The sequence below is a fragment of the Simochromis diagramma genome, unplaced genomic scaffold (assembly GCF_900408965.1).
Source record: "Simochromis diagramma unplaced genomic scaffold, fSimDia1.1 OVJJ01000216.1, whole genome shotgun sequence".
In the NCBI taxonomy this organism is placed as follows: Eukaryota; Metazoa; Chordata; class Actinopteri; order Cichliformes; family Cichlidae; genus Simochromis; species Simochromis diagramma.
Window position 1 is genome coordinate 8,504,987 of NW_024386883.1, and position 60,000 is coordinate 8,564,986.

Genomic DNA, 60,000 nt, shown 5'->3' on the forward strand with positions numbered 1-60,000 from the left:
AATGAAAGTGGGGGTTTATAACACCCCGCTGGTGTAAAGGAAAGCAGATTAAAATCAGCAGAGGATGATGGTGATAAAGAAGTGTGCCAGGGTGCACAGCAGTGTCCCAGATATCAGTGCAGGGTTAAGTGTAGGTGTTGTTTCTCAAAGCAAGATGTATGTTATAGAACCAGGTTAATGAACAAAGCTGTGTATGGCTCAGGGTCAGAAATATTACCTTAGATGTTCATGAAAGAACTGTGACATTAACTGTATTAATGGGGGGAAAAACATTATAAACATAAGTGCTAAAAATGTATCCATATTTAAAGTTGCTTTGGAGTCTGTATTAATGCATTTGAGTTGGGAATGGCATCAAACTCTGAACAAAGCTAGGCTACTTGTTTCATGTTTAGCATTCATGACAAACTCTAGCTTCTTAATTAAACCATCAACAAGTTAAAACATTGTTTCTACTAATGTGGTGAGCGTGATAATGACAAATGAAGAAGGCAAGTCGACCGATGTATAGGGATGGGTATTGATAAGATTTTCACGATTCCGATTCCATTTTCGATTCTGTTTAACGGTTCGATTCTTTATCGATTCTCTTATCGATTCTTATTTTTAAAAAAGGAGAACACTAAGGTCGATTAGCTTGGAACTTTGTTTTATATCTTCTCTTTGAACAAGACAGACATTTAGGAGTAACATGGCCTTACAAACCCAACAGTGAGATCTTAAGAGATCCACATCCTACGGCTCTTCAATGGGGTGTCACAGGGTCCCCAGGAAAAAAATTGTAAATGTAAAATAATAAAATAAATATTCTTCTGTAGCAATAACAAAGTATAACATAAATTATTCTGTAGCAATTACACAAGAATATCCAGTAATGTCCCTGCCTACAATTAAACACATTCATTTACCGAAAATCGGGGGCATCTGCTGTGGCAAATGGGTGCAAGCCTTTGACCACAAACTTAGTCACTGCTCGGTGACATTCGTCTATCCTGGCCTGAAAGGAGACGCTACCGGTAGACTGCAGCGAGAACTGCCAGCATCTGAGCCAGCCAGACTCTGTCTCTCTCATCATGGTCACCTAAATGCACAGTAATGGCAGGTTTTGTAATAAGGCAGATCGCGCTAACATAATATGCACTGTTAGTTGATTATTTACCTGCCGCATTAACGGGAGAGGACATGCAAACGTTACCGCTGCTGCTGGGTTGAGATTCACGAGTCCGGAGTGGAATTAAAAACACGACATTCATTTAAGGTCATCGTGTGTTTTGTGAGCAAATGCTTTTGCATATTCATAGTGTTTCCTCCCTTAAATGAAATATCCACTTTGCAAGTATTGCAAGTTGCCCTGTTGTCATCCGTTCTCATAAAGTATAATAAAACTTTTGAGCGTTTGAGCCGCTTAGGCGCCGTGTTTCCTGCCAGGTAAATGACGCTCCGCAACGTGGTGACGTGGTTCTCAACAAGAACCGGTTTTCGATACTCATCCCTACCGATGTACCTAAATATACTATTATATACCCCTCTATAAAGACTGTAAGATGGGCATTGTTTAACACATCCAGATGGATGGCTGCTTTGACTGCTAACACAGGCATCTGTGCTGCTTCACCTCAGCTAACTGGAGTCAGTGAGCTGGACCTCTCAGTTATGTTTGTAGTGTTTGTGGATTTTTGGAGCTCTAAAAAGCTAACACGGTAGCAGCCAAAATGCTAATGTTGAAGCTTCAAAATGAAGAGTCCAAAACCAGCGGGTTTATATACAGGCTATGATTAAAACAGTAACCTTTATTACTGAGAAATGCCAATCTAGGAGGGGCATTTCTATGTCCCAGGTAATTAGGATCATTTAAATATAGTGCCCTTCAACCAATATGACCCTGGTAGACTTATAACCTTTAGCAGTCAAACAAAAACAATAGATGCTTGGAAAAAGTGGTGTTTATGGCAGAGCTGTAATATTGGATCGTATTAGAAGTGGCCAGTGAGTGTGCATTGCCTTTTTACTACCTTCACTTTGTGCTGTTGTCTTATCGTTTCCAGCATCTCCTCCCCTGTCCTCTCCACCCATTACCAGATGTGACCTATCACATGTCCCATCTGTCTAATGCACCTCATATCTCCAACAGTGCCATCTCCTCAACAAAGTCCAGGCTTTCTCTTCTCTCTCTCGGGCTGCACACATGCATGCAGTGACAACATTTGGTACTGATTACCTCTTCGCTATCTGCTGTATCTTGGCTCTGTTACAGTTAGCTTCTTTCGGGCTATACACAACATCTGCCTCTGTCACCACACGTCTGTTCGCCACTATGATGCTGTACATCATCATCGTTGCACTTTAGAAAACAAAACTGATGCTGTGATCAGAGACGTGAAGATTAGTGGACAGCAGCTGGATGCAGCGTAGGTCACACAGTGCAGTGCAGTTGGCTTCTATATTTATGAGTTTTTCTACCTAGATGGTGCTTTTGCTGTGAAGCTGACTGCATTATTTATTTATATGCTAAACTCAACCCCAGATTAGGACTGACCTACTTATCTTTTCGGATAGCAAAGCTTGCTGTTTTCCCCACAGTATCTTTCATCAGGCAGGCAAATTTCAGCATCTCTTCCTTCCACCCCTCTGCCTCCTTTCCCGACTGCCTTCTCATCCCTCTATTTTGCCTCTTCTTGTCCTCTCCTTGAAATACAGCCTGTCACAGTCACTTCTGTTGCTATGACGAGTCTGTTGGTGCGAAAGCGGAGTATTGTGTTTTCCAGACCACCACAAAAGATAGAAAGATGAAGGCTGGGAAAATAGTGGTGATGATGGTGACGAGCAGGAGGAGAAACACAAAAGAAAAATGGAGCGAGGCGAGTTGGAGACAGCAGGAGGTGAAAGAAACAACAGGAGGAGGCAAAAAAATGTTAAAAAGAAACAAGGTGGTGATGAGGTGCAAATGTGTGGAAGAGGTGTGAAGTACGTTTCTGATTGTAAAGGTTAAAGACAAAATTCTAGTCGATCTGTTTGTAAATTCAGAGTGAGGCGTCAGAATAACTACTGTCTCCTTACTGACAAGGTGCTAATGAGCAAAGCATCAAACCTCACTCCTGAAAATGTGCCACCATCTGTGCAAATGACGCTAATGCTGATAAAGAGTTACACTATCCCTGCGTCAACTGAACAATCAAACAATTCTTCACCGGACAAAGCGAAAGCAAACCCAATGTGAGAAAAAAAAATCTCTGAATGACCGCTTGAGACTTGCTCCAAAAGTGAGTCAGTCCCAACAGATTTGTGCAACAGACATACTCGGGGAAAACAGTGGCTGGAGACTACGACACAACCAAAATTATTGTGACCCAAATGCAGTGCAGTGCTTTTAATGGTTACTTCAGGGACCAGTTGTAGTCAGTTGCCATCTTCGAAGTGACTTTGGTGCATCAAGATGGTGACCATTGAATAAAATCAATTAAATGCAACCTGATTCTAATAATACAACAACTAACTGCGATGAACTGATTGAGGATGATACATTTGTGGCTGTCCACAAACACAAGAGTTCACATTAAACAGAAAACCTTGTTTTTGAATAGGAATATAACTAGAATACAACCAGTTGGCAACCAGTCGAGTCAAGTCTGAGTCCCCTGTTGTAATGAAATGTGTCACACATATGTAACACACATATGTCACACTTATGTGTTACTGAGTTTAACATTTTAGCAAACTCTGCATTAATGAATTACACAGCAATTATTTGCAAACAGTCTGAGATTGGTTGCAGTCAGTCCAAGTCAGACCCCAGTTGCTTGGAGACAGGTTGCTAGGATTGAAAATAGTTGGTGACCAGCTGGTAAATCCTACTTGCAGAGCAACTACTGATATTTGCTAGTCACAAGGATTTTAGCATCCAATTTTTATTCTAGTGTGACTGAACCATTGTTTTGTGTTTTGAAGGCAATTATGTGCCAAATAATATGGCCTGTTGTGCAGGTAACTGTACTCCAAGTCTGCCATGAAGTCTGCGGTTCAGTTCTGATGAATGAAATACTAGTATGTGGTTTGTATGTTACTTCACACTAATTAGGAAGAATCCGTATTCATCTCAGAAAAAACCCTTACAATCACACTTTTAGGTTGTCATGGTAATCCTGTTGTCTTATATACTACCTGTCGTTTGCAGCAAAAACAAGCAGAGTGAAAGAAATCTTGATATAATTCGCTAAATCGCCTGATATATGATGTCATCATGTTATCTAGCAATCAAATACCAACAGGCTAAAATGTCCCATCTGATACAAGCATTGTTTCATTTTAATTTCACAACAGTAACTTTTCATTTATATCTTCAGAAGATCGCACTGCAAATACAACCTGTTCTGCCCCACTCACATCAAAAACACATAAAATATAATCAATTAGGCAATTAGCAAATTAAATGTCCATCTTTTATATACAGCCTTTAAGTTTGCTAACACAGTGTATAGAGCATATACAGTGCACACTCCACAAGCATTATATTCCAGGGAGAAGAGGAGGAATAGGATAAAAGCAATCGTTTCAACGTTCATCTGAGAAAAACCCCACAATCTTAGTGTGGTGTGTTAATCAGCAGTGTGAGTGTAAATAACCATAGTCAGGGAAAGACAGGAGCTGTAGTGGTAAATATTTATTAAAAAATGTGAAGAGTGCCTGACGTCACCAAACTGCTGCACTGTAGTTTAAATGTAAGACTTTTTTTGTAAAGTCAGATGTTCTGAAACCTTGCTTCTGCCTGTTAGTCAGTGCTAACGTTGATGCTGCAGTTCTGTGTCAGAAACTAAATGGCTTCTCTGTTAGAAATGACAATGCAGTTTCTCTCTTACAGGAATTAAAGAGCTTCCTAGAAAATGACGTTGCATGTGCACAGTCACGCTTCTGCTGTCTGCATGCTCTTCTATCCTTTGTTTCTGCCTTCAGGTGTGTGTGTTTGTTCTGCATGCATGTGTGTGTGTAGAGTCTAGAGTTGTTAGGATATCTGAGACATTTCTGTCAGGTGCTTTTGTTGGAGAACAAAAAGAAGCTTCCTTTGTGGCCTTATAAGATGACCACACATGTAAAATGCACACAATCACATCCACACAAGCCCACACAGCCCATACAGACATAGAACACACACAGCAATTGTTATAAATCGGAGTGGAACGGCAAAGTCGCGTTTTTGTGTGTGTACTGTGACACCGTCCCCAGAAGATGATAAAATGAAGGGGCAAGGCGATAAAAGGAGAAGAAGGGAGATCTTTCTTCTTAAATGATTATTTCTCCTTGACCCCAATTAGAAGAGCATGATCGTGTGATTATTATTTTTTCTGTGGAAAAAGAAAAGATCCATTCTGCTCTGAGCATGGCTGAGGAGAGGACTGGGGAAAAAAAGATTTCACACCGGTGCAATAATAGCAAGATTCTTCAAGTGTCCTTCTGCATGACACTTGTGTGTGATGAATGTTGGTCTTTTTCTGGCAGCAAATGTCGACTGAATTGTTAATGTAAAAATGTAAATATAAGGGTCCAAATCAGGTTATCGACACTACCAGTGTCATTTATGTATATATAAAAAGATTCCCTCTTAAAGACAGAGATTCAACTCACGTAATAAATGGTTAATGGTTCTGCTGGGCTGGAGGGTTCTTCCAGTTAAAAGGGAGTGACTCTTTACAACAAATTTAATACAGCTGTTGCCAGTCTTTCTAGATACTATCATGTTCTTGGTGGGTAAATGTGACTTAGTGGAAGAAGAGAAATCTTACTACAAAACAACACATCTCTGTCTATCTCTCATGGTGCTAACCTTTCTCCCTACATGCATACAGATAAACCACTGCCTTTTAACCTTTGTTTCACTTCTTGCTTCTTACAGCTCACACACACCTGCTTCTGAATGCGTATGCAAAAAAACTTTCTTGCTATTTCTAGTTTCATGTCGTCTTTTCACTACATTTTAGTTACTTAGTTAACCAACAGCAGAGGTGTGATAACAGATAGCTATCTGCACATCTGTCCGTTCCATTAATAGAAGCATATTGTTAATGACAATAAAAAGACCGATGGTGAATTTTAAGCTAAGTTCAGTATAGTGTGACACATTTACTGCTATTTGTTATAGAGCAGCAGTAGCTGCAGCCCAGTAAACAATGTTAGATGATTCAAGAGTCACAATTAAACAAGACTAGAGTGTAAAGTCATGCTAGCAGCAGGGAGCTACAAGTATGCTTTGAGGACCTTTGAGCTAAAGCACAATATTAGCATGCAAAGCTAACACACTGGTGGTAATACTTAGATTTGATGTCTTATTGGGCTGCAAATTTAACTGACTTTACAGGAAGTTAATGCCTGTAGCATTTTTGCAAATACAATTATTGAGATGCTTTCTTCTAAAGTAAAATGATTTTTAAAGAAGAAAAGCTGAGGTTAGTGGGGTATAAGCCAACATTTGGCTCAAGAGAGAAAAGCTCATTCCACAAAATCACTATTATAGAAGCTGATTGTAATATCAGCCTGGATACCAGACTCACACTGATGCTTAGGAAACTTGCGCTTTAGCTTGAGCCCGAATAACCTTTAAACCAACCTGTTTCTTTATATTTTTGTCACACCCAATAGAAATTTTGAGAAATCGTTGAGCTTCTTAAAAAAGTGGCGTTATTCATCTTTTCAAAGGAGCAGGTGGGTAAAAGCTTCGGATTTTCCTTTGTAGTGCTAAGATTTATTTTATTTATTTCTTTGCTGTAGCAGAGAGGTTTAAAAGATACAAATGCTAACTAAAAGCTACATTTTATATTTTTATTGACCCAAAAATTATGGCGCTTTTAATGCGCCCTGTCTGCAAATAAATAGAGGAAACTGTTTTGATCCAAATATAACAGGTGTGCTCTGTCCACTGGCCCACCGTACTATAAAATACCTACCTGATAGAGTACCTTAAAATGTGGTCCAGATATATGAGTCTAAAAGATTTTACTTTCTCCCCGAATCTTCCTCTGGGCTCTGCTGGAAAGAACTTTTCCAGGATACCCATACAAATATCTGAAAGCCTCAGCTATGTTTTGTGCTAGACTGATGTTAGCATGCTAAATGTTTAGCTAACATAGTGGTCTGTTTTCACTGTGAGCACGCTAGAACACTTCAGCTAGTATTTAGCTCTGAAATAATGGCTTGCCTAATTAAAGCATACCTAGCATGGCCATGCTCTTTCAGGTTTTATGACCAGTGTTGATGTTGGATTGTAAATGAAAACTAACTAAATAATAAAACATCAACTTGACAATTACACATATTTTCTGCATTTACACCACAGAATTAAGAGCTCCGAATGAATATCCTTTTAATATGAGCCTGGTCACTGTGTTTCTTCCTCGCTCTGAATCTGTGCCTGCATGTGCGTGTGTGCGCGCGTGTTCGTTGCGATGGTTAAATGGGTGCCCACAACTTGGCAGAGCTCTGTTTAGACCTCGCTATGCATCTCAATGACTGCAGGGACACTGCAGAATGAGTCAAGCACTGTCAACACTGGAGAGAGCATTTAGTCTCCTCACCGGCTCTGGGTTTGAGTTTCTCAAGGCTAAGGCGTGTATGTGTGTTGAAATGTGCGTGTATGGGTGGAGGCGTAACAGAAAGAAATATTTTGCAAACCATCTTTCTGAATCATCTCATATGAAAGATGGCCTTTCAATCTGCAAGCGTTAGAAACTTCTGCCTCCCTGCAAACAACGTCACCGTGTTACTGTGACCTCTGTTAGTCTGTGCCACTTTGTTTTGGTAACCTGTGTGCCCGGTGTCATTAGGAGTAAATTACCTGTCTGCAAAAAAATTGCATGGCGACTCATATGGATTATTATAGGTGGAGGTGTAACAATATGCTATAAAAGCCTCTTTGTGCTACTCAGAAGCATTTATAACTTTAAACCATTCAGTCATGTTATATCACTGCTTGGAATTGAAGCAGCTAGTAAGTAAAGTACCAGTGTTTGAACCATTAAAGGCTTCAATGCAGTATTTCTTTTTTTAGTTTAAAGCTTCACATTGTAAATTTGTGAAAATTTACCAATCTTATCAGTGGGGCTTGTGGAAACAGATTTACAGGTGTGGACAGAGGTTTTTTTTAGGATTTCTTTGACCCGGCTTTTAAATATAAACCACAAACTGTCATTAGGGTTGAGATCGGGGCTTTGGGAAAACCATTCCAGAAGTTTAATGCTTAATTCATTCAGAAAAAAAGTTTGTATGTGTGTTTTTGTGATGATTATCCTTTTGGAACACCTAACTGCCCATATGGAAAAGAAATAGTAAAAACTTATATGTGATTACTCATGAAAGTGGCCACTTTCATGAGTAATCATATAAGGCTTACATGATTTACTCATGAAAGTGGCCACTTTCTCATTACTTTCATACATTGTTTTAGTAAGTATCCAAAACATACAAGTTTCATTATATAATTTTTCAAGGGATCTTATATCTGTTTTCACTCTTATATGCTTTTCATACAAGTTTCACACAAGACAGATACAAACTTTATAAGATTTATATATATCTTTTCCATATGGGTGTGCCCAACCTTCAACTATCTAACTGTTAATTTGAGATGACCTTGAAGAAGGTGGTAGTCGTCCTTATTCATTATTTCATCCCATTTGTGCAATGTACAAATATCACAAGTAGCCCTAGAGCACAGGTGTCAAACTCCAGGCCTCGAGGGCCAGTATCCTGCTGGTTTTACATGTGTCCTTGATCCAAAACAGCTGATTTAAATGGCTAAACTACCTCCTCAACATGTCTTGAAGTTCTCCAGAAGCCTGGTAATGAACTAATCATATGATTCAGGTGTGTTGACCCATGGTGTTAACTACAACCTGCAGGACACCGGCCCTCGAGGCCAGGAGTTCGACACCCCTGCCCTAGAGCATGATGCTACTGTCACCATGCTTGACAGCTATTACAGTATTGTTACTGTAGGTTTCAAAGCCTCACATTTACTCATGAAAACATTCCTCAATGAACAGTTTAAAGCAATTATTAAAAGCCCAAAGATACCATGAAGAGTGGATGCAAACGTCTGATGACACCTGCACCCGAATTAAAACTATTTTTACATTTTTTTTTTGTTCAAAAGAAGTAACGCGTAGTTAATACGGTATGAGCATGCTATAGGCAGCTTTCTGACGTGCAAAGTTCCTGATGGTAAGGCTATTTAAAGTCTTCCTGCAGTTTGGAAACACAACATATCTCATCTGGATTGCAGCTTTTTGTACTAAAATATATTGTGGCACAAGTAACACCCTTTCCCCGAGGTTTCTCTCGCTCTGTTGCAGTCCGACTTTAAGCTCCATTAGGCATTGCTCCAGCAGTACTGACCTCAGAGGCAGTTTTTCTCCACTGAGGCACATTTCATCAAAATCCTGTGAAATGTTCAGCATTTCTACACTGAAACATACGTCATCATTACCATGGTTTTATGTCCATCTATTATCGTACACCAGTGCTATACAGGTCTAAGAAGTGGTGTTCCAATAACCAGTAAGGTGGCTATTCATGCCATCTGGTGCAACCTCATGGTTTGTTTGCTCAAATCTGCACCTGTATTTTAGATCAACTTTGACTCAAGATGTTGTTATTCTTATTTTAACCTAGAGAAAGTTTATAAAGTTCAGAGTTAAAAGTCATTATAAAAGAGTTATAATGGATCTTGTTTGCAGCTCAGGATGACCTGTCAACTTTCTACAAAAAAGAAGGAAAAAAGTATTTTTGCAAGACAGCTGAAGGCTCCTTCAAGTTCCAGTTCCTCAACTGACAAACTGTGACTGTAGAGTCCCAACAAAGGTTAAGAAAAGTGAAGTGCTTCACCTCTCTGTGTCGGAAAATAGTTTAAAGTACTGCTGCCAGCCTCTCAGTGGCTTCTATTTTCATCGGGTGTCTGATGACTATCCAGAGTGCAAATGAAATGCAGAAATTCTGAGTTTATTTACTGCCATTGAAGTTTTTCATTATGTAAAGCACTTCAAATGGTCTTTGTGGTTTTTCAAATGTGCTTCACAAGTAAACTTGCTATGCCCGTTGGTAAAGCTAGCAATTTTAAATCCTGCTGGCTTGGCTAGACTGACCACTTGTCTTTACCCTGCTTCTTGAAAGATACTTGATCTCATCAAGCCAATTCATAGCCTGGGAAAAGACACAGCTGTGACTCATTTGTGCAAAAAGGCATAATATAGACAAACGTACAATTTAATCCAGCAAACAAAACCGTAAACTTAAACCACGGCAAGCTGCTCTTTTTTTTTTCTGAGAAAAGTGAGCAAAACACTAAGTCACAATACAAGCGGTGAGCTTGACTCAGTTGAATTCACAATAGAGGTGAAGACAAGCTGACTACTGCCTGGTTGTCATCGACGTGGCCGTGGTTGACTTGGCAACCAAATCTCAGTGGGATTGTTGGAGAGAAACAGACCGATGGTTATTAAGATCTTTTTAACTGTTGCATGTATTTGTCTGCATGTCAGCGCTGATGATGTTTCTGCGTGTTTACGTGGGCGTCTATGTGTGTTTCTCATAGAAAAAATATTGTTTCCGAGCAGCAGAATTGGTGCATAGCAATGTAAATAAAACCTGCATTTAGGTCAGAAGGTAAAAGCAGAATTCAGTGACGAAGTGACGCCCAGGGTCTTCTGAGTTTTTCCTGCGGAAAAGCGTCTTTTTCTGCACATTGTCGTCATCATTCAGTGGGTGCGAAACTCTGCTTGTTGTTTTACTGAAAGCTTGAAGGACACTGCAACATGACAGCAGTGCAGCTGTCCATATTAGTTCCCGTGCCTCCTCCTCTGCCACCTCCACCTCTCCTCCTCCTTCTTTTCCTTGCCTGGCTGCTTATCATACACGTTTCTCTTTTCCCATCCTCCTCAACACTGTCATCCTCCTCCTCCTCCTCTCACTTTTTTCTCTCTCTCTCTCTTGACTCATCATCCTTGTCCTCCCTTCCTCTAACGTCCTTCTCCGCTTATTTGAGATACAGGACCCCAGGGACTAGAGGCTGCAGTAAAACAAGTCTGATGGATTCAATATGTCCTGATGGAAGTCCTTGACCAAAATCTTAACAATATAGAGGAAACCTGGCATGAACCTGAAGTCTAGTGGAGCATATAGGATCGTTTCTGTCAGTGTTGAAGGGGAGAGTTTCTCTACGATTCACACTACTGCAAAATGCATTTAAACTCACAGTTCAGCAAAATAAAATAATTCTAAGCTTGCAACAAGGTTAGGTACTGTATCTGTATGCACATGTGGGGGTGGTATGGGTGGACCTCTGTGATGTCACGGAGTGAGCGTCCGTGAGGAGGCTGTGTCAGTGAGGTTGTAAATGTTTGATGGGGTTTGATCTAACCATCTGTCCACTACTGCTGGCAAAGAGAACGAGAGTTACAGAGAGACCGGGTTAAAATAAGCACACATAGAGAATGAAATAACATGGAATGAAATAGCATTAGCATGCTAAGCAAGATTACTAAGATAGACCACTCATCTTTCAATGCACAATTCCTATACATTTGATCTAAATTTCATTGGACAGGCATCACGATTAAGGGCACGATGGCAGGCCTGTAATGTTTGAATGGTATAAATGAATCTATATACAGTTCGGTGAATTTGTTTTGCTGTACACCACAACAAAGGATTGTAAACCAAACAATCAGTTTCAGCTTTAATTCAAGGTCTTTTTTTAGAAGCTCACAATTAAATAGACAAGCTAACAAAACTTAAAATAAAAGGATCAGTCAGTGATTGCTTGAGGTCTAGAGCCCATGGACAGCATCAAAGGCTGCATTTCTTTCTGTGAGATACTCTGCTAGCCACCTTCAGTTACTGCTTGTTTGTGGGCCTCTGTACCTTCAGGTTTTGTCTTCAGTAACTGGAAGCACGCTTTAATGAAATGAGATCGAGGGACTGACTTTGGTTTTGAAGAATTTTCCATTTCTTTGCTTTGGGAAACTCTTGGGCTGCTTTTTGCAGTATGTTTCAGATCTTTATCCATTTACACTGTGAAGCGCTGTCCAATCAGTTTTGTATCTGACTAAATTTGAGCGAGAGTATAGCTCTGGAAATTTCAGAATTTATCCTATTACTTCTGTCACATAGTCACATCATTAATAAGCATTCTGTAACTTTAAGTTAATTGGTGGTTTTAAATTGCCCACAGGTGTGAACGTGAGTGTAACTGGTTGTCTGTTTCTCTGTTTTAGCCCTGCAACAAGGTGGCAACCTGTCCAGGGTGTACCCTATGGTAGCTGGGATTGGCTCCAGCGCACCCGCGACCCTGAATTTGATAAGAGGAGGAAAACATGGGCATTTCCTGTCTCATTTAAGTTTGCAACAGCTTACAGGATCAGCTCTCAGGATGATGCTGGACTCTTTTCAAAATGTTATTGGAATGTCTTTGCTGCAGCGATGGAGCTGCATTATGAGGGTCCACTATCTGCAGAAGAAGGAATCAGACACCTGTTACAAATATATCAAATTTAACTTCACAGCATACACACTAAAATACACAACATTTCTATTGCAAACGGATGACCATACACTTGTAAATTAGCAATAAGATATTTCCCATCATTCTTGGAAATCCTGTAAAAACCTTAACAGGTCACCTGAGAAACATGAAGTTTTTACAATCTTCAGTCATTAACTGGAGATAACCCAGTAATGTCTGAGGTCTAATTCTGGGCAGGAATCTTTGTTATAATTTTTGCACACAAAAGATTCATTTTGTGTTTGTTTATTTGTACATGACTCTTATTTTGCTTCTATGACCATTTAATGAATAAATGACATGAATAAAAGAGAAAAGTGAAACCTACCGGTGGTGTTTGAGTGTATTTATTTTAACTGTTCGCGTGTGTAAAGCACTTAATTGTTTTTGAATGGAACTGTGCAAATAGATTTTATTGCTGTAAAGATGAAGAAAGAGACTTTGACATTTACTCTCCATTTATCCGTTTGATCTGCTTTAAAATGCCCTTCAGAGGGCAGAATTAAACCTGATTAATGAATCTGCTGGTTCGCTGTGGAATTTTGTGTGAGGAAAGCATGTGATGATTAATGTATGTTTACACAGAGTGCATGCTGCATGTTAATGAGTGTGTTTGTTGAATGTATGATACAGATATGCATCAGTGCACACAAAATGCTTTGTGTGCATGCATGCAGGGACAACCCGTTGCACTCCACCCAGAAGTCACGTTGCTGTGTGCCTCCATGACCCCATAGACTGATGAGTAGTGCGATCATGTGTGTTTTAACTACCAGTGGGTTAGATTGTGTCAATAAACACAACACATCCTGGGGGTAAGCTGAAGGGTTTGGAGCTGGGGGGAAGCTTTCAATAGCTTTACTAAAGGGCCCTGTCTTGTACTTTTTCTCACTCCAAAGGTCATCAAGATTTTCTCATTGATAATAATGCTAACACAGCTCATAAAACAAACATCAACCAGCCGTATCAAAAAGGATTAATTAGATCCTGTAAACTCCTGTGACCTTGTGTGGATCTGTGACCTTCATTTTACAGTAGCCTTCCCTCAGATCATTTAGAAAACTACTCAGTCTTCTGAGATCAGCATTTTAATAGCACATTAAAAAAAATCTTAGGGCATATCATGTTATATAACTTTGCCCTTGTATCGTCCAGCTAGCTAAATACATACAGGCTTGACCCTTATAATGGACTAAACCAGAAAGCTATTAACGTCTTTTATTTCAGCTAGGGCTCCTAGTTCAAAATGTTCTTGTACCAAGTTTGAGAGACACCTGAGTTGAACGGGAATGAGGCTTCAGCACGTTACGACTTAGGGAGTTAACCCCAGTTAGTTTTTGGCTGGCAGAGCTACAAGGTGTAAGGGGACTGCAGCAGGGACAGAAACATCTGGAGGAGTAATTAGGATAGAACAATCTGGCTGTCAGAATATAAATCTTCGACGAGGAGGAATCACTTATTCCTTCCAAAGCTCGCAACTCCCACTGATTCTCGATATTAGAAAAGCATGCCAAACGAACCTGATAATACCCATCACACTGAATTTTCTCAGCAGGGTTGCAACAACCACAACATGTATTTGTGAATTTACACAATCAGTGCTTTAAACAGGGGATTTTACAAATAGGGGCATATCAAAAGCTTAAACTGATATACAGATAAATTCTGTCATGAAACAAAGAGACAGCTTTATTTAATGAAAAAAAAAATACCCACGTCAATAAGAAAGGAAGAAGATATTTTATGTCTACCTAGACCTTGACTTATTTATCAGTTAGCCAATGTGGAATTTAAAAATGTGTCATAAAAATAGTTCACTGGCAAACTGGTCCTGACTCTGTTATGCTGTCAGCGATGTCTACATCATATGCGGCCGAGTGGGCTTCATCAAAAATGTGGTGAGAAGCAAAGTCTTTGTTTCACGTTGGTAAATGTAAATCACCTAATGTGCACCTCCTCCAGCAACGTGGCTAACAGTGTTGCACATATACTAATGCTGTTGTGGTTGTAGTTTTTTCAGGGGCAAATATATTTATGCTTTAGGTTTTCACGCTTCTTTGCACAATTCCCTGATGTCCATTTTAATAGTTTCAGAAATATTACAGGCATTTGCTGACATGCTACGGCTGAAGGCATGGTTTTTATTATTAAGAACCATGCCTTCTTAAAGTAGCTGGAAAGAGGAATCGACAGTAATGAACTGACCATTCACAGTAATTGCAGGCTGTGTGGATGCAACATGTAGTTACATTTAAGGCTATGCCGTAATGTTTCAGAAGGGTTTGCAGTTATGATGTAGCACAAATCTCCAGTAAGATTGCATTAGGAAGGAGATCTGGTGTTAAAAAAACAAAACGTTTTGAATAGAGTTAGAGGTAACAAGCAGCTTGTTCTTCTTCATACTCTTCAGAGAAAATAACAATCGCTAGCAAAATATAAGGAATCAAAATCGTAGCTTTACTAAAAGGACTCAAAGATGTCAGCAAACAGCTGGAGGGAGATTGCCAAAACTATTTGAAAGGATGTGAAGGAAGGGACAAAGACAGGACAAATATGTTTGCCTCTGAAAAAACCAAACAAACCCTAGGAGGGTCCTCGCTCTTTTCTATCATGGCTGCCACCGCATATAAAACTCTGGGAAATCACCACAAGGTAATTTATTCATAATATACCATGCAAAAGCATGAATGCTGGTAATGATATCAGCCACTTGCATAGGCTACGTTATATTTTTTTTTATATAGATTCATCTGAGAAGTCAAATCAAACCTTAAGACTTCAGACAAGTTTCCATTTATGACATATGGTGTAAATTTAAGGCAGAAAAACACTTTTACACCCCACTTAACATGAAGCAGAGTTTGAATAAAATGTGAGTGCACGTGCATGTTGCTTCTATGTATTTGTTACTTTTTCACATATAATTTCATACATGAGGCCATGAGGTAAAATAAAAAGACAGCTATGTAACTCAAAATTGAATTGAAATTTGAGATGAACCATGTATGCTGGCCTAACCCTGACCTTAAATGTACCCTTTCGATTTTTGTTGAAAGACAGCATCTCATCATCCTTTGAGATTTCCCTCGCTGGATGAATTCCCCATTTTTACGTGTAGGTCCCTAAGCCGTGCAGCAAGAAAAGCCCCTGTCGTTTTGCATTCGCCACGCTATATTTGGTGAAATACAGTAATTTGCATTGGAATTTGGACATTGCATATTCACATGGAATTATGGTCACAGTTATTTTTTCTGCTTTTGTGAAATCAAAGAGAGAAAATATAATTAAACAAAAAGGTTTCTTTCAATCAAACCATTAAATAACGTGAAAAGTCTCCTGGGTGTTTCAAAACACCTAATTCATGTCTACAAGTGATAGACTTTGATAGTTCAAAGCAATGCAAAGTGAAATGGCTGGCACTTTGCATGCTTGTGGCGTAAGGTTCAGCCTTTAGGAGCATGTGCCAGAAATTCCTTAATTCTCAGTTCGCAGTTGAGTAAACTAAGATTTGGGGGGATTACAGAGTTGCTGGAGGGAGTAACATGTAGTCCTGTCTGGAAACCTTCAGCTGGTAGGTTTCACATTATTCGCACACGCTTTTCGCTACATCTGCCGTCTGACACACATCACAGTACATCACAGTGTCCTCGGAGGTACAGCTGTGTCGACTGATAAGAGACTCTTGAAGCTCCACCTCCGAGTGATCTGAAAATACTATGAGCCAAATTATCTCTTCTTGTGCATCCTCCTCCCAAATGGAAGCTCAGACTTGCTCACAGCTGCTTTTCCATCACACTGAAGGACATTGCACTGACATGTACTTAAAGTAACCTTACCCAGCTCTAACTACAAACACTAGCATGATAGTAACATTAAGCTGAATTTTTACTGTAAAAGGAAATGACTGATGTGTCACTTGCCTTTAGTCCCGGAAGTGTGACTGTTTTACTATACATACAGGTTCAAATATATACATACGCTTGCTTAAACCTTTTAATAAGTGGTACTGAAGGTTATGTGACATCTTTTAACTTGACATGACTTGTTAACTTTTCATTAGTGATCATGATTGTTTCTCTTTGCCAGAATGAAAAGGAATTGTTTGACAGCGCTCATTGGACTGACCAATACTCAGATCAATAAGAAATTCCAAGGAACTTGGTGAAGATCTAAGGAAAGTTGTAGATTTACTCAAGTTGGGAAGGTCTCTGAGCCATATCTAAACAACTTCAGATTCCAGGGATTCCAGTTATTGAGATGTCTCACCATTTTGCTAAGGTCTGCTAAGAAAACACAGACTGTCACCCTCAGATGAGAGGAAATTTATTAGGATACTCAGGAGCAACTCAAGAACCACAAAGCCTGTCACGAACTGGAAACTAAAGTGAGTTTACATCATCAAGAACTGATAGGGCGCCGACCAAGAAAGAAACCATCCATCGATCTTCTTCCGCTTACCCGGGGCCAGGATAATGCCGTAGCAGCCTAAGCGGAGAAACCCAGACCTCCCTCTCCCTAGCCACGTCCTCCAGCTTGTCTGGGGAACACCAAGCCTCCCCCAGGCCAGCCAAGAGTTATAATCTCTCCTGGGTCTGCCTCAGGGCCTCCTCCCGGTGAGGAGATGCCCAGAACACCCAGGAGGCATCCTTGTCAGATGCCTGCACCACCTCAAAAGGCTCCTTTCAATGTGGAGGAGAAGACGGCTCTACTATGAGTCCCTCTCAGATGGCTGAACTATCTCTAAAAGAGAGGCCAGCCATCCTTCGGAGAAAGCTCATTTCTGCCGCTTGTATCTGCGATCTCATTCTTTCGGTCACCACCCAAAGTACACGACCATAGGTGAGGATGGAGATATAGATCAACTGGCTTCGCTTTTACGCTCAGCTCTCTCTTCACCACAACAGACCGATGCAGCGTCCTAGCGTCCATAGCACCAATCTGTCTGTCGAATTCCCGCTTTCCTCTTCCTTCACTTGTGAACAAGACTCTGAGATACTTAAACTCTTCCACTTGGGGCAGTAACCAGTCCCCGACTCAGAGGGGGGACTCCACCCTTTTCTGCCTGAGGACCATGGCCTCAGACTTGGAGGTGTTGATTCTTGTTTTGCAGCACTGGAACGATTCACCCTGCTCCAAAATACACACCTTCAGTCTTGACTGAAATTTGCAGCTACCAACATGGGTGAGACAAGACAAGGCATAATCACATGACATGATAAGGTGATGTTTTCAAATGGATGGAATAATGAAGGAGGAGATCCACCTTCAAATTCCTACCTTCATTTCAAATCAACAGCTAGAAGGTGGAGACTTGGACAAAACTGGATGCTACTACAGGACAGTAATCCCAAACATACATCAAATCTGGTTTTGGACTGAATAAATCAGACTAACATTGAGCTTGTGGAATGGCCTTCCCAAAACCCGACCACAACAAACCAAAATTTGTGGCTTACACTTAACAGCTGGGTCCATGTCAGGAAACCATCCAATTTAAATGAACTCTACTAATTCTGTAAAGGTTACCAAATTAATCAAATATCGGTTGGGATGTATGTATACTTTTGATACTGTGTGGATTAGAGAAATCCAAAATAACATCAAACTTGTGCACAGTGGAAAAAGAACAGTTCCAAGAAATCCTTAAAAGCCCCAAATTACCATGACTTTTATGCCAATGATAAGTGTCTGTAAACCTCTGACCACAACTGTATACACACATAAACTATGAAAAAGAGAGCACCTCATACCCACAAGTCCAAGAAAAAAAGCACACAACATAAACACACATGCATCTGGGACTTTCAGAGCTTTAAGGAGAACTTTCAATTATTGATGAGGCCACGTGCTTTGTACCTTTATTGAGGCAAAGGGAGTCTCGGGTGGGCTTGACTCAGCATTTCTCTGTCCATTGCTTTTTCTTTCAGCCTCTGTCAGCACAGTGAGTGTGTGTTGGCAAATCATCTGTTGAGAAACACACAAAAGGGAAAACTAGACAGACAAACACAGACGATAAAGCCAACGTAGACTAAACAAGAGACACAAGTTGGTGAACAACTAACAGGTCAGTGGACCTTTATAATCTCGTTTTGTAGGTCAATAGCAATTTTCAGACTCCTGAAAGAAAATAAAATGTTACTGGTGGCAAACATCAGGTTTTGCTGTTGACCTCACAGCTGAAGGACTGCACTCATAGTGGAGGCAGAGCCACCAATTTGTCCTTCAGCTGTGGCTTCAGCTCAGCTGATATGACAAAATGCTGGCAAGAGTGTCAGCCTCCTGGGCATTATTTATAGTGTGAGGCTTGGGAATTTTAAGAACTATGATGTCTGCTTCTTGGTAGTTTAAAAATTAAATAACAATAATTAGCTTTGTCTGCGTTAATCTTGTTAAAATGACGTTAACACCATAACTTCATTAACGCGGCAAATCTCCGTTTGCGAGTTAGTGCAGATCGCCCCGTGCGTGGGGCTGCCCGGCGTCAACGCGTTAGCGCCGGGCAGCCCCACGATCCGTGCTAACTCGCTAGCAGAGATTTGCCGCGTTAATGCGGTTATGCTACAAAGAAACAACTGGCGATGTCAGCAGGTTTAAATTAAATTGAAACAATATTAGACTCAAGTTAATTCCTAATCAACCGTTTATCACCAGTAATTTAAACACCCCACCATCATAAAAAAGTTTTGAGTTAATTCAGGCTATGTTAGATAACATAGATAACTAGTCTCGATCATCATTTTAGCAATCGGGTTACGCTTACCCTTGCACCTGTCCACTGCCTGCCATTTCATTTTGACCAGATGCAGTTTTCTGCACCATCTCCTTTTGTTTATGTGCTAAAAGAGAAGTCATTTCCTTGTAAGTAAAACTGATTCTGAAGTACGATTTTGCTAACTCATCTACACAAGACGTTTTGTAGAGGCCATAGCAGCCGTGGCAGTTTGTCTTGAAACAACAACTCTAATCTCTAAATTTCGACTTTCTTCTCAAAATGATCAATAATATCTTTTTATCTTAATGTGGCCCTAATACATCCCATCACACATCATGTGGAAGAGAACTAAAAATGGTGTATTTCATAGATTTTTTTTTTTTTTTTATTTGAAGCTGGCCACCACTTCCACCCAGTGACTGTTTTTGTGGCTCCTTCCAGCCTGTCACACAGCCAGACTCCTCGGCCATGGAGAAGTGCCCAGAAGGTAAATGAAACCACTCTGGCTTTAGAGGCAGAGGTCCTCAATTGATTTCACACCCACGTTTGGGCACATTCTTTAATTACACATTTACACACACACACACACACACAGAACCTTTGGCTAATGAATGGGTTTGAAACGTTTCTTGCGTTGCTTCATAAGAAAAATAGGATAACATGAAAATGAGCAGAATTAGACTCCTTTTTATGTCACGAACCGTGAATGAATGAGCAAGTCGCCCAAATTTGACATCACCATGGCAACAACAAATTCACAAATTGCATGCTGCCGTGCATACTACAGAAACGGCTCAACATACAGGGATGTACTGTAGTGAAAGATATAAAGACGGACAAACACAACTGTACTTTTGTACATCCTTGACCCACTTTGCTCAAGACACCATGTTCAGTCCCTGTTTGAATAGAGGCTAAAATCTTTATGACCCTTTTTTCACAGTGATGTGTGCTGTTCACATCTGATTACCACCAGGGCAATAACGGATAATCCACCGCTACTAATTTTCTACAACAGTTATGCTAATTGTTCCTGTTTGCTCTCTGACTTTGGTGCCTCTCCAAATAAAATAATTGTTTTCACTCCTGAAATTATGCAGCAAATTAAAAACTATTTTTTTCATTGCCTGTGTTAGTTTTTTATTTACCAATATGGAAAGCTGCATAATTATCACATAAAAATTGCAGATTTGTCAGTTTTTGCTCTGGAAATTTTTGAAATTTGAAATTTCTTTCAACACACTTAACCACTTATTTGCTCAGTGTAGCGTACACATGCATACGATGCACACGCACACTGACCCTCACATCACAGGCCCCCAGCTGCTGCTCTGTTGTAATTTATTATCCCTTCTGTGCCCAGTGGAGTCATGAAATCAGCCTGGCCTTTGTGACACACACACACCCACATGGATGCACACACACACACACACACAGTTCACGTGTCTTTTTCAAACAGTCATCTCAGCCCGCTACCCAGAAAGACCTCTTCAGCTTAATTAGTATAGGGTCCCCAGGGAGCGCACAACAGGGGAAAATACACTGGATGGATGAAGGAAGGATGAAGGGTTTGAGGCTGTCAGGCAAAAAAATAAAGAAAAAAGAAAAACATTGAGGAGATGAGCTTTTCTGTTATATAAAAAGTGGAGCAAGTTGGGGGGTTTTCAGCTTATATTTAGAGTGAGGTTGTTAGTGATTATAAATATTACCCATAGATCAATGAGAAGCTTCCCATCCATACCCCAAGGTCCTTTGCATCCCCAAACTACCCACACGGTTTTCTTTCTCAGCCACATGCCCGATCCAAATGAATATTTTATAGGACCCAAACACAACTCTACAATAGCACACCATAAGGCTTTGTTGTGCTGGTCAACACTACACATGTAAACATCTACATAATTTACACAAATACAATCGGTGTCAAAGTCAAAATTCTGTATTGTTCATTTGTAAACTTGGGAATACAGAATTGTCTTCTATGCACTTTTGGGTTTGGCTGCAGAATTTTCTACCGAAAATCAAAACAGCAGGAAATTGTTGAAATGAGATTTTAAGAAATTAAACATCAAATATTGTGAACTTGTATGCATTTGCTCTCAGGCACCTCTGTGCACGCTTATAAATGCACACTTGACTCACAAACACACATATATGCGCACGTACACTCTGGGAGGAATTGCACCATAATTATGCCTTAGGTAGAGGTGATTAATTTTTTAATGGATTCAATGTTTTATTCATAGTACCTATCCACTCTTGAATATGGCAGAGCGCACAGAAAACCATTGCCAGAAAGTGAATACATGATAAAACTGGCTATTAGTAAGTTCATACAGTAGATAAATTACACATCTCGGTAGCTTTGAAAAAAGTCGAATTTCAGGCTGAAACTGTAGATTCGCAGTAGGTCTTATAAATAGTTTCATAAATATGTAATTTACTTCCCCTTCTGCCTCGTGCTTTTTTTAGGGTTGTTCTGGGCATGAAAAATTTGGAACAAAACAATGTATTTTTGTGACAGACAGCAAAAGGCAGAGAAAAGGGACAGTAGGAGGAGAGGGTGTTGTCTCCTGAGTGAGGCCAGCAGGACCGGTTATTCTGTCCTAGAAATCCATTTACAGCACCGAGCACTCTGCCTAATCATCTGCCCCACTGTGAAAGGAATACTGTGTCCTACACTCAAGAAGGGCCATAAAACTGGATCACATTTAGGATTTTTAAATATTAGTCCTTCCTCCTGCTGATTTTCTCCCCCCAGTGTATGAAGAAGATTTCTTTTAAGCAATTTTGTTTGCAGACCAGAGTGGAGATTGAAGAATGATGAAAAAGGGAAACGGAGGTCACGTGTATAATGATAGAAATTTAAGATAAAAGTGTTAGGATGGAGCTACTGTGGATACGATACTCTAATTAACAAAAGCAGTAGGGGTAAAATGATTATTTTATTATGTTTAGACAGTCATGGGGCTTAATTATATTTTGGAGAATATAAAAAGAGCCACAGATCTTTAGGTAAGAACCATCTCCTACTGAAACAAATCGAATTCCTTATGCTCTACTCTTTATTCATACTACTGTAGTGTAGAGCATGAGGAGTGGCAGAAAGCTGGATCTCATTTGTGATTTTTAAAAAAAACAAAAAACAAAAAAACATTATTCCTTCTTCCTGCTGTTTTTCACCCTCCAGTGCATGAAGATTTCCCCTTGAACAGTTTTGTTTGCGGAACAGAACAGACATTTTAAAAAATGAGGAGAGGAAATGCAAATGATGATAGAAATTTGTGATACGAGTGTTAGACTGCAGTTAAGCTCCTCTACAGTAAAAAAACACAAAACAGTTGAGGTGGTCCGGGCATCTGATCACCCCCTGGATGCCTTATATGTGAGGGTTTCTTGGACATGTCCAAGTGGGAAGAGGCCCCTGGACATACTGCGTTTTGGCTGGGGAACACCTTGGAGTTCCTCCAGAAGAGCTGCAGGAAGTAGCTGGGTGAGGGAAGTCTGGGCATCTTGGCTTAACTGTCTCCATAACCAGATCAAGTGGCAGAGGATAGGTGGATGGATTTCTTATTGCAATATTGTCTTATTTGTACACATCTACGGGTATTTGCACAGCTCACGCCAACCTCTGAGCACAATGTGAATGGCCACATTATCAGGCATCTGCAATCTATTCTCTTAATCTGATTGCTTTAATCCGGTCACTCCTTAACCCTGCTAATACCTGCTCCATGGCCTGTTCATCCTTCCTGTATATATTAAATAATGCAGGAGACTGCATGTTCCCCTAATTTATCGCTCTCTCCCAGCTGGATTTGAAGTGACAGATTTATGAGATTGCCATTTGCGGCTTGCGTGTAATACTGCCAGTTGAGGGTCAGTGAGACTGACAGAGTCAAAGCTGTTTGATGACCTCTCTGTGATAATGACCATACAAGAGAGAAGGACACAGAAGGACAGGGAAACAGATAAAAGGAGTAGAAGGTTATTGGTGTGGGTGGGTGATGAAGGAAAAAAGGTGGTTGGATGGTCATCTGACAGAGTAAAGCAGACACAACCACATCTCTTAAATGGGCTACATGTGATACCCTAGAAAAAACTGGGACAGATTCATATTGGTATGACGAATCAAATCAATCTTAGATGTCAGTTAATACTGTACACGGAGAAAATTGCTTTTTTAGATCAAAAGAAGAAATCTTTTCTTGAGCGCTTTTTTACTGAATTTGAGATTATAAGATTGTCTCCTCTCTAATTTCTGTCCATTAAATCAGGACACAAGCAGGCTTATTCAACGTCTTGTTAGCATAAACACTAACCTGGCTTTGTGCAAAGGTGAAAACACAAGCACCTATAGCTCTATTTCTTAAGGGTGCTTTATCCCACAGGCTTCAAACTCTGTTAGGGCCTGGGGTAGAACATACTATGTCTCTCTCACACACTATAAGTATAGCATCTTCATTCCAGCTTCTGATCACTACAATGGACTATGACCAGAGTCAGAGGTAAAAGTAATATATTTCCTAGTATGCTCCTTGTTCATTGAAACATCTCAGAAAAATGTGCCAATGATTAAAATAATCAACCAAAACAAAATAATTTGAAGCTAAAATGGTATCGGCACCCTGCTTCTTGCCCTGTCTTGACCCTGAATTGGATAAACCGAAGAGAATGAATGGATAGACGGATGGATAGACGGATGGATGGACAGATGGACGGACTGGATGGATGGATGGATGGATGGATGGATGGATGGATGGATGGATGGACAGATGGATGGATGGATGGATGGATGGATGGACGGATGGATGGATGGATGGATGGATGGATGGATGGATGGATGGATGGATGGATGGATGGATGGATGGATGGATGGATGGATGGATGGATGGATGGATGGACGGACAGATGGATGGACGGACGGACGGATGGATGGATTTAATGAATAAAGCATTTATATACTACATACACGAAGTTTGGTTCACAAGATAGAACCATAGCTGACACTTGTAATCTGCCTAATATAATGGATTTGTGTATTTTGTGTAATGTACAAAGGATAATAGTTTGTCATTTCTGGACTGTGCTGTGCACACTGACAAGGATATAAGCCTTAACATTGAAGTTCACTGGAAGCACACATACACATATCTGTACTTTTAACTCCCACCACCCTCCGGAACACAAGCTTGGGGTGATCAGGACCCTGCCATACTTGACAGAAAATATTCCCTATGGCAAAAGGGAAACAAAAGGAACATATACGTGTACACAAGTACATACTGTACTTCAGACCCAGCCACACCCTCGGACATAAACCTGTTCATCCGTAAAACAAAGCTCCCAAACAGAAACTAAGCAACATAGTGTACGCTGCGCAGTGCAGTGAGGAGTGACCGATGGTTTGAAATAGGAGTAAAAGAGGCCACCTATGTCCACTGTGGAGGACCATCATCGAAGGAGGTGGTGGCTTATGGCAGGTGCCTCAACCCTGACTCACATCAAGTAACCTCAACAGGTCACATGATAGGGTGGGGCAAGGTCTCACAGTGGTTTCACCTGAAACCTCTGGTGGTAATGACCCACGCCTTTTATCACACCTTGTCTCATGTGATGACGTACGTGATTAATAGTGTGTCAACCACCACCTCCTAAGCAGCATTAGGGCTTAAATACCTGGGACTTTTGGTTTTTGAACTGAAAGAGCCTCTTGGATGAGAGCTGAAATGGGTTTAAAAAACTTAAAGCTCTCTTTCTGGCTCTTGTTTTTCCTGTAATGTAGACGGGACAATTTGATAGTCATGAAGCTTTATTGCTAAGCAATCTGCTTCCTGGTTGTCACTACATATTTAACTGTATGATTACATGACAGCTGCTTTTGATTTTGGATTGAATAGGCTGGTTTCTCATAATAAAACCTATTATAAGACAGTGTGAGTACAGATGTAACACAGATAGGAGATATTACATTAACCAGCTTTTCTTTTGGTATACAACATAACTCCTTGTCTAACAAGGAGAGATTTTATCCACAATTCTTTTGAATTTTTATGTCGATGATGTGTCAAAGAATATGAGAGCCTGTAAATTTAGTGAACCACATCATGTATGCAGATGATCTTGTGGTCTTCAGTCCTAGTAGTGCTTCTCTCCAGCAGCTACTTCACATAAGTTCTGCGTATTACTTGCAATGCCTGTAAGAGCGATATGATTTCTAGATTCTATATAGATTAAGGAGGAAATCTATCTCGGATTTCCAAAGTTTACATTGTCAGATAATAATCTTACTGTCAGTAATGAGATCAAATATCCTGCAGATCTTTCTGCAGATCCAATGACAGATGACAACAATAATTATAGGCATGACAGTTAATGTATGCTCAAGCGAACATCCTCTTATGCAAATTTACTGCATGTACAGAATGAGTGAATATTTCTTTATTTAGAGCATACTGTACACATTTGTATACAGAACACCTGTGGATGAAATACAGGGAAGCGAGCTACATGTAGCTTATAATGATGCCATGAGGTTGTTACTAAAGAGACTAAAATGGCAAGTGAGATGCTTGTAACTGCTGGAATCAGTATATTTAAAGCTTTATTAAGAAATCTCATGTTTAAATTTATATTCAGGTTCAACACGCCTGAGAATGAGATCACTGGGCTAAATGGATATCAGGTTTGGCAAAACATCAGTCTTTATTGGAGGCACTCCTGTAGTCTCTTTGTGGGTGTATTTCTTTCTATGGACAATGAGTGCTGAATAAAGATTGACTGATTGGGAAACATTGAAAAGAGGAGTCTCTAGCCACCTGACAAAAATGATAATGCTGAAAAATACTGCAGAGTGCAGTGGCCAGTGTGAAGAGGACGAGATTTGCATTTAAGTTATGCATGAAAAGGAACACCAAAACGACCACCAAAAAAAATGATAGCATACCTCCTTGTTTCATCTCCACACAACAAATGAGCTAGGGATCAAAAAGCCCGAGCCAAGGATGCGCTTTTACTGAAGCTTTGGTGGGGGGGTTGGGTTTCTCATTTTTCTCACGACCTGATATAGGCTGCATCGTGAAAAGACGGGATAGCGATGGGAGGAGGGTTTTTTTCTGCCCTGAGTGGGCAGGCCCTTAAAGCACGGCGTGGTTATATTATTGGCGCATAGCTGTTAAATGATGAAGAATTTTAGAGAGGTTGCCGGTGGTCCAACCAATCGCGTACCGAGGTGTGGCCCCGTGAAGGCGTGGTCTAAGCGAAGAGGGGCCGTCCCAGAAGCGGAAGTGTGTCTCGGCTGATCTTTCGCTGTCATTCGGCCACGGTCGGTTCCAGGAGAGAGGGGCAGCCAAGAAGCAAGCAAGCATACACACAGAGGATCGGCTGGCTCTGAAGGAGAGACAGTTAGTGAGAAGAAAAGAAAATAAAGCGAACAATGAAACCGATCGAATAAGGCTTTATGAACGAACCGAGTATAAGTCACACACTGCCACGTTAACAAAGCTCTTCGATGATACGGTCCAGATTACAGGCAGCAGATAGAGAGCTGTGTCATTGAGCAGGCAGGACACGTCAGGAGAAGGGAGAGAGAAAAAAAGAGCTGACCGACTGCACTGTACGAGTCAGCTACTAAAACCGCCTCTGAAAACCTTTGCCTGCCGCACTCATTGTTTCAAGGACACAGTCTCGCTCTCAGCCCGAGGGAAAGGATCTCGACACAGACGACGCCGAGGTCGAAAGGTGGTGATCAGAAGGTGAGGAGATGTTTTATTCGCTTGCCTTCAACCTGTCCAGCTAGCTAGCATTCGTGCTAACGGTCGTTAGCTAGCAAGCTAATGTTAGCAACGGATGGAAAAGTTAGCTGGTCAGCTAACAGCGATTTAAACTGCTTCTCCGTCGACGCGTGAAACCGATTAATTAACAATAATTTGCCCGACTGATAAAAAAGCCGTATTAATATAAACGTAATTTTGATAGTGGGCTCTTCCCAGGGTGCTGACAGCTGTCAAACAAGGTCGAGTGTTTTATTTTTGACGGTTTTGTTGGTTTTTTGTCAATATTTTCAGCCTTCGTTGATATTTTGTGCTAATGTGCGTTTCTTGGGTGATAATTAGTTGCCTGTCAGTTGGTTTTCGTTAGTAAAACGTCCCCAAATGGAGACTATATGCTCGACACAGCAGTGGTTCTGGCTTTACTGGTGGCTGCCAGCAGCTCAGCTGTAGACAATCTGGCAACGTCACGGGGTTATAATTAGCTAAAGATGTAATGTTAACTGGCTGGCTTTTTTTAAGGATGAGCTCTAAAGCCACAGTACAGTGAATGTTATATGTGTGTAGGATCTCATTTAGAACCTACACATAAAGAGATTTCCATGCCTCTGTGTCCCCTCACTTCGTTGTTTTTTTCTAAATCCCTTGATCTGTTGGTTAATGTGAGTGGGTGACTGCTAACTCAGTGCATGCCATGCTTGTATGCTCTTCTCTCTATAGGACCAAACGATCACGGGATAGCACTTGTCTGTGGGGGGAGAAAACAAATGGGGGATTACGGGTTTGGAGTTCTAGTTCAAAACAACACTGGCAACAAGTCTGCATTCCCGGTCCGAATCCACCCGCATCTGCAGCCCCCTCATCATCACCAAAATGTGTCGCAGAGCCCTGCCGCTTTCATAAACAGCACCACAGCCGCAGGGAATGGCACCACGGGAGGCTCTCCCTGGCTCTTCCCTGCCTCCGCCACCCACAACAGCGTGCAAGACGAAATCCTGGGGGGGCCAGAAAAACCCAAAGCACAGCAGCAACAGGAAATGCAAGAAACGCAAGAAAAGCAGCAGTTGTCTCCTGGGAGTCACCAAGAGGGTGGAAGTGGCGTTGGGATAATTTCAGAATTGGAAAAAGCCAGGTCCGAGGAAGGCAAGACAGAGAATGGCACATCTGACAGCAGTAATGGAAAAGAGAAGCAGCTCCGTCTTGAGTCACCTGTTCTGACAGGCTTTGATTACCAGGAGACATCTGGTCTCGGGGGTACGGGCCCAGTTCAGTCCAGTACAACCTCGTCATCGCTTTCTGGCTTTAACAACTGGTCACCCGCCATCCCACCTGCGCCATCAACAATCATCAACGAGGATGTCAGCTTTTTCAACCCGGCGTCTGCCAGTAACGGGCCTCTGCTGTTCCAGAACTTCTCACACCACGTCAGTCCAGGGTTTGGTGGGAACTTCTCCCCCCAGATCGGACCAGCTGCTGCCTTGTCCCAGCACCACCCGGCTCCCCCACCCCATCCCCATTTCCAGCACCCCCACAGCCAACACCAGCAGCATCGGCGTTCTCCAGCTTCTCCCCACCCACCACCGCCCTTCCCACACAGGAATGCAGCTTTCAGCCAGTTGCCGCATTTGTCCAACAGCCTGAACAAGCCCCCGTCTCCCTGGGGTCCAGCCAGCTACCAGAGTCCTTCTCCCTCCCCCGGCTCCTCCACTTCCTGGAGTCCCGGAGGAGGATATGGTAGTGGTGGCGGCTGGGGAGGATCTCAAGGCAGAGATTATCGACGCGGGCTGAATGGCGGGATGACTCCCATTAACTCTATCTCCCCACTGAAGAAGACCTTCCCTAACAACCATGTGGCATCCCAGAAGTACCCTCGAAACAGTCCCGCAGGCTTTAACCCCAAGTCCTGGATGGATGATGGAGTTGGCCGCAGCGATAACATCTTCCCCTTTCAGGTCAGTTTGCCTCTAAGATGTTTATTCAGATGGTTGAGTGGGAATTTTCACTAACTGTATGGAATTGTCCTCTTTTTCTTCCCAATTATGTTGTATACTAAGCATGAATGTCCAGCATATATGTCTGGTTCTGAATATTTTTCAGTTGTAGCTGCTCATCACCTGAATTATTAAACAGCAGGATGTCATTTATGTGAACTATTAATATTATAGCATTATGTGGTACAGCTTCTATTTTTAGACACAGCAGGAGGGCACAGATTTACACGATGCTTTTGCTACTGTGTTAAACCTGTTATTGGACTCTGTACTTCTATAGCTGAGCGTCCTTTGCGATGACTAATGTGGCTCTGTCACTGCAGTGGTGTGTGCCACGTGAATTTGGGGGGGGGGGGCGCATATAGGAATGGGGGAGAAGACAGCATGGACAGAAAAAAATGATAAGATTTTAAAATGGGAGACTGGGAGAGCGAGGTACAAAATGAAGACGGCGATGGAGGGTATAACGACAGACAATAGTGTCAAAAACTATATCTGCATTAAGTGATGAATAACAATACATTATGGTTAGATTGCTTTTGTTCCAAGTCGTAAACAACCATTAGCAACAAACGGTGATACTGTAGATCCATGAACCTTGCTCAGTTCTTTATGCTTTGCATATATTGGGCTCTTGACCTATTACACTGTGTAAAAGAGAGTCTGATGATTTATAAGATTTAGAGTTACATTAATCACTTACTGTATGTCATGGCATGGGTGGCCACCCCTTAATAAAAAAAAAAAAAATCCAACCTGTTCATTCATTTAAAAAGCTGGGTCCACATACAATGAAGACTGCTTAAATAATTGTACTGTCACATGTAGAAACCAGCTGTAATGGAAAGAGGTAGAGGGGCCTGGAGATAAATTCATTCTATTGATCTAGCCCATGATTGATTGTGCTGGTCGTTATAAGGAGGAGGGGAAAGAGACAGAGGTGGCTATAGACCCATCTGGGCCTATCCAGTGGAATGTTTCTTTAAGTACCCTACATATCCTTTACTTTTTTACGTTGTGACAAAGTCCCTGCAAGTTGGTGTCAGTCGTAGTCGTCGTCATGGATGAAAATAGATCGTGTTAAATAGTCCTGGCAGCCTGTCAACATCCTAACTGAACGTATAGATTGCAGATTTCCTGGACACGTTCTTTACCAGTGAATCCAAAATTCTCTAAAGAAGCAAAGTAACTTAAAACTGTTAAAAGTGATGCTTGTTGTGACCTTTCTTCTTGTCCATTAGCAGTTAATGACTCAACACTCCACAGGCTCAGCAGCCAGAAGGCTGTGCGGACATGTCTTGACATGCATTAGAGAGGGAGCACATGCTTCTCAGTAGCTATTTAGGATTAATGTTGTTAACAGCTAATTGCTGTAGGTAGTTGTGCGGCCCAGGTTCGTGTCTGACCTGTTCCAGTTTGCTTTGATGAGGAGACTATTTAAAGGGGGCCTGTTATTCTCATTTACAGTTCCATATTTTTATTCTTGGACTCCACTAGACTAGCTTTGCATGATTCAGTTAAAAGACATCCTCATTTGTCTTGTACAGGGTGTTGGTACAGTTCATCCAATATTTGAAATGAGCTTTTATAGCTCCCACCCCATCATTGCTTAAAGCCACTAAATGTCAGTGACCTTCTGTGGTCTCTGATTGTCACCACACTTGCTGTGTGGACTTCCCTTAAGAGGACAATATTAGGAACATCCTCTCTCTTTTAGCTAGTTTTCTGGCAGCATAATTACAAGGATGGTGGCTCACTTATTTAGCATTGTAGTTTAAAAAAAGATAACTAAAATTGTAACAAGGTAGTTAGCTAATTTATAACTTCATCCTATTGCTTCTATTAACAGTTTTTACATGTGAAAAAGATTTAAAAAGCTTAAATTGATTAAATAACTGGGCAAATGTTGTGACCTAGTTCTGTATTACCTGTTCAGCTAATATCCGTCCTCTTAAGTTAATTAGTTACTGTATGCAAAATCATTTGTTGTGATATGTGAACGGGGTCATCAGTGATAGAATACTATAATGATCTTATAGAAGCATCACTTTCTGCTCATGCTGGAAGGAGGGAGGCTCTCGTGTGTCTCACTTTGTCTCCATCCTCCTCCCTGCTTTGTGCAGAGGTGCACATACGCAGCTGTTATGTCTTCATGAGCACAAAATTACAGATTAGCATGGTTGGATGGTACAAAAAAAGCTGTTGGCTTAATAAAAAAAAAAAAAAGACCAGAAAAAGTATAATGAGAAAGAAGTTCCCAACACGCTTTGTAGATTTAAATGCTGATTAACATAAAAGCGTTACAACTGGTGTCAAACAGCCTGTAGATCAGATTTGGGTTTCTGCAACAATTTCGAGAAGCCTGACTGTTACATCCCGGTGTTAGAGTTAAGCTAGCTTTCCTGTAGCTGCAGTATGTTGTTCTTCCTTGTGGTTGAATCAGAGCAACTAAAGTAGCATTGTCCTCTTGCCCCCTTGATACTGCAAGGGCAGATGGAGGATGGGCGTAGAATGGCCTCCCTGTCGGTGTGCATGTCTGAGAGAGGGAGAGGGACTGATTATGTAAGTGTAACTCCTTTTTTAAAATAACAACACATTTAAAATATAGGTTTCAATAACCAACAAAGGATAACAATGACTGTTAAGAAATTGCTGTGTATATTTATAGTCCTCAAGCTCATTTTGAAACCTGCCGCAATCTCCACTTTTGCTTCTTTTCTTCAAGAACATCTCCTTCGTGAATCTGTACTTTTCAAGCATATGCACGGTGGCGTAATGGCAAGTCGGACACGATCAGTTCACGCAGATTTGTTTTCGCCTCGCTTTGCGTGGATGTGGATTGGTATTGTTTTGCCTGTAGTTACATCTTCCACTCAGATCTGTATCAGTGCTGCTTGTTGCATTGTGTAATGCAGCCGCTTTGGAACATTCACTTCATATGCACTTCATGTGGATATTAGGATTTGTTCCAACTGAGATGGTTTACTACATGTAAATGAGGATTTGCTTATAAGTCTGTCAAATTCTGAATCACATCAGTTGTTTTTCTTCTCTTTTTTTTTTTTTTGTCAGTTTCGATCCACCACAAAACAATCGAATCTTGAAATGTTTCATTTTGGTGTGAGCATGTACTGTAGGTCATGATGTTGTGGTGAAATGGTTACTGTAGAAACCATTGTTAAATTACTGCACAGCCAACCAAGCGTCACATTTAATTGCCAGTGCCTTCTCTGTATATTTCACTCTTAAATACATCTATCCAAGTATTGTTTGGCTTTCATTATCCATGCTTGCATATACATGTGACATGAAAATTGCCACATCCGTCTGATCAGTTGCCTTAAGCAATTTCCTATCCATTTACTCCCGTAGCTACAGAAATACTCTAGAGGAAGTTATGGGAAAGATGGCTTTGTTTTGCTTTCTTTAAAACAGTTTTTAAAATGGTTCTTGTCAATGTTTGTTGAGATCAGGCATTGTTCAGATGACTGATTACACAAGTTGTCTTACACAAGGCACTCCCGGATTTGGTAAATGAAACACTGTAGTTTGTGTAACTGTGAACTAAACAGACCTGTGTCACATCCCTTCTCCTGTAAGCCTCAACTGTTGGAGTTTTAGCACACACAACAGACGAAGGATCAGTTGGGCATTATTCAGGCCTTCTGTGTTTCACGAAATAACTCCTATTTCATCACAACATCTGCTTCTTTGTGCATTTTTAATGTCGTAAACATGTAACATAGATGATTTCTGTAAGTCAGTACTTTTGTGACCTTTGCAAAATAAACTTGCTGCACATAAACACAATAAATCAATAGTATGCAACCAGTCAGATATGTTACAGTGGTTAACTATCCAGACACACTGCTGCTAACTGCTAGCACACAGTTCACTTAGTAAATAACCTTTGACCAGAAATGTGTACTTTTTAAATGTCAGGGAAGTCTTCATTTTCTTCTTCTTCTATCTGTTATTCTTTCCTTCTTTGTCCTCTAATTCTTCACCCGTGAATTTCAAGGTCAGAAGCCTGCTGCTGTGTCAGGTGTACTGAGTGGTTTCAGACTGGTAAATCTGGCCAGTGACCAGGTCAAGACCTGCAGGGTCTGAGGTAGAGAAGCCAGCACAGGATATTGCCTCAGTAAGCCACCTGGGTAACTGTTGGTTACAGCGCTCCTGACTGTTTGTGCAGCTTAGAAATAATGATGCTGTTATCTGAAGGCACATTATTAAAACTGTCTCTGTGTATGTCCAGAAAATCTTCTTTGCAGAGTGTGGTTTTACATATCGCTTTAACCAAAACAACGCTACTTTTTATGTAAAATCAGACCTGTAAATGACCAGTACACGGGGTTGTAAGCTGGTTTGCGCTACGAATATTAGACTATTAGGCCGTTTGTTTTTACCCGATAAGCCTGTGCTTTAAATATTTGTAGTTGGATGCCCTGCGTCAGCTTACATGGGCTCCAGCTCTTCTGTGACCCTGAATTTGATAAGAGGTTAAGAAAATGGATGCATGTTTGGAAATACTGTAGCTCTGGAGTGGGCGGCACAGTGGTTAGAGCTGTCGCCTCTCAGCAAGAAGGTCCTGTGTCTGCATGTTTCCCTTTTGCCTCCAGATACTAAATCTTCCTCCTACAATCCAGTGACATCCAAGTTAGGTTAATTGGCTGTCTCTGTGTTAGTGCTGCTATATACTGGCGACTTGTCGAGGGTCTACCTCTCCTCTCACACCATGACAGTTGGGAGAGTCTCCAGACCTCAGGCCCCAACCCCAATCCTGAATCAGATTAAGAAAATGGATGGATGTATAACTGGACGGATGGTGCTCAGGAGCCTAAAGATCATATTCAGTATTTACATGAACCTTTGTTGGTTATATTCTACAAAGGCCAAGGGTTGCAGTACATGCGTGAAAACTGCTAACATCTGAATCTTTAATGAAAATATGATGCAGAAAATATTGTGTGAACTAGAGGAAGTGCAGTTGGGTGAACTCTATCCTGTCCAGAGTTAATTGTCAGTAAATAAAAGTTAGACAAACAAAGCCATGGAAGTGGCTGAAAAAGCAAGGCCTGTTGCTTTGTGCCTGATAAAACCGAGAGTAAAATGCAGCTATTTATTATGTCTGGTAATGGCAGACAGAAAACATTGTTTGTAAACTCCGGTTGAGAAGAGATAAGAAAGGTATGTGTGAACATCCGTTCATATATGTACTGTGAACTCCTGAAATAAAACTTTCACTTTACAGCAGAAGTATAAGTTCTGGATTAGCAAGTAAGCAAAGCTAAATGTTATTTTATTATTGCCTGAATTTATTCCAATAAGTAATTTTCTTCTGCTCATTTTTATTTGTTCATAGCTCATTTGTGTCCTGGAGCGATCTGCTTATTCTTAAACTGATATATTTTTGTGGGATCACTAGGATGTCAGGCGTGGCAATGGCAAATGGTTTGCATGGATTAACCCCTTTTTTGGGGGTGAAATGGTAGACTTATTGCTGCGGTTTTTCACAGATGTATTAATAATATATTTCAAACAAGGCAAAAGTAAATTTTTAACTCCCTAACCCCCCCCCCCCCCCCCCCCCAAAAAAAAAAAAAAAAAAAAAAAAATATATATATATATATATATATATATATATATACATATTTTTTTTTTTTTTTTTTTTCCCCACGTATCAGGTAATTGAACTATAGACCTGCCCATTTGCCTGTATTAAACACAACACCTTATGGTTCCTGTACACAATCACGCTGACACTGACAAATTTGCTTTAAAGATAAGCCTCAGGCCTTTCAGGTACCCTTCCTTGCCTACCTGTGATGTTCTGCATGAAAACTGTCATGCACTTTCAGACAAATTCTCTCGGTCATTTGAAGCCCAAGGTTAAAACCATTACCACTGGTCCTTGTGACAGTGTTGTTAAATTAGAAAATACTTTCTTTTTTTTTTTTTTCCTTTTTTTTAAACTAATGAGCGGTGCACCGGCAAGCACATAACTCTCCTGCTCATACAGCCTCATTGTGCCCTTCTTACGCCCTTGACAGACGCTCTGCAACAGGAAGGAAAGGGCACTTGTGTATACGTGTGTGCATAAGCCCTAATTAGTCACTGAAATATGTGTTCAGCAAAATTTGATATAACAAAAAAGAGTTGACAAAGGAAAGTTTATGTTCAGGTGTCTTATTATAGGTAGCTTTGCTGAATGCATACAGTAAGTGAGTTGTTTTAATCAAATCCCCAAGCAGTTCAAATACTGCTTGAACGCCTCCCTTTGTCACTTGTTTTAAAACCCAAACGCACACACTGTTCAGACAACACTGTGTATTTGGTTGTTTTTGGCAGCTGGGAGTAGTTAATATTACTGTTTAGTACAATCACCAGAGCTGAGCAATGTGGAATTTTTTGTTTTTATCACAATTCTATTCTTTAATGTCAGTCTATCGATTGGTATATAATTTTGACTTTTTACTTGTGATGATGTAAGGTTGATTTTGATTTAAATATTTATTTCTGGTCTGCATTTTAAAACGAAATAGGTATATATAACAAAGTGACAACTCTAATCAGTTAAAAAGTTCTGTGACAGAAGAACGCAAACAAATGTCTAAATTCTTTGGTCAGTTCCAAATAAATAAAATGGATCCACATTTAAGAATGGAAAATAAATCACTGAAAATGGCATCGATACTTTTCTGTTGATTCAAACCGTTCTGTCCCAGTCTTCTGAGCCTTGGACTGTGTCCTCTGGGGTGTCGTGCTCTGTAATGCATGAGTTTTCGTTAACATTTTCTGGTGTCATTTTGTCCTTTAGCTTGCTCATACTCCTGATGTTCTACTGTACATGGTTGCAGGAGCCCAGACATTAGCGCATGTGCCACTACCTGCTGCTCTTCCTACGCTTTGCAGGTCAGGTTAACCTGATGTGGCTCAAACTCTGCTATTCTCATTGTCATTGGACTTTTGTGTTGCCTGTCAAAACATGGATGGAATGAGTTTTATCAACTTTATATTTATTTTGTGATAATTAAATAATCACAAGAGTCAAAAGAACAACTTGTTTCCCTTTCCTGTACTACATTTTTCCTCTTTTTATGATGAATTACCTCACTATTCACTTTTGCGCTCCCCTTTCTTTAACAGCTGTATCTACCTTCCTTCTTTGGCCTTTCTATCTTTTACAAATCTCAGGGATGTAATTAAAAGCTCAACCTTCCGACAATTGAATATAAGTGAACTATTAAATAACCTCCAAATTCTACAGCCCTGACTAATTACACATCACCAGTGTATCCTTACTCTTTTTTTGCCTTTATGTTGTGCATCCCTTTACCCTGCCACAGCTTCCATTTTATCTTAACAGCCAGATGACATTGATGATTAATGTTGAGAGTTAATCACCCACAGCATGTTGGATTTAATCATTCTTTGATGACTCTACATGCCATGAAAATCTGTTGGAGGTTGCTCAGTTTGGTGCTGCTAAAGATTAAATTCTGTTTAGAGGGAGCAGTCACACAGTGGTAGCCAGGCCCAGCCCTGGTTTTGTTTGCTTTTTTGTTTTTTTCCAAACATGCTTGACTTGAGCTTTTATGATATTAAAGGCAGCGTGTTGTCAGTGGTCTCTGTTATAGACGGAGCCGATGATAGGCTCTCCTGTCCAAATAAATATCTCCTGTCAAAAATAGACATTGTTTTTTATAGATGTCTAAAAATGATTGGAATTGACTCTGTGTAAATCTACCAGGGAGCCCAGAATGGCAAAGCCCAGATCTACCTAGACTACTTTTTCAGTCAGTGTTAAGCAACTAGTGTGTGCTGTGTGCAGCACTTTATGCACTGGTTGTAAAGCTAACCCATATCAGAATTTAATGAACCATAGATTGAATGACAGATGAACCAATTTCTGATCATGTGTGGCCCAGTACGCTTTTGTCAAGCATTTCAAATAAGCTTCTTAGACAATGCATAGGTCCCAATTTAAACAAAGAAGAAAGAAAAGGAAAAAAAAGAATTGATTATTAATTTTAGATTGATAAGAATTACTGGCTGAAAAAGTCAAATTATCTGAGAGGTAATTGGAATGGAATAATAAATAATAAGCCCATTTTTGTGTGTTCCATAATCCTTATTCTGGATAATAGTCCAAAAATTTTAAATGATTAGTTTGGTGCATAGTTTTTAATTCAGTGTCAAACAAACAGCAAATGGCACCGGGCCTGGTAGAGTAAGGTTGCCTTGCTGCATACAACCAACAATTCACACCTATCATGCATAGTAAAAGGAAAAAAAACCCTGCACTGTCACCGTTTACATTATCAGCTTCAAATAGACTGCTTCAGGGTTACACGTTTCTGCAAGAGATGATTTTGCAGTGTGAATGGGCTGCATGCAAATTTAAGTGTATGCATTAGGCCGTGTTCATAGATTACAAGAACTACCATATAAACCGTCATTTTTCTTGCTTGTGGCTAATGTGCGTGCATCTGTGCATGCTTGCAATCTGTCAGGGATAAGCTCTTTGCTGGACAGCTGGCCAGTTGTTGAGAGCGAGTGAGATGCAGAAATCTGATGATTAATCACTCTCCAGGCTAATGCTTAGCAACTGCAGAGAACCAGCCAGGCCTCAAGTCCACCATACTGAGTCCATCTCAGCCACAAAATGAATTTGTATTATCCAGAAACGGTATAATAGAATTACCCTGTCATACTACACCGCCCACATATGATGGTAAATAAACTGATGCCACAAAGCGTGCGAATCCAAAAATGCGTACAGCATTGTCCGCTTCCTATTTGTATGCATTTGTCGTCATGTTGGAATATACTCATTACCCTTGTATACTTAAGGCAGAAACCAAACCTGGACTCTGTTTCTGCTTCCCTTGCCTTAGAGTGTTTGACTTATTTGTCCTTAGGCAATAGCGCAAGTGCACATATTATACTGAAGCGGATATGAGAAAATGGTGGACACAATCTGGCCTGTATCCCCATGTTGATATTTGTTTTGAGGGAGAGAGAGTTAGTGCATTGGGTGTGTTCTGCCACAGTGTTGTTTCTGTTGTAGTCAGCTCAAATGCTGGTAAGAAATTTGGCTACAGCTGGGAAGTTTGGCTGTTTTACCAGCCAAGTGTGCCAGATACCCAACCACGCTCTTCAAGGCGATCAGATAGTAGATATTGAATTTTGGTGAACAACTCCAGACACTGGACGGTAGATTGAGGAAAAAGAGAAAAAGTGTGTTGCCCTCCTAGTCAACCATTGAAGTGTAGTTCACTTAGATAGGTGTGTTTCTTCTGAGCCTGTTAGCATGGTAACACAAAGGACAATGAACATCTCTTAGTCTTTTCTGACACTGCCTGCAGTTTGCCGTTAGGCTTCGAATTGGTTGCTGGTTTAACAACAGAGATCTTTGCATAGCTGCTGCTGAAGAAACAACATAGTAAATTTAAAAAGTGACTGATAATGCAGCCTTAGTGACATGATGGGTAATTCTCTGCCCATTATCAGTCAGGCCCAGGGCAGAGCTGACTATGTAGTGTTGTTGTCAGGATGTTTTCTCTGTTTTGTCTGAAACGGTGAACTTGTTTCTGTGTCATGCTTTATTTCAGTTATTTAACACTTTTCTCTTCCGTTTTTCTCGAGGCAGAAGTTTTCTGACCATCATTCGAACTGTTGCTACACCTGAACTGTATGAGTTTACTGCTTACTTTGCTTATAGTTTTTAAATTTGGATTTAGAGTTTTCCACATTTCATCTGAACTGTCCGCCGATTAGGTTTAAAAAGAAACAGGCCACATTGTTTCACACTGAAGCTTTTGTTATTTTAACACTGCGTTGCTGACATGGTTTGGAAGTCTGATCTGTCAATCATCCTGTCAGGTTCAATTGCTTCTAAGTGGATGTTTTTACAGAGTTAAATCTGAACACATCAGGTGTGTTCTGGCATTGTTATTTTAGAAGCATGGCAGTTGGTAGTTAGGCAGCCATTCCTTCTCCTGTCTTTTTTTTTTTTTTTTTTTTTGTTAAATTGTAGTAATCTATTTTATGTTTTTACATATTTACACAAAATGCTAACGGTTGATTTTCTTTGAGTGCCGCTCTACAAATTAGTTGGAGATTGTTTCTCATTTAAAAAATCCCTTAAATAATCAAGTAGTCGATGGACTAGATACCAAACTGAAAGTAGGGCATGCATATTCAGTCGTGACCAAGTTTTGAGAGAATAAACATGACTAAACTTTTTAGTCATAGGGTACAGCCTATGAACAACAACTTCTAGCTAGAACAATTGCTGCCTTTGTCAAGTATGAGATCTCTGACACATGCATGAGGAATATAAAAGGTTTTTTAAGGCATTTCTACTTTTGAAGTTGGTATTTGTTAGAGAATGGCTTGGAAAATGGTGAAGGAGGAGGAAGGAAGCAATGAGACATTGAAAAGCGAGATGCGAATAATAATTATTTCATATTTAACTTTCGGTTCTTTCAGAGGAAGGGAAACCCAAAGAGTTGATCACTTTCTTTAGAAGTTGTTGACAGACTGCATATTTTGTCCGGCTGAGGTGGAGTCTGCACTGAAACCTTATCAGCATGCCACTTGGAGTGTGTGTGTTTGTTTATGGGTACATGTTTTTAGTGTGAGAATATTTTGTATATACACATCGTATGGGTGTGTGCGTGTTAACACGTATTTGTGTGTGCATACAATTATATCCAGTGTGGCTGGCTGATATGCCAAGGATGCCCTTGTTGTAGGTGACGAAGCTTTTGCCCAGGAATTTGCTTGGCTCATGCTCCATTTGACTGCTTGTTTTTCTCTTGACTTTCATTATGTTGCCTCATTGAACGAGTCTGTTTATTGCTTGTGTTTACTTTGCAAGTTGCACAGCAGGAAAAGCACACAAAAACATGCAAGAAAAGAAATTAGGGTTGAATTAAACACATAGTAATTAAGCACATAACAGCATCTTATAAGATGAGAGAAATCAACTGCTGAGAGCAAAAGCTAGATTTAATAAAAGAAAAGAACAACATTTAATTCTTCTTCCCATTGGTAGATACACACCTACAGATAATTTTTAAGCTACTTTGGGATGAGTCCTTCTGGGCCCACACAATAAAGCTGAACACAACGTGAGCCAAGAAAATGCTATAACTTTTTTTATTTCTCATTTCTTACTTTTAAAACGATTTAAACCAATACTAAGTCTATGTGTACCTGTACAGTCTCTCACATTGAGAGAAACAAAGCTTTCTGTCAAGTCTTTTCTTTGAAACAAGCTCAAGTGAGGTGAGAAGAAACAGGAAAGCATGTGACTGTTCCCCTTTTTAACTCTTTTTGGTCAAAAGTCTTTAAATATTGCGGGAAGTTTTCACCATTGTGTAAATTTTCTAAGTTAAGAGTGAACATGTCTGTCTTGTGGCAAGACAGTCTTTGGCAAGCTTAGATATTAACCAAGTCATTGTCGCATTAATAAGGCAATTTCTTCATTGCTCCGCTTTAACAATTAACACCATTGGTTACCACATTTCTTTTTATAGTTGTGTTAACTGCATGTCTTTGAAGCAGGCTAAAAATGTGACACAGTGTTTCTTTTTTCTCTCCTCTGTTTAGGAGCGCACCAGGTCATTTGACAGCTTCAACATGAACACTCTGGAGAGCTCCCTGATTGACATCATGAGAGCTGAGCAGGACAGCCTGAAAGGTAAAGATGCCAGTTGTCAATCAAGATCATGAAACACTAAGCAGACCAGCAGCATTTTTTTCCCTTTTTTCTGTTTTTAATTTGACATTGCGTTAACAGCAGAGCTGTTTTTTTTCATAGAAGGCTGTAGTCACACAGGCCTAGACACTGGTTGGTGAATGTCTGACACCCACCAGTCGCTAGCAAAAAGTGAGTCTCCAGCATAAAGGTTTCGCCTTTTGAAATGTGTTGGTTGTGGCAATATGTTTCAATCTGTTTGTGACCAACGAGGAGGTTTTTGGTGCGACAGATGTCTCCCAGCATCAGCCTACAACTTCCAGCAACCATACATTTTTCCCTATTCTATAGGCAGGGAATTTTTTTTTTACTATGGATTCAGTACAGGAAATGAGTGTATATGCTGAAAGTGTATGCTTCCCATTTAGCATGTCTGTATTTTTAGAAAACCTGTGATGCGCTGGAGGTAGTTGTATGGACCTTTATCTTTAGATGCATCATATTTTCCCACAGATGGCACACATACTATGATACTGATCTTGTCATTATTTGTCCAGTAAATGGCTGGTGTGCAATAGTTATTCAGTGCATGTCAACTGACCTCGCTGAAAATGAGTTTCACAATATAACATGCAAACACTTTGCAGTACACTCGTTATTTTGCATTTGGCAGTTTTCCTCATATAAGGTGTGCAATACAAGAGAAAAAAATGTTAATGTGCAAGCAGGCTTTACCTTTAAACACTTGTCTTTGTTATGGATTGTAGCTTATTTGGCCGCACAAAGGAACAACAGCTCACACACAATAATTTATCAGTTAACGCCTCAGTTTTTAGCAGAGAGGTTTCACCTCCTCCACAGGTCAGCCATGTAGAGGCTTTGTCTTCTTTTTGTGCTATCATCGGCGATATTATGAAAGGCCACAGTGTGTAGCAGTCAGCTCACACCTCTGTCTTCCTTTTCCTTCTTTCTTCTTCCCACTCATCATAAAAAACACAAACCAAGACAAACAAAAACAAAATTGTCCTTGTGGCTTCTATTCTTCTTCTTTACATTTTCTGTCATATCCATGTATGCGATTATTCTGGGTGCGACAAATGCAGCTGGGTGAGACTATGTTGCATTCTGGCTTATGCCAGAGCTGACGGCAGTGGATTTCACAAGCAGCTCTACACACGGCATTGCTTGAAACTGTATCTAATAGTCTGTTTTTGCTTGGAAGCCATATCAGGCTGTACAGAGCAGGTCAGGAGGAGACAAAATCACACATGTAAATGACATAGAGAATCTGGTCATTTATCAAAATAAAAGACTAAACCTTTTGAAATGCTCTCAGTGTGATTCGAAGCATGCATAAAACTGCATCAGAGAGGTGCCTTTCCTGTGCAGCTGTTAATATTCTACTTGCTGTGTTACATATGGTATTCCCTGATGGCAGATGTTTTCCACGTCAGTTAGCGTTTTCTTATGCAAGTTGATTCCCATGGACCTGTATAGCAATAGTTGACTGACTTACTTTTCCACTGTTATATAACACAATAAGGAGTTAATGAATTTAATATTTACAAAACACAGACGCCCAGCCGTAGCCATCGTTGCTGCACATATTTGTGGTGTCCACAAGTTGCAGTTTTCAAAAGCACTTTTACCCACTATTGTTTTGAATCTGATGGTTTTTATATTGACAGATGACCATCTACTTTTTCCACAAAGACTGCCGATCAGCATAAAGTGAGCCTTTAGGAAGAGGGGTCCATTTAAGTGAGCTTGTTTCATAGAAACAGTGATGAACTGAGGGGCAATGCAAAAAGAACCATAAGATAAATAGTGTCAGTTGTTTTAAATGTAATTCTCATCATCATTTTTATACTATTTTATTATTGTTTTTGCTATTTGTGCTAATTTTATTATTTTAAATGTCATTTTAATAATCATTATTATTATTTTTTTAAATTAATTAATTAATTAATTATTTTTTAACATGTTCAATGTATCATTTCTGGCATGTCAAGTGTACAGCACTTTGTGTTCAACTGGGGGCTGATCTGAAAGTGCTATATAAATAAATTACTTGCTTGCTTCAATCAAAGCTACTTCCATGGCATCCCAGATTTAAAAACACAAAGTGTACAAACTGAACTGAAGGATAGCTGAGCATGGTGCAATAGGTATAACCTCTTTCTCATGAATTTTAAGAAGCAGATGCAGAGAGATTCATGAGGGCTTAGGCTTTATTTAAATGGGAATTATGAGAGATGGGAGAGCCCTCGCTGAACTGAACTGACACTGTCGTTGTTTTATAATGATCGCTGCTGCTAAGCTTTTCATACAAAATAGTGTTGTGAAATAGTTTTGGTCCAAAAAGTTTGAAGAAGTTGCACGCTAATTTTTTTAACATGTTGGTGTAGACGTTGCCAAGAACAATGATACTTTTTAACATACAGTATTGGTCTTAGCATTAAAAGGAAACATTTATTTGATAGCAAACAGTGCTGCTGACCGGTTATCATAACCCAGAAATTGGATATTAAATTAATTCTACAGGAGTCCAATGATCATTGTTTTAAAGGGTGAAGCTCACAGAAATAATCTGACTACAGAAAAGTTAGTCCGTGGCCAATATTGAGTGTTGGCTAAGAGTATGATAGAGCTGAAGTTCTTAGTAATGATCATTGTTGAAAGGAAGCACATTTGATTTCTCAAGGCTTAGGCCGAGTGTAAAAGGTAACTAACTATACAGTTAAAGTTGTCTGTTATATTTGATAGTAGTTTAATAGGACAGAGGATTTAGATAATGATTATGTTGTTTTTGTTAGGTTGTACAAGTTTTAAGTCAAGGACCAGAAATTGATAGGAGTCTTCTTATGAGGTAAAAATGTGGTATAAAAAATCTCTAAATGGGAGCGATGTCGTGCGTAATATATGCATAGCTTTATGTTCCATAAAAACGCTTACTATACACATCAGTTTATTAGCAGAATAAATACAAAATAAAAGTTTTAAAGAAATTTTTAAGTATGGGATGCTACAGTAAGATCACTTAAACCTCGGACCTATCAGGCTCAGTGGCGGTATAATGTTGTGCTGTCAAATCTTAGTAAATGTTTCTTCAGTATTAGCAGAAGAAACCTAGAAGTCTGCCTCATTAAACATGTTTTGGTGCTTTAGCTCCACTGATGGATCCAAGAAAACACAGGAAGAGAAGTCAAAATTCTCTTCTACAAACCACAAAGCTTCTGCTTTACATAACTTCATCACAATTTCAAAATACTGCATAGTCTGGTTTGCAGAAGTGATTTTTAAGCCCAACTTCCTATAAATATGATAGAATATGATATGTATACATCCTATAATACATGTAAAGTAGATGTTCTCTGCTTCTTTGATGCTAATATTAGCTCAGTGGCATTCTCAGAACCTTTTTCTGTGTGGTCAGGTATGTTTACATTTTTCTGTTGTCTGCAAGGCTTGTCTGAAGAAAGATGACAAAAAGTAAATAATTTTAGACAATAATTTGATGCATAACAAATATTATATTATAATTACAGCGACTCTTCTCCGGGCCAGTTTTTGCTCTTTCTCTCCGTCACATGCATACATGCATCTACATAACAAACTGTGGCAGAATTCATACACAAGCACATTTAGATGCACATAAGCAGGGCAGCAATTTCTCATTCCGGCTTAACATATTGAACAAAGTGAGAGCAATGAAGCAAGGGAGCGGGCGAGACAAAATGTCTACAGTACAAGGAGCTTTGAATCCCTTCCAGCATTGTCCTGACTGACAGAAAGGATCCCTCTGTTCACCCGCCCCATACATGCACACACACACACGCCGCCGCCCCCCCCCCCCCCCCCCCGGTCTTTTGTGTGCTCTGCATGCATGTGCTTTAACTGTTACAGTACTGTACTCACATGTAGCCAGAAGCATGCAAATCAGGTTCACAGAGCGGGCATGCACAGTCCTGCAGACACACAGGGATATGGTGCCTACTCGTGTGATCCTCGGAGACCATTATAGCCCTTTAAAATTCAGAATAGCAGGTGGTGCTCAGATGGACTTTTACCTTAGTGTCATCACATCACTAAGGTCTGAATTGTAGTCAAGAGGATTTTAGTTTGGTTTGGTTGCCACCTTTGAGCTTATTTTGATTAAACTGAACTCATTTTATTGCATTTTTATTCAGATAATGATGATGCATGCGCTACACAGTCGAATATTATCATCGAGCGGCGTGTTTCAAAGCTGCAGGTGGTCTGTCCTGGTTTCTCTGCTCTGTGAGGCGGGGTTCTGTTTTTTTTCTGTTCCCCCCCATAGTTCTAGGCAAACTATGGGGGGAGGAGCCAACACATTTCCATGTGACCGAGGCGTTGGAATGCACCAATCACAGGGCACTCATTACCCACTCAACAATGGTCGTACTATTTGAGCTCTTTCATGTCATTATCCCTCTGCAGCAAGTGGGCCTTGCATAACTTCGAAGCTTGTTTGGAATCATAACATGTTTGTGTAGGCGCGGGTGTGTGCATATTCAAGAGGGTCTTGGCAAATGGCTAAAATCTATATCATGAGGCTTGGAGAATAACGAGGTGATAAGAGGGAAAGAGATAGTTGATGTAGGAGAAACATGCAGCGAGCAGTAACAAAGGTTATGATCATAGCTGTCCCAGCTAAAGCCTGCTCTGGATTAACACTTTACTTTGTTATAAGTTTTTTTTTTTTTAAGTCACCAACTGTTCCTATGTTATGTGCAGAATAGATCAAATAGTGCCCCTCGGCAATTTAATTAGTGCACTGCTGTAATTGTCAAGAGGATTATTATGGTAACAGGCAGCCCTTTTCCAAATACAAAGTACTGATTGATAGTGTTAGTAGTGCTGTCTTGCCTCACATTGTTTTTAGCTGGTGTGGAGAGCAGACATCACATTAGTGACAGCCATTTTATTACTATATCTTTCATATTCTTAATAAAATACAGATTTTTCTTTCAACTGGTCAGTGAAAATATAATAATAGCTTTATAGGAAGGTTTATATGATATAACAAAAGATTTTTTTGTTGTGTTTCCCTATGTAGGTCGTCTTGGTTTTCCTCACCCAGGAGGGGACAACCCTCTTCCCCTCAATGGTACGTATGGTAACCTAAACACTCAAGAGTCTGCTAAAATGACAAACTGGGCAATAACAAACTAATTAAAAAAATTAAATCATAAAATGCTGATATCTCTGATAAATTTATTTATTGCAAGCTGGCATTCATTTTATTTATTTATTTATTTAAAAAAAGTGCCTTTATCGCTTAAAAACACCCAATAAGTTAAAATGGACAAGTGGACAGTAGATCGACATGAAGAAGAGTCAGATGTTTCAGATGGTTTTTTGGAGACGTTACAAGGCGGGCTTCATCAGTCTGAGGAAATGGCAGTAATCTCTCATTCAGACATGGGATGCTTTTCCATTAACATCCCTCATAGCTTCCCAGCCAGTGCCATGATGGAGGGAGAGAGTGATGGCATGCCTGTATTGTATCGACTCTAGCGAAGCGTAACCACACTTGAAGATTTAGTTGTTTGCCGCTGTTGTTGCTAAGAGCGGTGTTTCTGTCTGTGTACTGTTCACCGCAGCAGCTGCTCCTGCCCCTTGCATGCAGGATCAGAAAGTAGGCGATCTCCCTGATAGACTGAGAGAAGCAGGAATACATATTTTATGATTGGAAACTGAGTTAGTTAGACACAAGACACTTGTGCAGTTGTAATCTTGAGTGTGTAACCGTTAGTGTGACTGGTTTCAGTTAAAAACTTGTTGGTAAGAGTGCCATTGTGACTCTTAGAGGAAGTAGCCACGATACTTATGCAGACACAAAGGTAGGGTGTTTAGATGCCATCAGATTCTTGGCGAAGAGTGCACATCTTAAAGGAGGGAGGTAGGCTAAATATAGCAGGTGGAGATGCAGATCTTTCTGTTCGTCTTACCTGAAGTTAAATACAAGCACATCCCCACATGCCTGCTTGAAACTAAACTAACAAGCATATATTTTTGTGCCCTTTGTCCTAGCTTGAAACTAATGTGGGGCCCTTTCCCTTTCTACCTGTTACTGTTGAGATTGCTTAGTCCCCAAAGCCAAGAGGTAAAGAATGGATTGAGAAATGTGGACAAGTGGAGGGAGCGAAATGGTGTGTTTTCACCACTCTTTAATAAGTGGATAGAAAGCAGCAATGAAAGGGAAACTGCCTTTGGTTTGAATAATTTGCTAAATACCAGAAATAGTTTGATAGGTAGTTACACTAAAGATGAACCTCTTTGCTGTTCTCATGCTTCTTAAGGAGGCTCTTTCATCTTATGTTTGTTTTGCTTTTAAATGCATTCCTTAATCCTGGTGCTTCTCAAAAATAAGATATGGAGCTCGAAATTAGAATTGGCTTTATACTTTATTTCTTTCCTCAGCGGGTAGGAAAAAACCAAACCATTCACGTCCACATGATATGTGGAATTTAGTGGCTTCTACTTTGCCCTTGCACGCTACAGTTTCCTTTATTGTCCTTTTAGCTTTTTGCTTCTGGGCTTGGGGCTAGGATGTAAAACATGAAAGGCCAGCAGTTTCTTCAAAAGATTGCCGAGTCACATGGCAAGATCACATGATCAGGAGCTGTCATCAAGCCCCGAGACAGATGGTGCCAGCGGATAGGCAGCAGATAGAGGATGCACACTAGCCAAACCCTCCCTTCCATCCCTCTACCCCCACCTCATAAGAACACAAAGATTGCATTCCTATCTCCTGTTCTTTCACTCTTTCATTTTCTTTGACCATTTTTTCTTTTTCTCCTGTTCACGCACTTCTTATAGCTCTGTGTGCTTCCTTTTAGTCTGCTTTCTTGACTCTCTTGGGCTCTATTGCTAGCCTTTGTAGCCCCCCCCCCCCCCCCGGTTGATGTCCATCTGGGTTGGAAAATCCACTGAGGGAGGCCAGGACTGTTGCTCATGCGCTCTTCTCCATGTTGCTCTTTTACATGGGTTGAGGCCTGGTTCTCTCCAGTGTGCACATTTGAACATTTGTCACTTTAGCTCAAGGCCAGTATAGTCGTCCCCCCCCCCCCCCCCGCAATGATGTCAGCATCAGAGAAACCACTGCCCTGGGAAAAGTTTGGATGATGACACACTGGATACATTTTCTTTCTGTTAATGAGGCTAGATTGAAACTGCTGTTGTCAGGGGTAGTGCTGCTTGACCTTCAGTGATGCATTTGATGTCTTGGAGAGTTCAGATTTAGTCACTAAATTACTGAGGTCATGCTTATAGTAGAGGTCTCAATTTTATTTATTTTTTAAATAAATAAACATATTTTACACTTATTGAGCCTAAGACAATATTTATCTATTTGCAGCATTACATTCCTGGAAAACATTCTAGTGCAAACTAACATTTTCTTCAGCTCAATGAAGGAAAAAAGGTTGTAAATTGACTTTTATCATGAAAGAGTCACACAGGAAGTGCAGTGCATTTATCAGTGAACTTGTATCTTAATGCCATTATTCATTGTGATGTTTTTTTTTAAATTTTATTTTGGATAACAGATGGGTTTGAAATATTGCAGGGAGTAATGAAACAAGCAGGAGCAGCCACTGTGAACCATTAGACAAAGAGCTGCAGGCAAAAGGCTGTAACTTCCCAGCAAAGTAACCAACTCACTCTGCCATGCTGTTTGCAGGTTCATGCTGTGTGGAGCACACATGCAGGTCAAATATGACCAACAGTTTTAAAGCACATTTGCTGTTAGCTATAGGTCTTGCTAAATTAGACCTGAAATCCAGTTTAAGGTTCAGCCCTGGGATCAAGTCTTCGTCATCGTCTTTCCGTTTGCATAATTATGCAGACTTGCTTAATTTTGGTACTTTGCAGTCAAGCTAGGTGAACTGGATAATTCAGACGGCTGTTTGGCTGGCATTGAACATATAATTATATCTGGCACTTAACTTCAAACGAAGCTGCAGTTGTTCCGAAACTGGTTTCTATTCATGCTTTTAATATTTTCTTTTTCCTCCTTCCTCCTCTTTCATTTTCTTCCCCTCTTTTAATTGAAGGCTTCATTTAATTTTTGATAGATGTTCCTGATGTGCTTCACTTTCAAGTTTCAATTTTTCTGCCATTTCTGTCAATATTCCTATTCAGAGCATCCATACATGTAGCGTAACACTTCATGTTATCCTTCATTTTCTTTGTTAAAGGTTATCCCAGGGCTTGTATTGAATTACAGAAATGTTTTGCCGTTGAACTGAGATGTCCTTTTTTAGCTGTGCGCCTTTAGATTGTCTCCTTTATCCCCTTCTCATAATGAGTCAGCATTTTATTTTGAAAGTGCTAAATTAATAGCGAGGTGACCTTTACAGCGCGTCTATATAAAGTGTCCTTTATAAAAAATACAGCAAGTTTAAAATAATTGTCTGGAACCTTTCAAAATGCACAGTTCCACAATTAAAAAACACAAAACAAAAACCTGCTTGATAGTCGGTGTGCTGACAAAACCACAGGGTGTTTATGATTCATCGGTGATTAATAAAATCAAGGGCCCGCAGGCTGAAAGTGGATCGTCTCTCCATTGTCGTGCACCACCTGGCACTTTTATTGGTATTATGTGTATTATGGGACTTTTATGAACATCCTCTTCTTTGATTTGTCCTTATTCCACATGCAGCCAGGAATTATAGCAGGAGACGAGGTAAAATGCAATCACAAATACATCATGTCTCGTTTTCAGCATATTTTCCCGCCCTATAAGCCTCAGTGTTTAACTAATCTTGTGATGTTAAGCAGTGTTATGATTTTATTGACTGTGGTCTGCTTGTTTGTTGTTACATTAACGGGCACGTGCATTTAGTTTTGGAATGGTCCTGTGCTTTTTTTTTTTTAAACTTGTTTTCTTTTTTTCTTTTTTTTTATACGTGCAGTGATGTGACGAGTTTGTCTGCATGATTGTCTTTAGTGCCGAGCCTTGTTACTCGTCGTCAAGTGATCTTGTGCAGCTTTTATCCTCAAGTTTTTGTTTCTCTCATTATGCTTCACTCTGCTCGCTTTTCTCCATCTTTGCTTGCATATTGCAAGATTAACTCAGACAATACAAGACGGTGTCACACTTAGCTACAAGTTAATGAGGCAGGGAGACGCGCAAAGTGTAATTCCTGATTTACACTCATTGCAAGAGGAGCCCGACACATGGCGAGGCACACACACTGTCAGTTAAGGCTAACGTCCTTGCATAAATCTTCATAAATCTTCATAAAGCAGCTCAGGGCAGGTTGTATAGGAGCAGGGATAGAGCAGGGAGAGCTTAACCTTTACCACACACAGTGCACTCTGAAAGTGTTTATACTTTCTCACTGATAGGACTAATGTGTGCGCGATAACCTTTATGTTCACAGGCAGCACAGTTCCATGTGTGATTCATGGAAGCTAATTAGGAATAAAGAACAACACATCAAGGACATTTAATTCGGTCAGACTGTGATGTGGTCCTTTCAGGCTCTAATATCTCCATTCTGCGTGCACATGTTTAACTGATTCTCTCCCAATTTGAATCAAATAGTTATATTTTAGTAAGTAAGATAAAAAGGTTAATGGTTTGTTTACTGTTGTTAGATCAAGAAAATTAAAGTAGTAGGAATTGAGGTCAGATAGACAAAGGGATGAAATTAAAGTGCTCATTTACGGCCATCTTTATTGTAGTGCCATTACCATGATTTACTGTTTTCTTTAAAAAAACAAAACAAATGTCTAGTTTTCTCTTCAAAAGATAAATCTTTTCCACCTTCTTCTTCTTTCTCAGGCCACTCTTCTCTCTTCCCCATAGAGGATGGTTTCCCTGATGATGAACGTGGAGACCAGGGTCTCGCAGGCCTAGGTTCCCCACACTGCTTTCCGCACCAGAACGGAGAGCGCGTGGAACGCTACTCGCGCAAGGTCTTTGTTGGAGGACTGCCCCCAGATATAGATGAAGGTGCAGTAGTAACATAATTAATATCAAAAGGATTGAATTCCTGGGTTACTTTTAGCCTTTTATGTAATCAAACTTAGAACAAGGGAACTTGAGGGAAAATGTAAAAGGTTAAAAATAAATAAAGCAATCATGCCTGAAACACACAGGGCTTCTTACAGTGCACCCCCCTGTAATTTACTGTGAAATCTGAGCAGGGCCTCTGCTCTAAATCTCCCCTGGTGTTTTCTTTGAAAAAGCTATGGGCTGACGATGAGGATGCATTATTATTATTTTTTCATTTCAGATGAGATAACAGCCAGTTTCAGACGCTTTGGACACCTGTTTGTGGACTGGCCTCACAAAGCTGAGAGCAAATCCTATTTTCCTCCCAAAGGTATCTTAAATTCCTTAAATTCACAGCTTGTTCACACTATGCTGTTTCTTTTTTTGGTTTTTTTGTTGTTTGTTTTTTTGGCAACTGACTTCAGTATTCCTGGGTAAAGCAGTGAGTGATAATCTGCTACAATCGATATCTATACATCTGAGCAATCTGGTTTTGTCTTCAAGCTGTTATCTGAAGCATTTGTCATCTCTGCTCAGATTGTTTGTATGTTTGTAAAAGCTTATGCCTTCCTGCTGTGCAAGCAGAGTGTCGTGATCAGACATGCTTTCACAGTAATCAGCAAACTAAATTCCAGCACAATCCTCTGTCAGTACTCTGCGGCCCCAGCAGCGAGAATAACCCTCTTGTGTTCTGTGCAGGCTATGCCTTCCTGCTGTTCCAGGACGAGAGCTCAGTGCAGGCTTTGATCGATGCCTGCATCGAGGAGGATGGCAAGCTGTACCTCTGCGTGTCCAGCCCCACCATCAAAGACAAGCCGGTCAGTGGGAACACACACACACACACACACACACACACCAATTTGCTTAAATCTATTGGTAGTCCCTTAGTAGACTAGAGCTAAAAAAAAAACCAAAACCCACTTGTTGGTTTTGTGTGTGACAGGTCCAGATCCGCCCATGGAACCTGAATGACAGCGACTTTGTGATGGATGGATCTCAACCTCTTGACCCAAGGAAAACCATCTTTGTGGGAGGAGTTCCTCGCCCGCTCCGTGCAGGTATCCTTCATTTTTATGCTGGTATTTTTCCGCCAGCTGAATTAACAACAAATGAGTGTTTATAATAGAAACATCTGAGGAGTATTCTGTGCATATGCTTTGTATCTCAAGTGTTTTTTTTGTCAAAAGCCTTTTAAAGGTTCTTATTTCCCTTCCCTTCGATTCAGTAGTCTAAATATTTTTATAGCATAAATGACCAAACGAGAACAATAAGTAGTAGTCTTCTCTTACTTCCTTTTCTTTCCCAACTGTTGAAATATCAGCCGTAAGCAAAATGCTTCCTTCTGTGAGACACAATGTGATCAGCTTGTGCTTATAAAATTAGACCCGCTACAGGGTGAGGCTAAAGAGACACTGACCTACACTGGTTATTTCAGGAAGTAGTCTCTATGACACACTGTGCAGTGTTAAAAAAAATATATATATATGTATATTTTTTTTCCATTGATAACAATGTCACTTGTACTGTGTGTTCAAGTTTATGCCACCTTTGTGTAACTGTGTTTTAGAAAGGAACAAAGACATTAGGCCCAGCAGTGCATTAAATATTTTATGACCGTGTGTAATAACTGGGTTTAGATTTGCATTTTAAGAAAATCCACATATTAAAAAGGATGTTCAGACTTTTTAATGTCGTAATAAGTAAAGCTGAAATGTAAACTTGCAGGGATTTTGTTTCCACAAACTGCATGCTTGTTAAAAAAACAGAAAAACAGTCATAAGGACGGTCAGTAAATTCAGGGCACTGCTTTCATATTTACCCCGTGAAACTCTGCAGGACTTTAATCCGTCCACATTAATGGTTTAAACTCTCAGATGAACAGTTCTCATCAGCTTATGTGTTTGTGTTTTCTGGTTACACTGGCATGAGTTTATGTGAACCTCTGTATCCACACAGGTAATTGCTGGATTTCTGTGTCCTGCAATCTTTGTGTCGGTGTGCCGTCTCCATCTGTGCATCAAACTTGTTTTTGTGAATGTTTTGTTGATCTGCTTGTGTGCTTCTTCCTCACCCTCCCTCTTTGCAGTGGAGTTGGCCATGATAATGGACCGCCTGTACGGTGGAGTTTGCTACGCTGGCATCGACACAGACCCTGAGCTGAAGTACCCCAAGGGAGCGGGGCGGGTCGCCTTCTCTAATCAGCAGAGCTACATTGCTGCTATCAGTGCTCGCTTTGTACAGCTGCAGCATGGAGAAATCGATAAACGGGTGAGTGGAAAGAGGAAAAAAAAAAAAAAAGCTCAGTGTTTTTCTGTCTTCCCTCTCGGCCCCCTCCTTTCTTCAGCTTGCTTCCTGCTCTTACTCGTGGTGTTTCTTTCAGTTGCGCAAAGGTGATGCAAAGTTTTAACAGTTTTTCCTGGAGTAATATAGTCATACTATACTGCATTTTATACAGAAATCATCTAGCATATGAACAGAAGAGTATAAATGACTGTTGTTAAATTTAGCTTCAGATTTTACATCCATTTTAACCTTTATCCAGGCAGAGTAGTTATAATAGGCGTGCTGTGTTTGTGATGTAACTGGAGCAGAGAGTGATTTGTGTAACAGAATAATGTAGGTTCACCAGAAATGATTGGATGTTTTTAGCTGAAATATATCTTGGTGTGGTTGAACTGGGCTTAAGATTTTCATGTCTTCGCAAGCTGTAAAACTGCTCTAATGACGACTTTTCTGTTGAAGCAATAATTGAGATTTTTACTTGTAGAACTGCCTGAAATTCAGACTTTGTAACTGAGTGGACTGTTTTTTTGGTCAGCAGTTAAGAGCTATTTTGACCAGTTTCAGTAGTAAGAGTACAAATTTGTTAACAAGTGCTTTTTTTTTTTTTTAACATTCATATGTGTCAGTGAACCAGCATGCATAATACCAAAAACCCTGAAAGTGAAGCATCTAAATGGAATTTGGCCTTCATTGAGTTCATTTATCAGTGCTATTCCTACTGTGACCTGAAAACTATTCTCTATAAAAAGGCTATGAACGCCAGAGCCTCACTCTTTCAGTATCAGGAACCCTACAGATGGTGCACAGTCTATTATTTATTACATTTTTTTTATTAGCCTTAATTCATAAGAATACTGTCAGTAACTTAGCCAGCGCTGTCAGCAGCAGAAGAATTACAGTAATCTCTACAGGCATGCTAATGGACTGTATATGACACAAATTCTACTGACAATAGGTGAGTTAAGATAACGTGAGACTCAGCAGATGCATGTAAAGTATAGGTAACATTATAAGATAAGACACTGGAGTAATGGTATGCTCTTTTAAGATTTGCATAATTGTGATGTTGTGCAAATTTTGTGTAATGACTGCCTTGGTAACGTTCACCTCCCAATACTACAGTCATTCATCAGTGAGCAGGAAAGATAAAGAAGCAAGAGGTGTTCCAAAAGGTCATAAACAGGAAGTTTAAAATGCAGAAAATTTTTAGTATTTTAATAACGGTGAAGTCAGCAGTGCGATATTAACAACTTTAAACATTCTTTTGAATACTGATCAGGAATAGGAGATTATTCAGCTTTTTATTCATTCTGCTTTTTATAAACAAAAACAAGTGAAACACATTTATGCAACAAAACAAATGTCAAGTGCTCAGATCATTTTCCAACATGTTTAAAAATTCACCAGACAACAGGACATCAACAATTTTCTTTTTTTTTTTTTTTTCCCCTCATCTGACTTCACAATTTTCCTCATAACTGCTTACATCCTTTGCTCATACTGAGGCTGTTAGCTTGGATAGCTTTAGCATTTACCACTTTGGCTTTGTTAGCTTCTTTCATCTGATTAATTTTGTTGTTAAAAATGTTTGTGTGGTCATTCCCGTTCTCATGGGTTACTTTGGCTAAATTTGTGTATTTACTCACAGTGAAGAGCTTTCATGCTAACGACATGTTTGCATGTGGCACTGAGTAAACGTGCAACTATTTGCATGTGCCACTGTGTGCATGTTGCACATGCATGGACTGGGCCTGCTCGTTGCTAGTCAGGGCCACAAACAGTAAAAATGGTCCAGTTCCTGTCACTAGATGGTCAATCAGTGCATCTTTAGTTTAATTTGTGTATGTTGAAGCATAGACTGAATAAAGAAAACACACTGTGTGGGGTGCTAAGTTAACAGCAAATCCTGGCTAGCTTGGTTAGGAGGAGGAAAGCTCATACAAACACCTGCTTCCTTATTCACAAGGGATCGCGATGCCCTTCCTGAGACAAGCCCACAGGGATTTGTCTCCTCCCAGTCTCGAACTCTGGATTTCTTTTTTTTGTCTCTCAGGCCACCACAGTATGGAGCCTCTCACACACACACACACATCTGCTAATCACTGGTAAATAACGGATTGAGAAGATACTACAGTCTTCCTCACCAAAAGTGAAGCTTCGGCTATTCCACTCAGCACGTCATATTATTTGTCAGCTAAATCAAGATAATGTTTTTCCAATAAAAAATGGTAGAAAAGGCAAACAGCCCAATCGTAGCAGATTGTTAATCAGCTGTAATGAAATTAAACTGTGCATTGTGGCCAAAATTGAGGTCTGTGGCGTCTGCAGTGAATGAAAGTTCAATTTTGAGCCCAGGCTGATTCTGCGACACTTGAGATTGCTTGTCATAAAAACAAATGTGGTTAAGAAATGCTGAACAAGTGCAAAAAAGAGACCTTTTTTTTCCTTTGTGGAAATATTTTTAATGACCAATTGCTGAAAAGAATTACAGCAGTAGGGCACCCGTGATTTTTTTTTTTTATTAACATTAACTTAAAACAACGTGATGCAACAGTAGGAAAGGGAAAAGTAATTGGTGAGACTCGTATCAGAAAGATGGAATTACAAAGTAACAGTAAGCTGGGTTATAGACATACACTCTCCCCTGTGCATCACTCATGTATGTGGAATAGCAGACCCCTCAAATAACAATGAAGGCTGTTACATAGAGGTGTAAATGCAGTGAATTATTGATTGGATTAATTCACGGTATTAAAAACAATATTTTCTTTCCTGCTTACTGTAATGATTCCAACTCTGAATAATAAAAGCAGCACCTGTTGTGGCTCACGTTGCACCCTGCTCGTAGTATGTATGGATTTATTTATTTATTTCTAACTCTTTTGCAGGTGGAAGTGAAGCCATATGTGCTGGATGACCAGCTGTGCGATGAGTGCCAGGGAACTCGCTGCGGTGGGAAGTTTGCGCCGTTCTTCTGCGCCAACGTCACCTGCCTACAATATTACTGCGAGTACTGCTGGGCGGCCATCCATTCGCGCGCCGGCCGCGAGTTTCACAAACCCCTGGTGAAAGAGGGAGGCGACCGACCCCGTCACATCTCCTTCCGCTGGAACTGAGCGGAAATTAGAGAGGGAGAGGCAACAGAGGAGCAGGAGGGCAGGTAGTGCAGGAGTCGCAAAATCATTGTACAAATAAATGCACTTTTCTGTTGCTGGTTCCTTTTTGCTCCACTTTCACCCGACATTTTTTGCAATTTTTTTGTTAAATTAATATTTAAAGACGGAAAAGAAAGATTGGATTTATATCCAGATATGTCAAGGAAGCAAAAAAAAGATGTGTAATATGATTTTATTTATGTTTGATTTTTAAAATATTTTTATTAGTTCTAAAAAAAAAAAAAAAACGTATATAGAAAAGTTTGAGGTGTGATATGGTACTCTGCTATTTTAATTGGGATATTTTTCTAAACAGTGTATTTAATTTTAATTTTGATACAAGAGGCCCCGAAACAAATACTTGTCATTTGACATTCAGCTGACTTGTTTTGTAGCAGAGCTCTTACATTTTGTTTTGTATCGAGTCTCCAGAGCAAATGCTGTTTGAACAGAATATGATTGGCTATTTATTTCTGAGAGGTAGGATTAAAGTGCCCCTATTTTGCATTTTTGCATATGTTTAAAGTCTCACTGTTTCATGTGAGGAAGGCGGGTGTTCACTTGAATTGATTTTGTGAAGTCCAAAAACAAGATTTGGGTCATACTGTTCACTGCTGCAGTGCCTGTCTTTAACCCTCTGTGTGAAACTCTCCGTTTTGCCTCCTGTCTCTTTAAGGCCCCCCCCCCCCAGTGACATAGATAAGTCACAAAACAAAAACCTTTGACAGTTTCAAACAGTACAGCAGTATTTTTTTTTTGGGAGAGAATAGCAACATTTAGCATGGCCTTTGTCACTTTGAGATATATATATCTCAACATACACACACACACCAGACTAAAGGATATGGAAGAACCCAAAAGGCATAATAGGGGCACTTTAAGTTTGCTATTGATAGCTGAGGCTCCAGAGCAAATGTGAATTAAAAAGGGTGTTGCTAAAGAAGAGTGCACTTATTTCCAGTTTAAGTACTGAAGATACACAGTACGTAAGACCCTTAGTAGTTACCAAAGCTGAATCTTAATTAACTCTGACGAGCAGAAAGAGCCCACTGCAGAACGAAATGGATTCGTTTTCCCTTCCCAGATCAAAAACGTTCGAACCTCTCGTTATGATTTCCAGGACCATACAAACATTTTGATGTTACTTGAAAATCTAAACAAAATTTTAGCAACACTGATTAGGGTTTCGATCTCCATTTTGACATGCAAAAACTAATACCTCAAACTCCGCTGCTAATGTGCCGAATACAGAGAGAGAGAGAGAGAGAGAAAAAAGAAACCAAGAAAGAAAACATCATCGCTCTCTGGTGTTCTCCTTTCCTCAGAACTATAATCAGAGAGAAGTGATACAACAGGCAGAGAGTGATGTAACTGGCACAGTTTTCTACTCAACTTGCTTCATCACCTCCTTATTTTTGTAATCAAACCCAGGGTTGTGCTAGTGACAGAGCATCGTAAAGTATACAGTGTATTATTGGAATGTATGGTAAAGGGAGGCTACAGGAGAGACAGGCTTAGTGGTGAAGAGAGAAATTCAGCCCCAGATCCCCTCCTCGTGTCTGCCTGCGGCCTCTGCTGCTAAGCTTACAGCTAACAAACAGAAGGCCTCATTCGTGGATCACAACCTGCTCGAGGCTTGAATCCACGTCCTTCAGGACCGAGGTTAAGGCAACGTGTCACTGAAGGACGGTATTGCAGTTTTTAATGGGGCTACCACCAAACAGGAAATACCTGTCTGTGTTAGTTTTGTTTTAATGCATTTGTGCAATTCTCCCAAGTCTTTAATGGAAAAAAAAAAGTTTTACTTTGCATCCAAGGGTTAGTTACATTTAATGAAAGAAGCAATTAAAAGTTTATCTGACTTTGGAATCGTCATCACATGTAGGGATCTGCCCTTGAAGCCAGGTCCCTGCCAAGCTAATCCAACTCAGCATCCAGTGTTTTTGAAGCATAAATGAAGATAGTCTCTGAAGTGTGCTCTACTACTGCACACTTGTGACCCACATGCAGTTTGCTCTCCATAACGAGATTGCAGGTCCAGTCGACTGTAGCCAGCGGCTTTTGGGAACCAAAGATGGCTGTGCAGTAGTGGGTCATACTGTAGCTTATTACTTGTGTGGAAGTTTTGGTTTTTCTTTTTCATTTTCTTCAAGGACGTTTTGCATATATATATTTTTTGTTTTCCTAAATCTGTGATTTCTACCCAGTTTTGCTTAACTGTCAAGCCCTGATAGACTCCAGCGAACCAAAGATTGGCCTTGAACATCGTCTTTACAGAATGCATTATGCATATGAACGATAGTGCCGTGAAAACCATCAGAACATCAGTATGGGGGGGGGGGGACAAAACAGGGCTTGCGAGACATACAAACAAGGCCTCACACTCCCTCCGTAGCTCAAAATGGAGGCGTGTGCTGTCAGTTAGGCGCTAGTTATTTTTATCTGAAATGGATCTGTGCGTTTGGGAAAAGTAACACAAAAAGTACACCTTCCCACGGCGAAAGTAAAACTAATCCTTACCTTTGTTTGAGTCACTCAGTGGTAACCTTATTAGCCGAGCATTTAAATGTCAGGGAGTTAGTACAGAAACTTGATTATTACACACACACACTAGTGAGAATCCTCATATCGGCGCGGTGTTGTCGGCACCAGTTTTGCACCCTGGACATTAGTTTTGTGGGTGTGGTGGGTGAGCATTTTAGAAGTTAAAACACTTTGTGAAGAATTTGCTGTTAAATGAGATGAAAAAAAAAAAGATTATTTTATACATGGCCTGCTGATTTTTGGTACAGTGTTTTCTAGCTAAATTATTTTGTCATGCACATATAAACATTTATTATGCACTACTTTTCTAAATATTTTTTGTTTCTTTTTCCAACAGTCATTTTAGGCACATTTTTCACAAATGGGGAAACTCCTTTTTGCAATACCTCAATTTTTCACATTGTGAAAGGTAGCTTTTGTACTTTTGTTACTGAAAGATCTGCATATATGGAAATGTTCATTTTAGGAAAAACAAAAAAAGTTGAGTGATTTCAATATATATTATTTTCAATTATGCTTTTTATACATTTCAGTGCTGAGGAATCTTTACAACTAAGTGCGCACTTGTGTTGATGCGACTTCAGATGTGCAGAGGAGAGACCAAAGAGTATCGCTCTCTTGGTCTTAGCTTTTCTTACACTAGATGTTTTCCAGTCGATCTGGTCAATAAGAGCATGGCGAGAAAAAGAAAGAAAGAAAGAAATATAATTTGGGATTGATGTTAATGTGTCTAAAAATGGCTATACTAGTTGGAAATGGTAACTTCTGTCTTGGTTTCCTCTCCATAGATGGAGCATAACTTATTATATAAGGAGAATGCAAAATTTGGTTCACGCTTAACGCTGAATCTCGTATCACAAGAATGGATGTTTGGTGTTTAGATATTTTAATATTTGAAAAAAAAGTATATATATATATTCTTGAACTTGCCAACTAGCACCTATTGTAATCCTTAGCATGCATGACGAAAAAAAAGAAAAAGAAAAAGACAAGTACAATGAATTAGCTATTACAATTAATTGTTGTGGTGTGCACCAAATGTTTCTCAACTATTCAGTTAAGGACACCCCGAACCCGCTCTCACCTCACCCCTCTTCCCATGTTCCCGCCCCACGTGTCGATTTCCTCGCTTCCCCATTCGCAGACCTCTGCAGGATGCACGTGACAGAGAGATAAAAGAAACCTACCTTTGAATTGATTTGGCAGTGCAGGACTTTGAGCATCCTTTATATAGAGAACACTGTTTAAAAAGACTTGAGAACCTG

General features: G+C 40.1%; 1 protein-coding gene across 4 annotated transcripts; it reads left to right on the forward strand.

Annotated features, from left to right (window-relative positions):
• Positions 1 to 26,511: 26,511 nt before the first annotated feature.
• On the forward strand, positions 26,512 to 57,716 carry cpeb4b (cytoplasmic polyadenylation element binding protein 4b). 4 transcript variants are annotated; one of them, XM_040032139.1, is made up of 12 exons: positions 26,512 to 27,007; positions 27,743 to 28,974; positions 31,507 to 31,575; positions 40,633 to 40,723; positions 45,801 to 45,851; positions 49,413 to 49,436; positions 50,541 to 50,711; positions 50,995 to 51,084; positions 51,453 to 51,571; positions 51,697 to 51,811; positions 52,840 to 53,021; positions 55,925 to 57,716. In XM_040032139.1, the coding sequence occupies exons 2-12, from the start codon at positions 27,790 to 27,792 to the stop codon at positions 56,150 to 56,152; spliced, it is 2,325 nt and encodes a 774-aa protein (XP_039888073.1). In that variant the 5' UTR covers positions 26,512 to 27,007; positions 27,743 to 27,789; the 3' UTR covers positions 56,153 to 57,716. The 4 variants fall into 4 exon arrangements, with proteins under 4 accessions (XP_039888073.1, XP_039888074.1, XP_039888075.1 ...); XM_040032140.1 differs by lacking the exon at positions 49,413 to 49,436 and having other exon boundaries at positions 26,513 to 27,007; XM_040032141.1 differs by lacking the exon at positions 31,507 to 31,575 and having other exon boundaries at positions 26,515 to 27,007.
• The last annotated feature ends 2,284 nt before the right edge of the window (positions 57,717 to 60,000 follow it).

What these genes read in the sequence shown, in the direction of transcription:
- cpeb4b (XM_040032139.1), top strand. Translation starts at nt 27,790, where the DNA reads ATGGGGGATTACGGGTTTGGAGTTCTAGTTCAAAACAACACTGGCAAC. An exon ending in GAGGGAGAGGGACTGATTAT is followed by an intron (nt 31,576 to 40,632) that starts GTAAGTGTAACT and finishes TCCTCTGTTTAG; the next exon opens with GAGCGCACCAGGTCATTTGA. An exon ending in CCACCATCAAAGACAAGCCG is followed by an intron (nt 51,572 to 51,696) that starts GTCAGTGGGAAC and finishes TGTGTGTGACAG; the next exon opens with GTCCAGATCCGCCCATGGAA.